This window comes from Ixodes scapularis, unplaced genomic scaffold (genome assembly GCF_016920785.2).
Source record: "Ixodes scapularis isolate PalLabHiFi unplaced genomic scaffold, ASM1692078v2 PGA_scaffold2__306_contigs__length_199485367, whole genome shotgun sequence".
Classification (NCBI taxonomy): Eukaryota; Metazoa; Arthropoda; class Arachnida; order Ixodida; family Ixodidae; genus Ixodes; species Ixodes scapularis.
Window position 1 is genome coordinate 148,673,115 of NW_024609857.1, and position 72,089 is coordinate 148,745,203.

Genomic DNA, 72,089 nt, shown 5'->3' on the forward strand with positions numbered 1-72,089 from the left:
CCTTTGCCACGCGCCAGACATATCCTAACAACAAAATGACGGAAGAAATGATGTCAGTGAGTGTGTAATCTGCCAGCAACAAGTACTGTGTGTAACTCTCTAAACTATCACCAGAGACATAGGTATACACCTCGTGGCAAAGAAATTGGATGAAACTTTGCGGCCGAATACATGCTGTCACTCTTCACTGCTCCAATTTCAAAGTGACCTATTTGTGCACCGAGAAACCGATTTAAAATGACACTGGACTCGAATATTTCGGCTTTGTTCTAGGCAGCAGTAGGCGAAGTTTGCGATGGGGCTTGTTGTATACCACGTCCCGCGTCGTTGCTGAGAAAATAGAGTCGCCGGTTAAAACAAGGTTCCTTTTTTTACGAGCAGTTGACTGTAATGAAGTGTGCATGTTTTTATAAACTAACAAAAACACAACAACGACATCATTTGCTTTTTGCAACACCTCTAAAAAAACTAATCGAAGGTACGAATAAGTAACGTGTTATCGAAAAAAAATTGTTTTATAGAAAATTTACACCTCAGAGCGTGGCGCTTTAATGCTTAGCCTGATATATCGACCAGGATGTTTTTAGAGAAAGACAAGCAATGTAATGGCAAAAAAAGGGTATAGTTTTTATACACCCTTGGGGGAGCAAATACACAGTAGACGTTTATAGAAAAAAATTATTAGCATTTAAGTTGTGTTTAATTTCTAATCCACGTGTTGTGTATTCTTACCGAGGCATCAGCGGTTCATAAATACGTAAAGTAAACAAAAAATTGTATTGAATGAATGCATAAGTTCGAGTTAGAACCGAGCAGCCTATTAAACGCATGTAGTCGTTTCACCGCACGTTTTTCAGACGTATCGTTTATTTTACTGTGAGAGCGTCACAGACGTGCTCCCTGGGAGGCGACGACGTGGCTCCCAGTGAGCACCTCGTCGCCGGTCTCAATTATGCATCAAGCTGGAGACGTCAACGACATTCTCAGTCCTGCCGTGGGAGTGTCGGACAATTGGAAAGTCTCCAAACGACGTGTGTCGCCCGCCGTTTGAAAGACAACTTCGTTTTCAATCACGAAACTTATACACACAAAAAAGAAAACAAACGGCAAACGTAAGATGTTTGGAAAAAGAGCAGCGAACAAAAAGGGCCCACGCAGATGCCCCGCAATATCGCCTCATCATTCGTATAAATCGTGTCCTCTGTATGCTCAATCAAGAAAAGAAAATACGATAAAAAGTTATATCAGTCAAACAGTGCGTGTGTGGGGATTTCAAGCGGACGTTTACCACTACCCAAAAATAAAAAGGATAAAAAAAAATGATCAGCTTACGCTTTCGGCACGACTGCCTTCGAACTCCGATTCGAGGAATGGAGATGATCTCTTATTTACGGACGGGTTGGGACTTGAGGAACCTTAGGAATTGTGAAATAAGGTCCTCAGTTGTACAACTACGGGCGTATATTTTTCGGACGAAGAATCTTCCAAGGGGAAACATCTTTATACTATGTAATAAAGGAGAGCCTTAGGGGCCATTGATATGCTTGCTACAAAAAGCTGGGTTGCAGCACAATTTGTATTTTAGGTGCGGACGAGCTGAAGAAGAATTACGGAACTTGCGTGTGTTAACCTTTATATTTTGGGTTTTTATACTTGTGTTGTGTGCATTTCAAGATTCTAGATATTAGATGGAAGACTTAAAAGTCCGGTTGCGTAACCATCTAAGCTCGCGAAATCTGGTGTTTTCAATTAATATTAAATAGTAAACCGCGGAGAGAAATTGTATGAAGGTTTCAGAGGTAAAATTGAAGGCTGCGGGCTAGTTTCGCAATAATCGACATGACGAAACAGCGTGAAGCGACAAAACAATGCAAAATGTATCCTTTAGTTTTTGTCTTGTATATCTACGCTGTTTTATTGTTTTCCAATTTACTTTAAATCATATATGCACATGATAAGATTACAGAGCCAAGAAAACGTGCAGCAATAAGGGAAGTCACGTCTTTAGAAAGGATTTTCGATTGATTTTGAGGCGTCATTTAGATGCCTCCTATAGTATATCTAATTCATCGGTTTCATAAGCAGTAAACAGTGAAATAAAAATTGAGCAGTCCTTTGTTAACCTGCAGTCAAGTCACAGCGACAACTGCGACGTGTAACGGCGAAGTCGTTGGGCATCGGCTTCGCGTTCACGTAACGTGGGGTGCGTGAACAAAAGCGTTTGGAACTAAAACAGCAACAACTACAACGTCTACGACTACAACATCAGCAACGGATCTAATTTCCAGAGGTGCAAAGAGCCCATAACAGCTATCGCTCTAAAATATACATCTGGCCATTTTGTTCCAAATGCTTTTGTTTGTGTTTTTTTTTGTTCCGGAGCGCGCCTCCCGGCACGATATGCTCTTGGCATTGACAGTCGTACGACGGCATTTTGTTATCGGCTATTTTGTTTCTAGAGAGCGCGTGCTGTGGGCATCGGGTACTAGAAAAACAAAGTAGTCGTCTGACAATTTTGTTTGGAACGCTTTTGTATCTATTTTTGTTTAGTTCCAGAGCGCGTGAAAGACACGCGCTCTGGAACAGTTGGCATTGAGCGTGCTACAAGGGTATTTTGTTGTCGGTTTTCCACGCAGCGGACCGAGGTAGATCTATTTCCGCGGGCGGCGGGCGATCTTTTTTAAGGATTCGGCGAAACCGAGGACGGACGCCTTACAACATAAACAACGACAGTAACTACAACATTGCAACAGCAACAATTACAGCAGGGGACGTTATTTCCAGTGGTGGGAACATCCCATAACCGGCATCCCTGTAATAGAAATAGGAGACTGGTACAGCAACACGGTTTTTGAGTGAGAACAGCGTGCAGCGGCAATTTCAGACATCTTTGCTGGGTAATAATAGGGCTTTGATTTTAACGCGTACAGATTAATAAAAAGAAGGGTTGAGAGTTAGACAAGTGCCGATTTTACCATGCATTTATCAGGCTCGGTGGTCACTAGATGAGGGAATAATCGTGATGCTAAGTTGACTGACTAAATATTAATTAATTTATTTTAATATTGGTTTTAGGAGCCACGCTGAAATAGCAGTATGAAGAAAATAACTATTAGAAGCCAGATGAATTTTAAGACTAGGGGAAAGGTAATGACTTTTTCAGTCATCAATCGATTAATTTTCGCGTTTTGTTGCAGCTTTGTTAAATGTTTTGCGCAAGAGAAGCATCAAGCCCTGTCAACAATGGTGCTTGGAAGGGTGACGTAGTCTTTTATGTCACGACTTGTGTCGTCGGCGCACCCACCAAGGGCTTGCTGCCAGATGGTGATGACATGATTGAAATTACCACGACACTCTTCCAAGCGTCATTCTGGGCAGGGCTTGCGGCGCTCTTTTTTAGCGCAATTTTTTAAATCGGTCCAAAAGCGCAAAAACGTTTCAATTAATATGGTTCTAAAAAGCATTACCTTTTCGCAAATTCTTTAAATTGGCCTGGCGTCTAATAGTATTTGCCATCAATACTGAAATTCCAACATGACTCCTAAAACGGATAATGAAAAAAAAAGTCATTTGAAAGAGTTTAGTTCATTAGTCAACTTACCTTGACGATTATCACCTCATATACTGTTCGCCGTGTCTGATAGATAGACGAAGACGAAATGGCACTAACTCTCCCCTTATTAAAAAAAAATGTTCGGTTTAAAATCAAACACCTTGCATGTAATCAGGTTAAAATGAAATGCGAACAGTAAGTGAACTTCCAGCTCACCACACCGGCGCAGCGTCGAAGCTTGGGTTGTGCTAGGCGAGGTTCAAACACATCGGAGTAGGACGTACTTTCTTGATCACAGTTAGCGGGATCCTATGAGCGCGTGGCAGCGGGTACTATCAGAGCAGCCTAACGGCCCGGCGCGCAAGTTCCAGCGCATGCGCATCGCGCCTGCTGAGGGAATATGCTCTCATCGCGCGCATCGCGTCATCGGAGCGCTCGCGCGTCGTCTGCTACGGGCGTCGTCTTCTACGCGAAGCATGTCGCATGGAAGCGTGTTAAAATGCGTGTAGATGAACTTATCAGCCCACGGGCATGCGACAAGCATGCAAATATTTTGATGCATGATACAGTATCATATCTTTTTTGTTTCTTATATTTTATTAAAAAAATATTCGAGGCCCCCTCCCCCGCATGCGGTGTGCTTGATAAATTCAGGCGCCTTTGCATTGCTGTCAGAACGATTGCTGCACCTCGTCATGGCCAGAGTTCCAGAGGCGGACAGGTGATTGATCATCGAGCTCTCCCAGAAAGGGCACCCGCAGCGGGCCATCGGGGCCCTTGTAAAAAGGCCTCTAAAGACGGTTAATAGGATCGTTCAAGCTTTCCGTTATGAAGGCCGGATTCACGACGCACCTCGAGGGACTCCCCCAAGAGCGACGACCGAGGATGAGGACCGTTACATTATTGCCGCTGTCGTCGAGGACCCCTTTCTTTCGGCCAGGGAAATCCCAGAGGAGCTGGAATTGGACGTTTCGGACGTGACAATTCGTCGGAGGTTGGCAAGCGCCGGCCTGCATAGCGCCATGGCAGCGCAGAAGCCCCTGCTATCTCCTTCAAACAAGGAAGCGAGGCTCTGCTTTGCGATGGGACATGCGTCGTGGACGGCGGATGACTGGGGCCGGGCCGTCTTTTCAGAAGAATCGACGTTCTCCACCAGGCAAGACGAATACGTGCGTGTGTGGCGACTCCGCGGCGCACGGTAAGACCTGCTAAGTATGCTAGCTGTTCTACGTAGATCTTGATAATTGTTTTCGTTGCGGAAATATTTCGTCGTTCGTTTACGTTCTCGCTACACACTCGTGATTTACTGCAATTTCGTTTGATAAAAGGCTGGGGTCCCTTAACAGTTGAATTTTCTGCTATGTTATTCGCAATGTATCCATTGTTAGTTAAAGTAATTACGTTGTTTATTTGTTTTTTATTATCGTTGGCTTATATGGGTAGTCGTGACAGTCTTTGTTCCTTTCTCCTCTTTACCTGCGTAATTTCTGTGTATACAGTTCGATAGCTTGGCTGAAAAATCACACCACTCATCTAGGGTCGATGCGCTCCTGCAGGAACGATCCTGCCCACGTGCAGAGCGTTGCTTCCAGCGGCAGGACGTCCGTGAAAGTTTGGAGTGCCTTCACAAAACATGGCCCCGGTACTCTGCACCGCATAGTTGGGAGGCTGACATCGACCAGTTACTACGACGTGGTGGACACCGTCCTTATACCATTCGTTCGGAGTGGTCTCTTCCCCGACGGGAACTTCCTTTTTCATCAAGATCTCGCGCCCATCCACACTGCGCGCACCGTGAAGGACCACTTGTGGCAGTGCGGAATAGAGGAGTTGCCATGGGTTCTGAAGAGCGCGGACCTCAACATCATTTAGAACGTGTGGGGCCGAATGAAGGCGACCATGGTGCGGACTCCTATTTATTCCGCCACAGAAGACCAGCTGTGGGACGCAGTCCAAGCAGAATGGGAACGTTTGAAAGGAGACGCGTCTTTTGTGTCAAGTCTTTACGACTCGCTGCCGCCAAGGATGGCGGCTGTAGTCGAGCTAAACGGGGATATGACCCGTTACTGAGCCTGTTTTAGTTGACTTGATTTTTCTTTGACTGCAGGTAGCAGCCATTCAATTTTACTTCAGCAATAAAGTTTGCACTTTTCTTACCTGACACTACTGACAGAACGTCGTCGTAATAGCAATTGGCTGCAGCAAACCTTATGGGCAGAAATCTTAGACGTCTGCACCCCACAGTCAGCAACACACATCTATCACAGGCCAAAAGGCAATAACAATAAAAAAGACAAGAACCACAAGCTATAAATGCAGTTATCAAAGTCAGGACTACGTTAATTAATGATGCAGATGCGCTGGCCGACAATTAGTTTATGATCACCGCGCCCGAGATAGCTCTAGACTTCACAGGAAGCGGGGTCGGCGAAGCTGGCGCAGACTGACGCGAGGAGAAAAAAAGTCACAATGTTTATTTGCTTTAACAAATACTGAAACTAAACCAGGAAAGCAGATGAGCACATTGGAGGAGCTTTCATTTTAGGGTTCACCACCTTTCGGGTATGCCAAAGTTCTTGCTATCACCAGTAGCATGCGCATGGTAGACAGCCGTAGCAGACAACACACGTAGCAGGCAACACACGTAGCAGGCGAGGCGCGTAGCAGACGACAGGCGTAGCAGACGACACACGTAGCAGACGACAGGCGTAGCAGACGATACACGTAGCAGACGATACACGTAGCAGACGACGCGCGTAGCATACGACAGACGAGCGCTCAGATGACGTAATGCGCGCGACGAGAATATAATCTCGCCGCACGCGCGATACGCATGCGCAGCAGTTGCGCGCCAGTCCGGTAGAGCGCTCTGATAGTGCCCGCTGCCACGCGCTCCGGCGTTCCCGCTAACTGTGATCAAGATAGTACATCCTCGCAGGAACCTACTCTCTACCCTGCAGTTTTATCCGTTTCCAGAGGCCTCCAGGAGGCGGAGCATATGTCGACGGTAACGCGCTCCCGTGTTCGCATTTCATTCAAACCCGATAGTACGTACTACATGCTCTAGTTACTTGTTGACATAAATACAGCGCCAATTAAGGCAGTTGTTATAATGTGGCACAGGCGTTTAAATGCCCTCCCCAAAGAGGGTTGCGTAAGGGCTTTTCAGTTATTCAGTTATGCGTCAGCAAACCGTCACTGACTAAATACACGTACTGTCTATGAAATAAACAGCACGAAGCTTTGGGAAAAAACGGACAGACGCCCTTGATGGTGGGGGTCAGGAAAGAATGTTTGTGACGGCCGACACTCTTGTTGAAGCTGAAATTGAATGACTAAGAAGACCCCAAGCGGCAACTTTGTTTTGTGTGAGAGCATGCGAAAGCTCGTCCCACGTCACGGCAACTTTGTTTTGTGTAAGAAAGCTCGTCCCACGTCACAAGAACTGACCAAAGCGACGTTGTGGATATCTGGTGAATGAACTAGAATATAAATTAGTATTTAGAATATCACTTTTGTGTTTGTTTTTTACCCCAGTTTATCGGAAGAGGTGATGCCCTAATGAGAACCTACTTCACTGGTGGACAGCCCTGGTGAGTACCTTCACTCAAAGACCACTAACGCGTTTTTCTTGTGCCAATTCTAACTTATTTCAACCTTATTTGGGCTCACAACTATTCAGAACTTGGCTTTTAAAAGCACAAAAAGGAAATGTAAAGAGAGTGAGAGAGAAACAAAAAATAAAACGAGGGGGAAGGTTTACAGGTAGCGCATGCAATTTTTTATTGCGTGAAAATGCACTTTTGTGCTGAATTTTACCTCATAATTTTGTGTTCATAATACAGGTTGCCTCGTAAAGAACAAAGGAAAGTTTAGTGGATACAGTTCATACACTGCGTGAAGTAGTCCTCACAAGATGTGATTGTGTGAAGAAAAATAAGAGACGCTTTTGTTCGCTGGAGACGTGTACCTTCAATAAAATAACATAAAACAAAACTTAAATGCCCACAAAGGTATGTATTTGTCCAATAGGTACAAAAAAAAAACTAGAAAACTTTCGCGATGAGCTGAACGTTTTTTACAACCATAGAGGTGAAATATGATTTAATACCATGCACGGTTTATCACAGAAAACATGGCAGACGGGTGTATCCACCTGAATACGTTAAACCCCGTTGGTTAAATAACCAGCCGTGTTTAAACGAGGTCAGGCCTACGCGGAAGGAAGGAATGCTGATGCCCGCCTTTGACCGCGCAGAGCACGAGCGCATCTTCGCGCGCTCGAACTCAGCGGGATGCGCATAAGCTTCTGGGACGTTCCAACTTGCCCCTTCCCGGTCATCGTTCATCTTTAGCTACATCGCCGCAGTAAGCTTCAATAAGGAAGCTGAGGTACTCACGACACTTTATCAAGTAACACGCCATTCCGGGACGACTGTTTGTTTTCTTTAACTCTCTTCGAACTCATTTATTATAAAATGCGTTGTTGTAGTGAGGAGCGCATACACTTTTTATTCGGGATAAACGCCTTATTTCAAACGAGCTGAACCTAACGGACGGATTAGCCAAAAGGATGCCTAAAAAGAAACGTTATGTTAAATCAGCTTCATGCAGGCTTTTGAGATTACGAATCTTCCAGCGCAGATTAAGATTTATTAGCACTCTTCAAAATTAGAAAGAAAAATATACCACGGGAAGTCTTTTTTAAATTAGACGTGGGACAATTTGGCAGCGGTATTTTGGTTTATATTTTAAACAATCCTGATGACTGCATAACATGTTTATTTTTTCCACAGCACAACAAAAAGTATCAAAATTATAATTAAAAAAAAGAAGATGGCGACTAGAAAGAATAAAAATGTTAAGCTATAAAAATCGCGATTTTGAGCACAAAGAAGAATAATGATTCTCGAAAGTTAATCGGGCACTTTAAAACAGGATTTTGAAGTCTTCACATATCATGCTTTCCACCAGATACTAAAAAATTACATACCGTATACATAAATCGAAATTATGAAAGCACATAAAAAACAAGACTTCAACGCAAGTCCCAAAACTTTTGCTTAAAAAGAGTACAGTTGAAGAAAACGTTTGCAACTCCAAGACAAACATGGCGAAGAATTGCACGCTTTGATTTTTATCGAAAATGCATTTAACTTTTATGTTGGAGTGCTCAAATCTAAGGTGAGCTATAATTTGTATAAAAATACATTCTAAAGCACGGGGAGTCCATACTCCGCCAAACGAGTTTCGTAGAGGGTTACTGGGTAATTCATCGTGTAATTCCTGGTGCCTGCAAAGCATTTTTTAAAACTACGTGTTTGCGCTCGTACCTTTTGGTATACGTTCACAACTTGTGAGATAAGAGTAAAAAAGCAGAATCCGCTACAGATAGGTCCTTCGTCATCAAGTAAAAAAAAGTGAATTCCAACACTGAATGGGACCTTCAACAACAATAAATATTAGCAACGCGTTTTTTTTTGTTTTTTTTTTAACTGCGAAGTAAGTCAGCAATGGAGGCAGGTATATTGCCCACATTAGTTCGGATACAACTCGGCGTTGAAGGCACACATAACACGTTCATTGTTTGCATGGGATATAATTGGTTCATAAGCGATCTTTATCGCACCGAGCTACAGTTGTTAATGTTAACACCACTATTTATGACCCGCTTACTTGTTTGCGTTTTTACGATGGTTAGTCAGGGCGGCTTTTCGGGCCTTTGAAATGCTTGTTTCAAGAACGCTTAGGTTTTGCGGAAGGGAAGCGAATCTGCGGTGAAGGACGCCGCGCACAAGACGTCTGGTTTCATAAATCTTCGTTATTAAATGAGAGAAAAAAAAAAAGAGCTCGTCCGAGAGAGGTAATTAAGGATCATTCATCATCGTTCGCGATTAGCTCCAAGAGCGCTCCATTTTAAAGTGAGTGTTTATATAATTCTCAATTTATGCGGACATGGTAGCGGTTCAAGCTGACAAGAAAGTGGTTTGTTTACGGAAGCCCGGTTCTTCATAACAAAGTACAAAAATAATGCTCCGAAAAACGAAAAAAAAAAAAAATTGCACGTTTTTTTTTCATTTGGGGAAATTTATTTCCCTCTTGAAACATTTCTGAAATCACCTGATTAAATTTTTTTATATTAGAATATGCACATATCAGAAGAATTGCTAAAAAAAAATCTATTCGCGGTGATTCAAGCAATTCGAGCTCGAGCCTCGTTTGAGCGGTAACCTACACCGACTATATCGTTTCATTCCGTGTAAACATCTTAGGGAATTGTACCCACTACAACGACAGAGCATGTGCATGCGGAATACTCCTAATTGAAGAGGAAAAAAACCTCGTGAATGTTTGTGCGTCAGCAATTGGCCACAATAAAGCATGTTTGTGTTTCTTTTTTTGTGGACAAACTATGGTGTTTGCCACTATAGTAAACCCAAGTCATTAACAAGCTTGCTTTGGGTTCGTCAGTAGTTGAACGAACCCTTTCTTGGTTTAAGGTCTGCTCGAACCATTATTCACACTTTAAGTCAAGGGCTCTGAGCATATGCGAAACGATGTGATTGTTGCTGCGTGGTGCCACGATTTCATTAATATTGCCATCCAGTACTCGGGAGACCCACGGAATTCAATGAGATCCTATTTTTTACAAACACACGGTGATGTCTGGATAACAAGGTTCTTGATCTCCTTGACTAGACTTCGGCCATATTTACGATACAGCAGTAATATAAGAAAACAGCGACGGGCTGCGATATTTCCGCTTGCCAAGCTGTTGGTGAAGCAGTGATGGAGATCCAACTTGACCAGGAAAGACAAAAAGCAACAGAAACTATTTATATAAAAATGTCCCTTTATAGCTCAAAAAAACATTCTTTTGTTAAAATTAATTTTTGCTTTCATCTTAAACAGGGAAATAGACTTTCACTCCTGAGGTTTGAAGGCTTGGAGCAGAAGTCAACGATGTTTACGAAAGGCTCTTATCTGCAGCTTTCCCGAATTTATGTCTCGGTACGAGAACGCAAAAGGAGACAAGCGACACTATAGCACGTCCGCTACACGTGGAGTGTCAGGGCAATGTCTACAATCAAACAACCGGAGTGTGCATTGGTTTCGCGGTGGCTCCTGTTCTGAGCGAACTTTATTTGAGCCCCGTAGATGTGGCAGTCAAATCAGAGATGACTCGCTGGTTGAACTCGGGAGACTTGTACATATTTTTGCTTCGTAGATGATTACCTCGTAATGCACACAAATGAAATTCAGAAAAAGAAACGTAATATCATATGTTATCAGAGGCATTCGTCAGGTTTACACTTTACTGAAGACAGAGGAAAGGAAGATGGAGAACAGTTCCTACACCTAAAAATAAAGAGCAAAGAAAGAGAAGCATGCCGGATCTACGAGCAGAGAACAAATGAACCTTTACTTCCGTTTAAAAGCTCGCATGCAAAGACGGTTAAACAAGGAATTATTAAGTCGGTCATCTCACCATCACTTATAAAGTCATGTCCTCACTATGGGCAGGACAGCCTAAAGAACCAAGCCTGCGACTAGGGAGCGCGGGGTACCCTACAGACCTAGTGAAAATGGTGGCCTCTAGGAAGATTAGCAAACTTGAAAAGAGAAAAGGAAAAAGAAAGACCCAAGAAATTTCTTACCATTCCGCACACTCACGGGTTCTCTCGCCACGTCAAAGAACTATTGTCAGAAAATTGCAACACACTCTTCACGTATAAGAACAAACTTTAAAAAAATATGTAAACTGTTTAAAGATAGCCTAGAAGAGAAACGCGAAAAGAAGCACAAAGAAACTGTCTTGGGGGAAGGCTTACATTCGACAGACAGGGCGGTGCCTAAACGATAGAATAAAATAACCCAAATATAAGGTTTCAGTAACAAAAGATCCACTCCTAGAAGGGAACATGAATAGCTGCGAGGGATGTGGGCCCCTCTTTAACGAGGCGGTGGGTATCAAAAAACACACTGACCGGTTAGGATGGGAAATTACTTGAGGCCTACCTCATACAAAGATGCGATAACAATGATTGTCACAAATCCCTTAATTTGAGCAGGAAGGAGGAAGGGTTTGTCGAGAAGGAGTTACAGAGCCCCGGTCCGGGGGGGGGGGGGGGGGGGGGGGGCGTATTAGCAATATTTGCCTCTGTTTTTTTTTTATGGTGTTTTGAGGTCAGTGGTTCATGCCATCATACCTCACATCCCCATGCCAGCTTTGGGTTTAAAGGCCAGCGATTCCTTTTAAAGATGCAATTCAATTCTTCACTTCAAAGCACAGGTATCTTCGCCCTTGCGATAGAGAGCGCTGAATTTATTGAGGAGCACATGGTGGGGCATAAGTTAAATAATTCTTGAGCTGTTGCTCCTGAGCAATACTGAGCATCAGAGGGTTAAAATAAGTTCCACAGACCTCTGTATAGGTGCCTTTCTGTGGCATTGAGGCTTTTCACTGCCGACTAAATTTTACTATCACAATTACTATTACACCAAATCCTGTTTCTGCCCAGGTTTAAGTAGCCCACGTTTCTTAACCGGGCTGTTCATATTTTCAGAAGATTCGAGAGCCGGCTCCTATCTCTTTATGTCAGCAACCAGAACACGGCACCTGCCGGTTCCTGCTCTGGGTTGGAAATCCCAGCGAGAAGTGGAGCCGTAGAAGACGTTGGAGTGTTGTGAGCAGAGAAGAATCCTCTTTTTCGAAGTTTTGTACTAAGTGAAAGCCCTGTTCGGGAGGACAGATTTAACATGAGCCCTGGTATGTGAATCTGAGTCTCCAGAAATGTCGGCATACACTATACAGGGTCGTGGGACCGCAGGTGGAAGCAAAGTTCAACATATCTTGAAGCTCCAAACATGGTTGGAATCTTCGTGTCAATAACAATTTGAAATTGGACATCAGAACGCGTCTATATCTCTGCGTTCTGTAATCTCAAGTACAAACAATTTTGTACGTAATTAGACTATAAGGTAGCAGCAGTGGTAAGTATTAATATGGGAAGCAGAAGCCAGAAAAGAAATTTCTACACATGCTAATGGCGAGTTATTTGCATAAAAAAAGCGTGCGAGAAAACAAAAAAGGCTTCAAAGAGAAAAAGAGAAAGAAAAAAGAGGTATTATAGATGTGAGTAGTTTGGAATAGCTATATCAGTGGGCATTTGCTGTCTTGCTGAGCCCGGGGCGTACATTTGTGACCTATGCTCACTGGTTTGTTCAGTGCACTGCGCACTAGAGATATTCTAGTACAGCAGCGCCCTCTAGGAATGCGAGGAGTCAGAAGAATGTTCTCCCGCAGTAGACACAGGGTGAATTCACTTCAAGCCTCTTCATTTTAGAACAAGTTCGCGTGGACTTGCCAGCTTTGTGTCCAGCCTTTGCGTCAAGACAACCTCGAAGATATATGTGCAAAGTGGAGAGGCTTCCTTTTGCTGGAATCAATCATCGTCCAACTAGGAAAAGAGGCGGGGAAAGTGAGTAAGAAGACATAAAAAAGTAATCCAGATGCCGCGAAGCAAGATTTATGCTACCCCGAACCTGAAAGCGCTTATGAAGATGAAGCATAGATTGCCATAATCGTAATTAAATCTCTTGTTTCAGCTTTCTTTTCTTTAATCTTACACTTCGATCGTAAAAGTCTGAGTAAGAGCTCAATCACTCCTAATCGCTATCATTGCACTTTGATTTGTTTTGGTTTATTATATCTCCTTCTTTTTGCTGGCCTTTGCAGGATACGTGTTAAAGATATTTTAATATATTGAAAGGTGGGACGAACTTAAGCGAGCGCAATATTTCGAATGCCAAGGCGATTATTTATTTTCAAAGCCGCGAGTTCTGAAACAATCAAGATGATGAATTTCTTGGACACTCAGGAACGGCGGTGTAACTATTACTCGATCGTGTTTTCAAAACGCGTCAGTTATGTGTGAATTCTTGCACGTGAAGCTCGCTACTCTTCCAGACAACAGAGAAAATATTAAACGCAGAAAACCTCCATCTCGAAAGAAGTTGTAAACAGGAACCCTGTTGGTGCGAGGTTTAAATGATGTCTCTAGAGACAGCCAGTGTTGTAGGGGCTACCGGAAATGAACAAAATGCGTTACTCGTTACTTGACAAAAAAAAAGGAGGAACGCGTTACGGGCCTACGTTACTTAAAATAAAAGGAATACATTACCGTTACCATTAAATATAACGCAGGTTACTTTTCTGTCACTTTTTCCGGCACTGGGACAAAGGTCGTGGCGTTCGAATTTTTTGAAGTGGTAAAAAAAAAAAAAGATTTTTAACGTATTCGAGATGAGTGCAAGAACTTATATGAATTGGAGAGACACAAACGAAATGAAAGTGCAATTTTTTTTGAAGGGTTGGGAAGTTGTACCGAGTAATGTAAATACATTCTCTGTTATACTAAATAATTAGCGTAAGCACGTTAAGCACTCGTTACTGTTGAAAAAAAGAACAACAGAAAAAAAAACAAAAACGGAACGACTACGTTTCTACTTTACCGAAAAAAGCAACGTGTTAAAGGTAACGCCGGACTCGCATCCTCTTTACCGCCTACGATGAAAACAACTTCTTATTACGGCAATATCTTGATAAACATATATCGGTTAAGTATGTGGAAACACTTTTCGGGGTTCCTCAGCGCCTTCCGTTTTCCCCTTCCTTGCGACTGCACCTAACGCGTCACCTGACATAATGTGACTTAGATCCCGAGACGGGGCTGACTAACCCGTGAGGGTCCAACCAAAGCGAAGTCACGTGGTCAAGGAGGGCACTACGAACGAAGGGACAGGGCATGTAGTTGGACTAGCTGGGGGTGCATACTTGTTTGGTAGAAACAGCGCTAAAAGACGTAGGACAAGGACCAGGAAACACACAGACAGGGTGCTGACTTACAACTGAAAGTTTATTTCTAAGCAAAAACAGAGACAGACACGAAACGAATGGGAAGGGGGGGGGGGGAGGGGCGAGAACAAAAAACAAAAAAAAAACAAAAAAAAAACATAATCCGGCATGAGCCACACCTACATACAGTCATACAAACCTGCCACACTATTTAATAACATCTACTTTGTCACGTAAAATGGCCACAGAACGAGCGCTCACACACTAGTACGCTCCATGGGTCATCATAAAATATGCTTCGTCTATATCTCTTGCAGTCTTGTTTTTGTGCCGAGACAAAATCGTAATGTCATGGAATGACGGCGAGCAGCCACACCTGCTAGAATGGACCACTAAGCACTCCGACGGCGAGGTGTTGACGAGGACGAGCGATCGGTGCTGGGTGCTGATTCTCTCTTGACCTGACTCCCGAATGCGAAGGAGCTTGCAGGGGCGGGCTCATGGAAACATCGTTTCTTGCGTCCGTGGGTGCTGGTGCTGTCCATCGCTGCCGGTGCTCGCCACAAGCGACCCGACAACGACATCAAGGAACAACCCTTATGCGACACCAGACCCCCCTGAACTAGCATGACCCGCACCTCCGTAGCACCATGATGTGACCAACAAAACAGTTAATGAGAGCTTGTTTATGGTGTGAATCTCTTCGGAGGCGATCGGCCGAGAACATGAACACGACTGTTCGGACTGTCTGAAACTCACAGTAACTTCAATTACATCCGAGCCGATACATCAAATGTTAAAATTGCTCTTGAGATGTGATTCAGCGCCATAGAATATTACGCTGTGAATTACAGCTCTATGGGAGGAGGGATTAAGAGATTATGCTGTTCGGTAGAAAGCCCAGGACGAAATATGTCAGATGTGATAATAATCATGTGCAGAACGGCCGATATTCTGTTTTTCTGGAGTGCACCTGGCAGTAGCAAATTAAACGAACCTGGCCGGTAGACGTACTTCGTTACGAATTGTTACTTCAAGCCCATATCTTTCGTACAATCTTTCGTTGACCAATTTTGCGTCCGTTTTATTTGGCGAGCCAAAGAAAAACGTTGAGCTGATTCTTTTCCCCCAAAATATTGTGTTTAAAAAAAAGAAGGTCACAGAGTTTGGTATGTTTTTTTTCCTACAGTGGCAATAATAGGGCCCAGAGAATGATAGTTACGAACTAGCGCAAAGGTAGGCAGTTACTCAAAAATCTAAACACACAAACAGGCGTAAAATTGTACAGATCTCACCAGTCACCTTGCTGTATTTGGAGATTTGTGTTCGTCCTTTGTACCCCTTTGTTCCCCTTCTCCAGGAATTATTTTCATCATTCTTGTCCAGCTCGCTTGCACAATTGCATTAAGTGCGTTATCATCAAAGCAAATACCTTTCGGCGCAAGAGAATTGCGAGATGTAGTCGTCCCTCAGGTTATCCCAGGTCTCTGCTTCGATGAAGGCCCGCTACGCGCGATCACGGCAACATAATTCATAAAGCGGGTTAATGAGGACATTACACGCGACTTACGAAACCGGTTCATTAACGCGATAGCACATCGTAAAAACCTTCCCCCTATCAGCTGCCATCCTCGGAGGGAAAAGAAGCCGTTGGCCGACACAACTAGAACCGTGTGTAAGTCTGCAAAAGAGGAGAACAAATTCGAAATTGTGGCGGCGCCACCTCCGTAGCAGACGCCTTGTTAGCTGCCTGATACTGCGCTTCTTTGATGAGCGAGCTCTTGAAAGATTGTTAAGATTCGTTGTTTGCCGCCCTTCATGAATGATTAAAGATGTACTGAAAGATGGGTATTGCGAAACTAAAAATACAATTGAGTAATCGAAAGTCTTAACGCCCGATCAACCCAGAAACCCGACAGGGCCATCCCGCATCTCTGACAGAATAAGTTGAGTGAACTTTAAGGTTTCTGTCAACGAGTTGGGTGTAATTAGTGAACAAATAAATGCTTTATTCGGTTTTGCTTAAAGCGATAGCTTTACGGGCGACACTTTGTAGGCTCGTCGACTGTTGTCGCGGCTATGAAAAAAAACCTTATTATCTCTCGTCTTGGCGTGAGGACTATACTCCGTTTCACCTTCCGTCCGAGCACAGCGGACGCTAGGAGCCACCCCAGCCAATGCGGCGTTGAGGGAGTGTCATGCGGCCTTGAGCTCCCTGTGTCGCCCCGCCCCACCGGCAGGTCACGCGACTTTCTCCCGGCGCTGGATCGGCTGGGATGGCTCGTGGCGACCACTGCGCTCGGACTGAAGGTGAAACGGAGAATAGGAAGTCGAGTTTTCGCGTGGGCCGCGCCGCGCGAAGAGAAAAAAGGAATACATGGACACGAAGTAAACAGGACAAGCGCTAGCCCACTGTAGAAGTGGGCTAGCGCTTCTTCTGTTATTCTACAGTGGGCTAGCGCTGGTCCGGTTTATTTCTTGCCCCTGTATTTTTTGCGCCATCTTATATGTTTCACTAAGGTGAACGCAACTAGCCCAGCAACGTACAGCAAAATCCCCAGCGTTCCGCCAGTAACGGCCCGACGAATCGAGAGTCTTCCTGTTGTCTACTTCAAACAGTTAATTTGAAACATTAGTCGCGTTATAAGAACATCCTATTTTGGCCGTATCCTGTAACGGCACGTAATGCTGGGAGGTTTTAGAAACTTCCACAGCATTCAATTTTACTATCACGTCTCTGCTTTTTGAACCCAACTCGAAACGTAAAGCTGTTCTGCTAAAACTTGTCGCCTTGCCGCCGTCTTTCCTTCAGAGCTTCGCTTCGCTTCTCTACTTGCGTTTCCCTTTCCACTCATTTCTCAACTTCAACATTACCCCCTTCCTTCAGCGCTCAACGTCACGAGGGAAACCTACACCTTCCCTTTTTGAGGCTTTCGTTCGCCAAGCGAGTGCTCATGGCACGTGCTTGAAGTGCCTCGCCTTACCCGCTTACTTGACGCATCACCGAGCACTTTACGCCAACCACGGCGGCAGTGAGAATTAACCGCGTTGTACCTCCGTCCTCAGGCACGTGACGGCACTTTTTTGCCCACATTGCGCGACCACTTTACAGCTTTCGCTTTCATGTCTTCGCACAAGTGTGGTCGAAAAATACGACTCTTTTTCTGGCGAGCGAGTACTGAGTCTTGGGAATACATTGAAAAAAAAAAGTGTTCGATCACGTTCTACGCACCTGTGGTGTTGGTAAATTGGTGTGAGTGTGTGTGTGTGTGTTGAGGGAAAGGGGGGGGGGGTCGAAATTTTTGAAGTGCCGCTCTCTCTCTTTTTGTTTTGTTTTATTACCATTCGGAGAAGATGGCGGTTAAGATGGTGGTATTTGTGGTCTATACCTGAGAACCGCTGTTCTTGCGCTTGAAGTCTTGCAGCCGGGTGCCAGAAGGGGCAGCTGCAGGATCCTGGAGCAGGTGAAGCAGCTAGTGCTAGAGTTCCATGGCACCTAAAGGGCCGCGGACAAGCCCATGTGTGCGTGTGAAGCGAGCTGGGCCGGATGCCTCGCTCAAGTGTGACGAGGTCTCGGGTCCTGAGTCCGAAGTATTGCGGGCGGTCCCAAACCAGCTGCTCCTGGTCTGTCCTGACGTGGCACAGCCCGCAGGTGAAACAGGTAGGAGCCAGTGCCCCCCGGGTGCCGCTGTTGTATCCGCTGCCATTGTTCCTGTCGTGGTGGAAGCGCTGCAACAATTAGGGGTGAGCAAGGTTATTGTTGTCTTTTTTGCTGACGAGCGAGCATTGAACGAGTGCTCACAGATTGGTCCATCAGATATTATCATACAATAGAAATGAAAGTTAAATTTATTGTGTGGCAGAGTTTTAGTTGAGCTTACGGCGATTCAGTTCGCGAATTCGGCACATGCGCCAATTGCACATGCACATGCGTCTGATTGGAAAATTGGTAGAGTCCTCCCTATTTTTAAAAGTGGGAATCGTAATGTTGTTTCGAACTATCGCCCGATATCTCTCACCAGCATCTCATGTAAATTACTAGAGGACGTCATTTTCTCTTCTACCATGAAATAACTGGAAAATTACAATCTGCTTTTTAAAAATCAGCATGGTTTTCGTAAGACATATTCGTGTGATACCCAGCTAATACATTTCATTCATGAGCTTCACAGTAACCTTGACAACAGATTACAGACCGATGTCATTTTCATAGACTTTTCTAAAGCATTCGATAAAGTTCCCCACCAACGTCTGCTACAAAAACTAACCCAACTGCGTATTCATAATTCAGTAATCACTTGGATCAAAAATTTCCTATCCGATCGTACACAATATACTGTTGTAAACGGGTCCCGTTCACCTCTTTCTCGTGTAACGTCCGGCGTACCCCAAGGTAGTGTTCTTGGCCCCTTGCTGTTTTTAATATACGTTAACGACCTTCCTGCTAACCTAACATCTGAAATTCGCCTCTTTGCTGACGATTGTGCTCTATACAGACCGATAAGTAATAATAATGATCACCTACTCTTACAGGCTGACTTACTAATAATAGAAGAATGGTGTCAAACATGGCAAATGACAGTTAATGTAAATAAAACGAAACTAGTGTCTTTCACCAGATCACAGTCCCCATCACTCTTTTCATATCAACTCAACGACACAATAATTGACCCCTGTAAATCTTATAAATACCTCGGCGTTCATTTAACCTGTTATCTATCTTGGGCTACTCACAATAATTTTATTTTATCTAAGGCTAATTCATCATTAGGATATCTTCGGCGCAACCTCAAACTGGCCTCACCTGAAATTAAACAATTATCATACATAACATTTGTTAGATCTCGTCTAGAGTATGCGTCTTCTGTATGGTCCCCATGGCAGCATTACCTAGTTATGAAATTAGAGGCAATTCAAAACCGAGATTTAAGGTTCATTTTCTCAGACTACTCTCGTTTCACTAGCGTAACAGGCCTAAGAAGCAAAGCTAACCTTCACACACTTTCATTTAGGCGCATTCTCTCTCGACTAGCCCTGTTTCATAAATTATACTATAACGATACCTCTATTAGAGCATCTCTCTTCCTTCCACCCCACAGCATATCTCTCCGCCATGATAACTCCCGCAAAGTTCGCCCGATTTTTAGTTCAACTGTATCATTTTATAATTCCTATCTGCCCATGACAATAAAGGACTGGAATAAATTACCCGATAGTGTTGTAACCGAGACTAACTCTGATAGATTTGCCGAAGAACTGATCAATTACCTGGAACTTACAAACATGTCTATCTGCTAATTTTTTTTCTTCCTTTTTATGTTCACAGTGCATACCGTTAAAATATTAATAATATTGTGTAATGTTGATAACTACTTGTATTTTGTTGTTCTTTAATTCATCTGTATTGCTGACTTCCTCTCTGTGAGTGTTAATTTATTTTAAACTATGATTATTAGTGTGTTATTGACCCCCCTTGTACAATGTCCTAACGAGCCCTCAAGGAATAATAAATGAATGAATGAATGAATATTTCAACTGCCTTTGGTCTCAATTACAATTGAAATGCCAGTCTGACAAGGGTTACACAGTACTCACTGTCGTTTACGCAATGAATGAACTTAATATATATTAATAAGACGAAAAACAAAACCAAAATTTTCGTTACATTTTCTAAGGAACGTAATATGTTTGCAAACACGGTTGTAGTTGTAGTTACGTTTGCTTGATGAATGTTCGAATGTACAATTAGGTTTTACTTTCCTGTATTATGGTCGGAGGGAGAGTTAAGAAAAAAACAAATTATAAGAATCTTGACATCGGTCAAAAATGTGGCCATAAGTGAACATTTAATTAGCGCTTTTATACGTTTTCTGGCAAAGAGCAAAGAAGCTTGATGAAATTTGGTTAGTTTTATATGAAACATTGTCTTCGTATAAGCTCTTTTTGAGAACATTACAATCTGTGTTCGTGGGACATATGATAGCCGCCACTTCAGTGTTTTTTTTTTTCCTCAGGCTATGCTATACCAACTATAGCCCAACTCCACGCTTTGTTTCAGTTTACTACCTGCACCTCTCTAGAAAAAATAAATCTAAAAACTTTACAACATTTTTACATGTTAAACTCTGCTTTGAAGTTTATGTCACGAGAGGGAAGTATTCTTTTGGTTTCAGTGGGATGACTTTCTCGCGTTCTGAACTTCAGAAGAACTTCAGAATGAGACAAAATGTATGCGAAAAATGATAAAACAACTTTAATAAAGTTTTGTCTTTATTTGAGGAATGAAAACCAATATTTGACGTGAAAATATGTGAAATGATATGTTGTAAGCTGATAATTTAATTTTATGATATTTTCTTTACCTTCGCATATTAAAATTGTTTGCTCCACGTTGCTTACAATTTTATTCTGGATAATGTTGAGAACACTGTGTATTGTATCCTTACTCGCCATGTCGTGTTGATTGCATTATTAAAACCGCATGGATCTGATATATTATTGCTACAAGAATCGTCAATAAATATGAAACAACAAATTGCATCATTTTGTAAATCTTCCAGTATTTCAGTAGAGCAGAAGCCGCGTGTGGGTAACGCGTGCAGTAAGAAACAATAATGAAGTGCCGGTGGAGTTTAGTTCCATCAAGGCAGTTTTATCTAATAAAGGAAAACAGGTTATTCTTACCTTTAAGGCAGCTCTCTCTAATCAACAAATATAGTTTATTATAGCTTCCCAAGAAATGTGAGTGAACTCAATTGACTTTCAATACCAAAAAAAGGAGTCAGAACGTAAACATGAAGTATAGAACGCACTTGCGATTGCCATCGAGGAAGCGCTTTGCTTGGGTGAGTACTCGTGCAAACGAAACATATTTCCAAAGTTGTGTTATAGCGGTAGCGCTTTTGGGGGTTTTTGCGCAAGCATTACACGATAAAAAAATAATATCACGACATAACAAGTCCAGAACGGCCACGCTATCATTAAATGTAGTTACGTGTAGTTGTCTGATCAGTTCATCTCAACGTCAGTCGTCAGGCGTTCCACAGGGCTGAAACTTGGGCCCTCTCCTTTTTCTAATTTTGATAAATGATAGTGTTTCCGCTGTCAAAAGTGCTAAGATTCTACTGTTCGCAGACGACATCAAGCTTTATTTCTCGGTGCGTGGCTTAGACGGTTTATTTCTAAAACAGGATATTGACCGTGTGTCAGTGTGGTGCTCATCTGTTCCCATATTGTTCCCTGACACACAAAAAAACAGAAGTTATTTCTTTGTCCAAAAAGCGTGACCCGATTTTTTTTTTTTCAATATACGTTGCCGAACGCGACAATGATTCAGCGTGTGACCACCATGCGTGACCTTGGCGTTATCGTTGATAGCCGTCTTTCATTCAAAGAACACATCACTTCAGTGGTGGGTACGTCCCTACTTGCACTGGGGCTATTTCACGTATAACGCGGAAGTTTTCGAGTTACAAATGTTTGGTTCGTTCATTTGTTTTGTTCCTTGGTTCGACCAAGATTTGAATTCAGTTCCGTAGTGTGGAACTCCTTTCTGTGAATCACTGCAACGAATTTGAAAGAGTTCAGGAGCGTCTGGTTCGAATTGCATACGATAGATACTTTAATCGTCGTTGTTATTATGGTTACGAATGACTACTTAAATATCTTAACTTACGAGAGCTAAGTAAACGGCGTACCGTTCGTGATTTGTCATTTTTACATAAAGTCATCTGTGGTAGAATTGATAGTGTTTCACTCTTATCATCGGGAACTTTCATGTACCGTTTCGTACAACTAGATTTTTTTTTTTTTTTGCAATTTTACTTAAACACACATTTATCATGCCTGGCCACTGTCTAGGATCCAGCACCTTTATAGCGAGCTTTCGGTTCCTGATCTTGACATCTACGCAGACACGTTTTTAAAAATGGTGGAGCATTTATAAAGTGTGAAATTTGGTTTGCGTTTCTAGCATTGTGTTTTCTTTTGATTTTAGCGCTTTCTGTTAACTGTAGTGTTTTGGTATACGTGTACATTGCGTTTGTTAATTTTGTGGCTAGTATTGATTAATCTGTGCCTCAACCTGTACCTCAACAGACAGATGCATCCTTAATGTGATGGTTATTTTGTTTATAGTGTACCAATAAGTAGGCCTTCGTTGCCGATTTTGGACACTACCAGAGAATAAACTATTATTATTACGCTATTCATGAATCGCGCGCATACACCACGCACATTATAGACCTTTGCATCGCTTATCACCCGGGCGAAAAGTGCTGAGTCACTGAGCTGTGGACGCATGTGCAGCGTCCTACATACCGCACAGGAGATCAACAGCGCATGCTCAGAAGGCGTCCCACAGCCCAGCAGACAAAGAAGGCAGAGCGCAGAAGGAGATTTTTGCAAAGGCGCACCGCGTAATTTTGTTTTCCGCGTCCGATGTCGGAACTCGCATTCCTTGATATCTTCAGTATTCTTTTGTGCCTGTCAAGGCATGCGGTGCACGCACACAGTCGGAGCCGCCTCTAAAAAACTTCCGCTTCATTGTTTCTTCTCATCACCGGGTCCGCTTTAAACAACAAAACAGAAACAACGACCACAACATTTTTTTATTATTTTACCAGCTTTTGCGTTGTTTTGTGTATCAAAATGGCCGGGCACAGAAATGCTTCGCGAAGGTATGTATCAATGCGGCGCGTCTGCGTGGCGCGCTGCCGAAGCCGCCGCCCGCGTGTGAGTCCCATTTGAATTTCAAATTGCGGGAGTTGCCGCCATTCGATTTCGGCGCCACTTCTTGTCGATAGAAAATTCCCACCCAGGAGTTTTCAGGGGTTAGGGCGAGGCGCGAAAACCTTACAGTGAAATAAAAGTTTTTATTTTTTTATTTATACTCTCCTGAGGACCCATAGCTTGCGTTGTAGATATAAAAAAAAAAAATTAACTTTCCAAAAAGAGAAAAAAAAAACGAGATTGGAAAGAAACTTACATTTTCCGATATTTTGATGTTTCTCCTTCATCCGTCAACGAACCGCAGATGGCCGTGTACTCTATCTGTTCGGTGGCTGCCAAAAAAACGAGTCGACGAAAAAAAAAAGAAAAAAAGATGTCTCTTCCTTTGCCGTATTAACAAGTCTGAGGTAAGGGCAGGAGTGGTTCAATTCCCCACATTTGTTAGCAGACTGGGCGACGGTTTGGTTGGAAGTTGACTGTAGTCAGGGTTGCACGCAGGTGTTTTCTATAGTTTTGAAGCATTACTGCAACATATGCGATCGCCAGAGCCGGAAGCTTTATGTTCTAGTAAATCAGAAAAAAAATGTTCAGTAAAAATACAAAAGGAAAACTGTATTCATGGCAAGGTCTCGGCGAATACATGCCAAAAATATCGGATCATAGTCATGAAAACTGGGATCTGTAATAATGGCCGTATTGACATCACATGTCGAAATGTGCATCTGCGATCGGTTTAGATAAGTCTGAACGAGGCACGGACTTGGGATTTCTTACGCCCCCTAGACTCCAAAGGCCCATTCTAGCATTATGACCATGTTTTCATATATTACGAGGGTTTAAGTCGAGACACGCTTGAGTGTTACCACGGACACCAATAAGTTGCGCCCCTTGATTACAGAGGTAAGATTAACCGCCAGTCGTTTCTCCTTCCAAGCTCCCGCGAGGGATACTAAACGTATTCAAAAAGAACTATTGGCCAATTCATAGGAGGCGACGCCACACGGCGCAAAAAAAGACCGGGAGAATAAAAACGGGGAGCTGCCGCCTAGTAGGCGTGCGACTAAGACTGAAGCGGCCTGGCGACCGACATGCAGAACAGAAAAAAGTTCTAAATAAATGCTAGATATAGGCGTTGCGAATACAGTGGAAGTGGTTCGTAAAGTTGCTCGTTACTGCGCATTATCTTTTACAAGAAAACACAGGGTGTGGAACCTGGTGTGGAACATCGGAGCCAGACAGCAAAGCGAGGAAGCTCGAAATTGTATTTTTTTTATGAATCTTCATAGATATTGTACAATCTTAAGTCATTACTACTACGACACTTCTAAAATTACGGTTCACAAGAAGAAAGACACAAGGGGGAGGAATACCGAGAGGTTAAAGATCCCGAGAATATATTATCAGCACGGGAAAAGATCTCGAAATCACTATGTTGTTTTTTTTTAATTAAGAAGCTAAGAGATTCTTAAAAATATAAGTTCCGGTGAATCCTTAAAAAAGAAGTAAGGAAATGGTGCAATTCGTCTAAATTGTCAACACAATTATGTATTTTATTGAAAGGGTAAGTACAGTTGGTTTTATTTTAGCACTGCTCTTTCTATAGTGCGGTGTTGTACCTCAGATTTGTTTTTATGACTGTCTTTACTTGAGATTATTTTGTTTAATAGTTTTCTGACTAATATTTTTTTTGGTGATATTGATATCATCGAATAATCTTTCTATCTAAGGATTCATTGTTAATTTATGTAGTATTTTCATGACTGTATGTGTACTCCAGAACATTTGGTTTTGCTTATTGTAGTTTAGGTCTATTTTACTGAAGGCTTTCTGGCAACGGGTAATTTTTAACCCTTTGCGTGCGTATGCGTTTCCGCTGGTTGTCTGGCCTTAAAATAAGCAGGATCTTCTTTCGCATGCAGACAAATTTGCGTACAAACACACACACGCACGCACCACACTCATACACACACACACACACATATATATATATATATAATTTTTCTTTCTTAAGCTTTACACATTTAAAAAAAAAGGCGTGAAAGTTACCCTTATGCGGTTTGTGCAGGTAAGTTATACGGTCAGGGGGACATTATGTGGGTGGATAGTGTTTCCGGTGAATCGGCTAATAATTGAAATTCGTTAATTAGCTTTTTATTAGTGAAAATAGAAATATGGTTCCAATTAAAAACTTAGAAAGCGTCATCAAAAACCACTAAATCAACTGTTTTTGGAACGACTTGAGGTTCGTGGGAAACTTGGGGGCGTACCAAAAGCACCCCTCGTGAAGCAGGCGCAATTAAAGCGCCTGCTTCACGACGGGTGCTTCGGCGCGGGTGCAAGCACGCAGGCAGATGCAGGCGCATCCGCGTTTTGGAAAACATATTCATTCAATCGAATTCCAATGTCTCAAAACTTTTCTAGTGGCTCTCATATTCTCTAGATCATTTCTCTGTAATCGTCGCCATCTTGAACTGCGAAACTTCCGGTATGGGCGAACACATCGTTTTGCCTTCGCAACGCAAATGGAAGGTGTGCACGATTCTATCGCAGCTGTCGATCGTTCTTGTTTTGCCTAGCTCTTCCATACTTCTTACTTGCTCAAGATTGTAATGTCCTGTTTTTTTTTTTTCGTGGCCCATACCAGATGAGTTAATTAGAAACGAGGTTAAACGGGAACTATACATTCTAATATGCATGACGAGTCATATGTTTCTGAAGAAAATGACGTTTCAAACTAATTTTTTTAGCGCTAGTCCATGTTGTATGTCTCTCTTGTTGGTTCGTGTTTTTTGCGCTTTTTAATTCTTTAGATCACAATAAGCCAACTAGACCAATCACCAATCCAACGTTTTCATTCGAATTTATTTTGCTGCCGTTTGGCGCTACTTTTTCTCAAAATCTGCTCAACCACACGATACTTCGTCTTACTTTGCGATGTACCACACCAAACACTAGGAGCCATCAAGGCTAATCCAACGCAAAGCCCCTCTATAGGGAAAAGTAGCGATATCCTTTAAAGAATGCCACCTGCTATCTTGGGCCAAACCAGGCGACGCTACCGTCGACGTGCAGGTGTAAAAAAGCAGAACATAAAGATTAAATGTTTGCGCGTCCGTGGAGGAGGGGGAAGGAATGCCTCTGCTGTCTGAGCGCAGTGCATGCTATGAGCTCAATGTCGCCAATCAAATAACGCCGACCGTGCAACGTCGCGGCTTTCATCAACTTTCTTTGAGCACATTCTTCGAGGCTGGTAGACCGTGACAGTGCGCTTTTAGTGTGTGCGTATGTATTTGCGTGTCTTTCAGCCTCTGACTGCACTCTGACTCAAGTATAGAAAAGCCGTCGCTATCTTGGGCCAAACCAGGCGGCGCTGCAGTCGACGCGCGAGTGTCAAAAAGCAAAATATAAAGCTAAAAGGTGTGCGCGTCAGGGGAGGAGGGACATGTCGCTACCTTTTTTATTCAGGGGCTTTAATCCAACGCTGTGAACGTGCCACAGTACAGCAGAACCCACGCGTCACTGCAGCCCCCCCCCCTTCCCCCCTTGAGGTCACGTGACACTGACTTGGCATTATATTTGCTGAGATGGCTCGTTGCATCCTCTGCGGTCTATTCTAAGGGTTACTTATAAGACGCAGATGTCATGCATCCGGTACAATTCAAGTTTTCTTCGGTCAGATCACCTAAGGTGCAAAATGTCCTGTATAACCATGCCGCTGCTATGTGTTTTAACGGCTAAATTCCGAAAAAAAAAAACCAAAAAAACTTGGTGATTTGAAAAAAAAAATCCTCAAGAAAGCTTGGAGAAACAACAGAAAGAAAGGCAGTTTCATAAAAAGAGTCAACGCAGAATAAGTCTACAAGAGAAAATGTAAGTTATGTGTCCTATCGCTAACGAACGATTTAGACTGCCACCCATTTTGTGTATTTATTGCCTTAGGGAGAGAAACTGTTGTGTTATCATTTCCATATCGTGAAGCTTTCCGATTACCTAAAGTACCAACACAACTTCAGCAGTAGAAAGTGGTATCCTCTGGAAGCCTGCTTGCTAAGCGGAGCTACGTATTCCCAGACAATCTAAAACTACTTTATATGACGCCAAAAAGAAACAAAAAATACCAACAACAGGTGAGCGATTTGTTATTGAGCTGCGACGCGAAAGGAAATTAATTTGCGTAAATAATTTGCATTTTAGACAGTATCAAAAGTATGCCGATACTCTCAAGGAAAACAAATTACCGAACATGTATAATCGGTTGCCGCACTTAACGAAGCTAGGAAGGCTTATTGATAAGAAAACAGAAGCGCCGGCATGGTGATGAGACGCGAAATTTTTCCAGGATCATGACGCGTCTACCTTGAGTGCTTAGCACGCACAGTAATCTAAAGGCTGTTTAAGAGATTGCAGAGTGGACACTATTTTATGAGCAGGGAGCGTGGATGTCGGTAACCCGATGGGAATGAACTGGACTTCTTTATTCAGAGGAAGGTTTTCTAAAATATTGTTGGCTTAGTCTATAACTTATATATTAATTATATGTTAGGTTTTAATTAAATACTGTATTGTTCAAGATGTCTATCGCTACCCGCATTTACACAATTGTTTACAAAGATAAATACATACCTGATTTTTGAAGGATTGCATGAATCACAATAAAATAAATAAGTAAAGATTATATTTTTTTCCAAACTTAATTTTTATGAGAAGCAAAAGTCGAGATTTTCCATTAAGTATTTAGACAATTACAACCTCGGTGCGCTCCGCCGAGTTGATGTGTAGTTAGGATAAATGAGAAAATAATTACGGCGCAGACTAATGATTTGCGCGACAAAGCTCTTTCAAGCTAGTCGCGAGGAAAGAGGTCTATATTACTTTAAACAATTTCGTACGTTCGTTTAGATTATATACATTGACCTCTGAAAGGTTTACGCATTTTCGACTTTGTAGTCGTGTTTTTATTCTGACGTTGATGAAGTACGGCTTCTACTGGTGACGAGCGTCGCCATTGGCATAATATTTTCTGTTTCGGAGTGCATGCTCGGATAATTTACACCCTCATCATAAAATCATTATGGTGCGCCCAAACAGGAGACTTTGCATAAAAAAAGCAATGGGGAAAAAATGAATTAGAGCGAAGCCCATCCGAGGCGACCACCTAGGATTTAGAAAACGTCCAGATTTCTGCAAACCCGGCTTTACTGCTTCTCGTCCACCGATGTATATCGATTTATATCACTCGTCGGAAGACACGGTGGGGTGGTCTCGGTTTTCATCAACCGTGTAGCAGAAGTAAAGAATAGGTTTTTGACAGCAATAATATAACATTATCCCCTAAATAACCAGAAATGCCGCGTACGTTTTTCGTACCTGAGGCTCGAAGATCGGATCAAAGAGTTCAAAAGGTTCAAAAACGTTTCGAAAAGTCACACTTTCGATGATTTTTGAGCTTCCGAATTATCGACACTAATATCTTCGATCTTTTGAGCATTTTGTGCTAAAAATTTGAGAATTTTCGAACTTTCGAGCGTAGCATGCTAAGAAATTCAACGATTTTTTAACTTCCGAACCTGCCAAGTTCAGAAGTACGAGGACCTTCGACCTTCCAAACAAAAGTTCGACGAATTTCGAAACAAGTTTAACCCCACGGGTTTAAAGGGATACTACAACATCACATAGAACATACAAATATCTTGTTAAAAAAGTCACGAAAAGGAATTTTAAAACGAATTAAACGATTAGCAAAGAGCACCTAATGGATGTCGCTAATGCCTCGCTTGTAATGCCCGTCTAGGAACCTTGACAGCTAGTGACGGAGGTTGTCTCGTCTCCGGCCACGACGAGAGAAGAGGGGCAGGAGGAACTCCCCTCTTCCCGAGAATGCCTTTTGTGTGTCGCAGAAGTCGCTATTGTTCCCCTACAAGATTACAGAAGATTAACCCGTCACTCAAAATTCGTACAAAAGCAGCCGCTTCGGTGGCTAGAACGACTAGGTCATCCTCTCGACGTCAGCCTCGCCGTAGCTTTGCTCGTCTTGAGACGACCTACGTCACGATTGCGTTGGATGTCACGTGGTCTCCGCTGGGCCTTCTCCGAGCGCTTGCCAGAGTGGGCCGTTTATAACGAAAGATGCAGCCACCAGGCTCAAAATACAAACGTGCGATTGTCATTTACGGATATTGTCGATCATATTCAACCTACTTTTGAACACGACGGGAATATTTCAAATTTCGTTGAAGTATCCCTTTAAGGGGATAAGCCACTGATCTCTATGTCTATTTGCTGGATCGCGTTCGACCAGCTCCGCTTATCGACGGGAATGCGGCTTCGGCCGGCCATCTTTTTGGTACAGTTATATTATCTCTAGCCATCGTAGTAATATGGCGGGCAGCGCTATGGTGGCCGACTGCCATAAAAATAGCCGTGGGTCTAGTACACCGTACCGTGGGTGATATTTCGTGCTTGATTGAAGTTGTTCGACGAAGCAGATTCTTGAAACCTGGCGTGAACGTTAGCCCCGGCCATCTTTAAGGACCTGGCGAAAGATCTACGAAAGCGCAGCACAGGGGGAAAGCAGCGCAGCTCACATCGAAAGCAGACGCCGTACCGGCGTCTGCTTTCGATGCTTCGTTTGATGCGACTTTCGATGCCTTGCTGTGCTGCTTTTCCCCGGTGCAGCAATTCCGTGAAACTTTCACCCGGTCCTCAAAGATCGGGCTACCGTTCACGCCGGGTTCCTACAATATGTTTTGTCGAACAATTTCAATCAAGAACGAAATATCACCCACGGCTATTTTTATGGCAACCTGCTACCACAACTGACACAACGCTGTTTGCCATGGATGGGTGATAGTGGTTGCACCAGCTGTATATTGGCTAGAGGTAATATAACTCTATCAAAAAGATGGCCGCCAGTGGCCGCATTCGCCGAGCGGGCAAGCCCGATCCAGCGAATAGATATAGAGACCAGTGAGATAAACATAAATAACGCATGATAGCAACGTGTGGCGTGGAGTGAAAATTGCACCGGAGTTTCACTTAGTTGATTGTGCCTTCAGCGAGTGGCTTTTAAAGGGCTGAATGATCGCTTTGGAGACGCTTTTTACGTTTTTTATCTGAATTCCACCTCTGGTGCACAATTTCATATCAAATATCAAACAGTTTATTTTCCCATTCAACATAAAATAGGGGAGGACGACGAACAAAGCTGATAAATCAGCTTTTTTCGTAGGTTGTCCCAAGGTAACCGCGGCGGGCCCAGCGGTACCTGATCTGCAAGCTTGAAATTCAATTCGGAGGCGCTTCGCTGGGGCGTCCTGATAGCCTTAATTGTTTCTCAACGTAAGTCTCCCGATTTCCTCGAGGAAGCACCTGGTGGGGGAAAGGCGCGCGCAATGTGCGACGCCAATGCGCTACAGCGAACGCTGGATCGGCGCTCACACCATTATCATCAGGAACGGGCATATTTTAAAGCGGCCAATATCTTTATTAATTGAAAAAAAAAATTTCTGACACTGCCCATATAGCGTGAACCCGATTCGTGACCTGACCAGCTGTATTTTCGGGGGTCAAGGAGTCCCCTAGTTTAGTCTGATCGCATCCTCCTGAACCTCGATCTGTGCCGGGTGCTGTATCTGTGTCCAGACTTTTCTCTATCCCACCGGTCACACCACCTAAAATAAACGCCCAGAGCAACTAAAATCTTTAAGGAAGCGTGGATGCCATTATGTGCACCATGTAGCATATAAAAACTTTTGTATATTTCTTTGCCTCATAAGGCTCGCAAGTTAGAGCTAGGGATATTTACAGTGCGGTGAAGCACATTGTAAATATCAGTGTAAACAAAATAAAGTGACGATTCGAATGATGTTCACAAATCTGAAATGATTTTAGCCGACTACTCTGGTTCGTTGTTTCCGAACGTTTTCGGCGCTTACGCAAAAAGGGCCCTGATCAAGTTTCGTTCGCTAGTATCGCGAGATGCCTCCAACCACTTGTCGTATTCTGTACTGTACACTTGCTGGCAGTCAGCGCTTACCACCTAAATAAATCGTGACATAAAATAATTTGCGCTTAAAGCAGCGGCGACTTGTTCAGTATTCATGAGACGTAATCAATAGCGGCGCATCGAAGTGGTCGCGGCGCTAATTGTTTTATGCTTACTTTGAGCGAGCGACCTATCAGCGGTAAGTGTGGATGCACGTGCGACATTAAAAAAAAAAAAGAATTCGACTGTCTATTGCATCACATATTGGGTCGAAAAATTGGTGATAGTGCAATTCATGCAAAGGTGCAAGGGAGCTTGACAAAAATGACGATAATAATCTTTGGAGGAGGGGGATCAAGGGTGACAAAGGACAAACACAAATCTCCAAACACAACTAGGTGACTGGTGCACAACGAAAAAAATCCCTCTGGTCCTCGTATCGAACCAGGGACCTCTTAACTGGTCATCGTAAAACGCACTGCCCAAAGCGAAATGATCCCCGTTTCGACCGTGCTGGTGGCGATTTTATTCAACCTTGCTTTGCGTGGCCTGCAGCTACAAGATGTTTTTACATGTCTCACAAGCAGCCCGTGCATCTTAAAAAAAAAAAAAAAACTGACTTGTGAAATATTGAAGTGATCGCACAGCATTATCTCTCGCAAAACACGTCGATTTTAATTAATTGTGATGCCAACGGTGAACTAATCCCCTTCTTGACCGACGTCTTTAAACTTCCTCAGCGCTTCCTATATTCGCTGGAACTAGCCAATTGATACTAATTTGCGAATATGTAGAAAGTGTGTTCGTCGGTTCACCTCAGGGCTTTTTAATCAACTGTGCAACCAATTCAACGCTTGTTTTACAAGTGGCGACAAATAACGAATAGTACACGTGGAACCGTCAGTACCACAGAGCTCGGGAAAAAAAAAAAAAAAAAAAACGGCATAAAAAAAAAAAAAAAAAATTAGCAACGTATTCAGCGAAGTTTCAGGATTCTCATTTTTTTGTTTCCTCCAAATTTTCTAACTATTGCACCGTATACGTGTCCCCTCCATAGTTGTAAATATTCTTTCTTTTTCCCAAGGACCATCGATACTTCGAACACATAGATGGAGCTATTCGTTCACTTGAACTTCAAAAAATTACATTAGAAGTGCACTAGGTGGTTGCTGATATGTGTTGTTGCTTTCTTTTTTTAACCCATTTGTTAACGCTGGCAATGTTTTCTCATAGGTTGCGTAGTTCAAACATTTTTGTGTTGTGTTGGCATGCAATGTATGTGTTCGTTTCCACTCCTGCAATGACCTTCTTTGTGGTCGTAGTATTTTGAGAAAAAGAAGAATATTAATTCGTAAAAACTCCGTGCAATTAGGTCTCCGTCTGTGAAGTTTGAAAACTTCAAGCTTAAACTCGGAGATTTCGAACTTTTAAAACTTGTAATCTTCAATATTTTTTTTAACTCGAATTTCAAAATATTTGGAATGCTCGACTTTTTAACTTGACTTGTCAAGAAGTTCGAAATCATCAATCTAGAGTTATCAGAAACATTAAATTTTTTGAATTTTTCGAATTGAAACCATTGGAAGATCGAAAGTTGTGACCTTTAGAATTCGAACCTGAACAAGGGCCGAAATTTTTGAACTTCTTAAACTTTCGAGTTCGAACTTTGTGAGGTTCGCGGCATTCCTTAAAGTAACTGCTCTTGATTTTAACCTTCGTCTTTTTTCCTCGCTCTTACGGCCCAAGCTAAGAACGTTACAATTTAAATAAAAGTAATTCCAAAAAAAAAAAAAGTAAAAAACAAACTCTTAAAATATATTTTTTAAATACTTCAAATTAGTTTTTTTTTATATTTTATGCCGAAAGTTTAAAAATATTAATTTTATTACATAAGTTATTTTTTTCCTGTTTGTATAAACCCCTCTTTTTGAAGTTTTGGGGCTGAGAAAAGCAAATGGGGAAAAGGAAAAACATACTTCCTAATTTAAACATGAACCTACGTAGTTCATCTCACGTTGCTAAAGTTTACAATCTAGGACCAAGAAGGACGACACTCACGCACGAAAGGCGCCGTCGTCCTTCTTCGTCCTAGACTGTGAACTTCAGGAGTGCAGAACTAAAAATTATAAAAGAACAAACTAGCCCGAACCCAAGCTTTATTCATCTCACGGCCAGAACATATGCTTTCTCCGCAAATAGGACATCATTCTAAAGCTGCTGCTTATAGAACATCTTCTTGGTTTCACGTAACCTCAACCGGATCACGCTTATGTCTCAAGGCACAACGTTAGCAGGAAAAAAAAGCTCGACTGTGCGCATTAAAGCGAATATGCACTTGGCTACTCATTAGTAGCGCAAGAAAGAACTGCATTATGCACGAGTACAGAAGTTACGCGACATTAAAGAGACAAGCGCGTATACCAATTACAAAGGAAAGCGAGCTGTGTCATCAGCTCTGCCCGCTGCCATCTTAATATCGATCGCGGGGATGGCAATTCTTTTTTAAACGGAAGCGAGCAGCTGCTAAATTACACGGAAGATAATCCGGCCTTCTTCGTTCTTCCACACTTCGCCCTAGATATACGAAAGAAAGTAAAAGCTTGACACACACTCCTTTCAGACGACGTCCTATAGAGGGTCATAGTGGAAGTGCCGTCGTCCCTGCCGTTATACGGTTCAGCTTCCGTTTAAAAATGGAGGCCCGCTTGCGAGCGAAACTACGTCGAGAGGGAACCGGAACGAAGAGATTCGGGAAGCGGTACTCGGTGAAGCTCATTAACACACAACGCGGCACTTGTTCTTTCTTGCTGCCGCGTGTGCCTGCTTTTGTGCACATGTTGGGTAAGAAACAACACACATATGTCGCCAAGACAAAGGGCGACAAAGTTGACTTCCACCTTTTCGTTTCTGTGTGTGCGTTTGCTTCTGAAGCAGCCGCCCGCAACAAACTGACGGGAAAGCGACCAACCGGGCGAGTCGTTGCGAGTAGCGAACAAAACTGGATAACTTACGGTTACACTCAAAAGCCACGGGTGAATAGACAGGGCGGTATCAAAACATTTGCACGCGGGGACACTAGAAAGTCTGGTTGTGCGTAATTCTGAATTCCAGATGAATTCTGATTTTTTTTTTTATCATGGGAACTGATCGGGGTTTTGGCAACAGTGCTGTCATAGCATGAATCAAGATGAAACACAAGGCGCACTTACAACGATGTACACTCTTCCTTGGTGGGTTGAAAATGCGCATACTATATCAGAAAAAGAATTTTTGTACTATTGCATAATTTCATAATAATTCACCAGATACATCAAGTGGGATTTCGTCTGCATTTATGACTCCACACTGGCCTGACGCGCCTTAGTATTATGGAAACAAGAGCAGCACCGAGAATAGCGTGCTTTGATGTTTTCACACAGCCGAGATATTTCTACAATTTGACGCCCGTACGCAATTTTCTGTTCCCTCGGCGGAATCGTCTGCTGAAATAGTTTCATGCAAATCGAGTTTTGCAGGAGATTTTCGCCGAAAAGCAATATTAAGCATATGCCATATATTGCACGGAAGAATTGATAAAATACCAACACATAAAGCCGATCGATCATTTATACTCTAACCCACACATTTTGTGGGAGCATCATATTGAATAATGACGCAACCGTTCGAAGGTTATGCCGTCAGAAAGACTGAAGTAGCTAAACATGCCGAAGAAAATTTAGAGTACTTCTTATTATATTTTTCTATTTTGCCTCCATTTTTCTGCTACAAATTCAATATATACTGGCGTCGTATGTAAACTTAATAGACAGAAATCAAAGCAGAGTTAAGCCCCGAAATATAAAAAGATACGCCACAAACAATTTGTTGTAGCGCGTTGTGAAACGGTGTGGGTTCCGTACCATCAGATCTGCGTGGGCACAATTCACTTGATTGATATTGTTGCAACGTGGTGTGTAAAGCGGATGCAAGATATAATCCCGGGATGTTCTCTTCCACGAAAACCGCAAACCCCCGGCGGCAGCAGGCACCAACGCTTCTAAAATAATCTCGGCGGAGCGAGCAAAATGAGATAATGCTCTAAAAATATAAGACAGACACACGAGCAAGACGCGGGAATATGCAACCGAGCCATGAGCTGAGGCTCCGTGGTCTCAAAACTTTTTCTTTATTTTTTTTTTATAACAAGACTGGTGTTTGTTTGTTCTTACACCGCTTTTAGAGGGGGGAAATTTAAAAGAAACTCCCTACTCAATTTTCCGATACCGGTTTATATCCCGCGAGCGCGTCGCTCCAGCCAGCGAAGAAATAATATCACCATCGATCTTGGTGAGTGGTTACACGGATGGACTCCAAGGTCAAACAGGAGGCCGAAAGCGAAGTATATGGTTATTATGGCATTCATGGGCGTTATACAAATTATATAATTGCTTTGGTAATGTTAATTTATTTTTCGTAGCGTTCCCTTTTTTTTTTCTTTGGATATGTGTATTTTTATGTAGACGACGGGCACGTGGTGTTGCAACAAAATCTTGAGTTGGGCCAGTTGGTTCATAATGAAAAAACGCAAGCGCCGAAAGACCAGGACAAGGTAAGAAGACGAAGACACAAGGCGCGCCTTGTGTCGTCGTCTTCTTACCTTGTCCTGGTCTTTCGGCGCTTGTCTTTTTTCACGTGGTGTTGTGTTCGTGGCTTAGAACCATCGATATATATATATACAAAAAAAAAAAAAAAAGACTCGATGCGTTGGTGCGATTTCAAAAGAATACGCGCCAGTCGCTACGGCCTTTCATAATGCACTGCGATTCGTTTTCTGTTTGTCGACGTGCTGTGTGTTAACAACACCTTTGGTACTACCTCATGCTGCTTCCATAATTATTTGAGTATGCACTGTTTGCGTTCAGCAAAACCAAGTCCTTGATTGTTCTTTCGTGAGAATAATATAATAAATGCTAAAAGTTTAATAATGGGTAGGGATTTAAAGCTTTCTTTCAAAAGGTTAGTTCTCGAAGGCCTTCGTGTATAAAGTGGAAGACCGTGGTATACTAGCTTCTGAAGAAAGTTCAGAGACGGTTACGACCGAACTCACTTATATTCCTTAGTGGACACCGAAAGCAGTAAAGTTTTGTAGCTAGATTCCCGGTCAACATCCATGCTCCTGTGTACAAAAAGAAAACACACACGCACGCACACACGCACGCAAACACACACACACTCACACACACACACACACACACACACATATATATATATATTCAATTTATTATATTTTACGACCGTATGTTCATTTTTTAGCGCGCTCTAAAGCGTGTATGATCCAGCCGTATCTTAAATTCCGGTCAAAATCGGGAATTCAAAATGCGAGAACGCCGATGTGGATAAATTATATTAGAAAAAAAATCTAAACATACCAAAAAGAGACGGAGTACTTATCACATTTCCCCAGCGTTCTTGTTCTGCGCAAGAAGCTTCTCCAAGCAGAAATATTCTACTGCAAAGAAATCAGCCAAACAAATATACGTATAGTCATTCCTGTTTGCATAGCCGGATGAAACGGGCGCTTTGCAGGCCAGAACGCAAAGCCCTTTGCTGGAACGAAGACTGGCACACAAATAATATGCACGTAAGATCGAGCGTAATAATACGGGAAAAAAAGAAAAGAACAATGAGGACTAATGAAACGAAGGTACGGCGGGGGAGGATAAAGAGCTCGAGAAAAAGGCGACCCCTGCCGCTGATCCTCGGAGGCCGCCCAGTGACGCGAGCGAACCCGAGGGGTGGGCGGAATCACTAAAATATTCATGAGCTCTGCATTTATCGCGTGCACTCTCAGAGGGCGCTCCCGACAGCGGTAACTCAGAGCCGTTTATTGGGAGAGTTTGGCCAATAGGCGGAGCAAAGGCCGCCGCCAGCGCCGAATATCCCCCCCGCGCTTAGAGCGTAAACTAAATTTGTGACAACACGTTGACCAATCGGCGAACCGCGACGTCACAATATTGAAAACGACATTCAAATCGGGAAATAGAATCGTTCAATCTCGCCGTCTCGTTGACAATGGCGTCAATCGCAAGTCAGCAGCAGTGATCGTTGGGTGACCAAGGCGTGGACGCCTTGACTGAGGCTACCGAGGAACTATTCAAATCGAGCTAATAATCAAGACAGTAGTCCCGCTTCCGAGCTTCTTTCTGGATAAAAATACGACTGGTGAGGGAGCGCCAACCTAATCGAAGAGAAGACGTCGGGATCTTCGCTGACACCCGGTTTCGCAGAGCGCAGTGAAAAGAAACATGCAACTCACTGGTGTCATGCTATCCTGCGAGTGTGAGCACCCGCCTCTGTTCCCTGCTCCGCCGCTCAAGTGTTCGTACTGGGGAAGAATCTTTCGAAGCTACCAGCTCGCACTTGTAGTCTCTGCGGTTAGTCCATGTTTGGTCGAAGTATAAATACCATTTTCCCGTGTTGCGTGATTCTCTTGCTTGCCGAAGCGGCAAGTGAAGGAACAACGAGCTAGGAACCGTGCGAACTGTTTGGCTTGTCTGTTGCGCACGAGGAGAGTCTATCACGGAACTTGTTTACGCACAGATGAGTGGTACCAGAAATGGAGTCACGCAAGCTTGTTGTTTGGTCCCGTCTAATTTACGCAGTTTCCACTGGGCCAGGGGTCATCCGGCTGCTCTCGTTTCGTTTCAATATAAGGGATGTGCCAGCACCGAATTTGCTGTTTACAGACTTATATTTCTGACGCATTGACCGACTTGGCATACATCGTATGGAGCTGTTTCAGGCTTTATACACTTGAAATGAGAGCCGTTTTCGCATGCTACGATGACACTGCTTTCATTATGTTCGGCAGACTATTTGCGCGAACAAACCTGGGGCAAAGAAGCTGGGATTAGTTATAGTCCCTTAAAGATTAACTTTTGCATAAATGTTACACCAATAAGGCACTCTACCGTTTAGAATATATTAAAAAAAAAAGAACAACAAAAACCTCTTACCTTTGAGCCAGTGTAGAGTTCGAACTGCTATCTCAACACCTGGGTGACAGCAGTTATTTTGAAATTTACACAAGGTTGGTTAGTTCACAGCAGCATAAATAGTATAGGTTACGAGATTGTGGCGCTAATGGTAATATATGTAATAACTGAAGAATGTATCTATTTGCTATTGCAATAAAACATTTTAACTATCAGCAGTCAACATATTTAGCTGGTGTATTATTTGCATGTGCTTGCACAAACTGAACATGAACAAAGCCCATATATTTGCATATCAGACTGAAAATTAAATTTGTTTAGGCCAATAAGAGGCTTGTGTTAGATGTCTTACCCTTTTTTTATAGTGCGAATACCTTACTCTCATATGCTGGAAGTTGCGCAGTTCACTTCCTAATTACCTTTTACGTTTGCCTTGTGTCCAAAAGGCGGGATGGGCTGGTAACTTTCCACTAACACATGCCTAGTGGCAGACATTTTTTGTAGCACCTCCATGAAAAATGTGCTCCCGGCTCTTGAAAAAACGGTACATACCTAGTGCCTTGCCCCGAGTGTTGGATGTTGCCAGTCTAGAATGCAGTGTGCCAGTATGAAGCAGTGCCACACAAATAAAAACACAGTAGTACCAGTACAGAAGTTTATTTTGAGTCATTCACAGAAGGTACACGACATATTCTGAGAGGAAGAGAATTACTACATAGCTCAGACAGTATCAAACGAGTACCAGTCTAATATAGGCTTCTGAATGAGCTAATATACTCATCTCGAGTGCTACCATCGGCATCCTTAAGTGTCCCATAGCTTTCATGTGCCTTGTTTTCCGTTTCCTTTTTCACTAGACTCCAAGTATGCCATTGTCCTATAGACACCTCATAGAACTAAAAGGCCGGGATGAAGATAGGCATATCCTCCAAAGCGCTGCAAACAGGCAGACTATATATGGAACGTGCCCCACCAAAATCAGCTCTAGTGGAAATAGTAAACCTGTCCACAGTATTTAGTGTTTCCTGTGGTTTACTTTCGAGGGCTCTTCTGCTAAAAGGAATAATTCTAGGAGTGTGCAAATAGAGATATTTCATACTGAATCAAATACAAATTGAATAATTTTCAAATAGCTTTCGAATAGTTGATACATTGTTTATTTATTAAGTCCATTCTTTATTAAAAAGAATAAAATATAATATGGTTTTCTAGAAGCTGTTGTAAGAACACAAGACTAGGTGAAAATGAGTAATTAAAGGGTGTTATTAAATATAAACAAACTTTCAGAATGTGGATGTTTGTCAGCTACAGCAGGATCTTGGCATCACATAAATTGCCAAAGGAGTACATGAAGACAGCTGCTTGAGAACAGTGAACAGAAACTAGAACTCGGAGATCCTGGGTTCAATGCCCGCCGCTGCCCGTTTCGATCTGGATGAGCATCACACCGGCGTGCACTCGTGTACCACTACTGCGGGGTGCACGTTAAAGACCCCAGGCTAGCGGTTGTGCTGCACTGGCTAAATTGCTCATCTACAGCGAGTTACCCCACAACCCCAATTATTATTATTATGAATAGAAACTATGCGAGTGAAACAGGAAAACCAGTAGCTTTAAAATGCAGATTGTGAGATCAAGTTCTATATCAGTTCTCAAAAAGCTTTGTAACAAAAAAATGAGTGCTACTTTTAATCATCTCCCTGCCCACAGACCAGATGGGGACAGAAGCAGTTAAAGATTATGATCCAAAACGTACAGGAGGAGTTTTGTGAAAAGTGAGCAGCTACAAATAAAACAACACCGTACACATACACACACATTGGGACTGGTAATAATGACCATGCCTGAAGAGTAAGGAGCCTACACAGACTTTTTGTCAGGTCAGTATGGCACCCAACTCAATAATGGCATTTTCCTGTACGTATATTAGGTGTACAGAAGTGCCTGTGAAGCAATATTTGCTGTGCTGAACTGTCACAAATCTGGTTCCGGCTATTCAGAAACTTTTAGCAACTATTTGATTCAGACACCGAATCTAATAGGTCGATATTCAATTCGTTATTCAAAAATCGAAAATATAAGCACACCTCTAAATAATAATTAATCAAACAAAATAGGAGTGAACGGTTCCAACATTTTCTTCTTGGTTGGAGTACCTTACCTTTTGTCGGCTTGGCAATCCAGACGTCCCTTTAGAGTTGCAGATAGCATTAAGACATATATCACATCACAGCACAAAGACCCTGGTCACTAGCTGCCCTGAAGGTTATTATATAAATACACCAAAATTATGTGCCATGCAACACACAAAGTTAAAAACATGAATACTTAGCAGTCATTACTGCTTTAATTAGGTAAATCATAGTAAAGGTTATGAAAGACATTTCAGAATATACAATATGCCTTCTATAATTCATACATTTTGATTGTGGCTTATATACAGCTCCAAAACATTTCAAACACTATTGCATGTCAATGTAAATAAGGTGCTATGAAGCCCCTTTCTTTAATCATGATGTAGCAGATAGTGATTACTCCAGTCACTTTGACAAAGTAAGATGCATTATAAGATGCAAAGGAAGAGTAAGGGTACAGGCAAGATGGTAGATTCTAAGCATTACTAAACCTGAGAAGCATGAAGAGAGGAGACACAAAATAAAGTGACAACACTTTCTAAGATGGTGTATGTTGTCCCCCTTATTTCGTGTCTCCTCTGTCTTCCTGCGCCTCAAGTTTAATAATGGTATGAAATGTTCGGACCAATGCATTTATTCTTAGTAATCTGCAAACTGAAAAATACAACATGTAAAAGCACGCTGCAAGGCTTACTTGTCAGTGTTCTAAGAAACTATGGTGCACACAGGGGCCAAAACAACAAGCTTAGGTCTTACTCCTTCAAATCTTTTAGAAATCGAGGTAGAATGAAGCTTGTGTAAAGTGCAGAACCAGCCAAAGCCTGGATTGAGTGTTTCAGCTCAAATTGTCCGAGGAAGTACCCACTTAACTTTTCAGGCTATACTGTACCCACTTAACTCCCAACTTTTCAGGCTATCCTGTACTATCAAGGCCAATATTAGCTGAAATGCCACAAGCATACTCAAAGGAACTATCTGCAAACATTGATGCATACTGAGGCCGAGACAAATCTTTCCTATCCCCATCTGCTCTTGTCATGCCACTCTACATCGCCAGGTCTTCTGCTAAAGAACATTGGTCGGTGAAACCGTTTTACATGAGTACACTTTGCAGCTCTATGCTTGCAAGGAAAAATATTCGAGGTTACATCCTCAGATCCTTTGCTTTGCATGCGTCTTGCAAGAGCAACGGATGTTAAAATGCGTTCTTACATGCCATACTTTCCCGCGCAATTGCACATAGTTAAGAAAGGGAACTTCCCTTTTGCTGTCATCATGCGTTGTCTTTTGCAGTTTAACTGAATTTTTCATGATCTATTAAGATTTATTATGTTAGCACCATGCAAAAATGCTACTGATATCTCCAAACTTTGTCCTTCAGAAACATCAGTTATCTAATAAAGTCTTCGGCATTATATATTGCTTGGAACGGGGCTTGCACATTACCGTGGTCTATAAGGCACAGCCTCTGTTACCGAAGCCACTGCACAAACAGCTTGTTATTGTTTGCTTATTTAAAGGCTCCTGTATTTTCTAGCTTTTCCAGAAGGTTTTGGGACTCCAGCCTAGGTAATCATCCCCACCCTGAAAAAATACAAGGACATGAATGCATGATCCATCATTCGGAAATACTACTAACTACTCTTGAAGGTTTCTTGCTACGACTGTGAATGTAGGCCAACTTATGCTTTCTAGTTCCCGATAAATTATGCTAGCACGAGATGCGGCAACAGGATAGTGTAAACAAACCTTTGTTTGCTAGGTCGATATCTCGACACATATCAAAATGACTTCCGTCTGGATGATCAACGTAGTACAGGTAAAAGTGCCAGGGTTTGAGATGTGCGGGCGACTCCTTTTTTTAAAAATGTTTTTTAGATATGAGCGACATTGAATATTTTTCATCTTAGGATCGTATTAAAGAAGCGCTTGTGAGACTATTTTTAAAGTTTATCATCCAGGAGCTAGGAAACATCATTGTCACACCGCGGTACCACCATCGTTGAAACTTGCTAATCCTGGCCTACCATCATGTTATAGGCAGTTCTGCAATTTTTCATATCAGATATTGCCACCCACGTTGCTGAGCAAGCGCGTGTGTGGCCAAGTAGTTACCATGTTTGGCTTTTGTGTGGAGGCCCCAGGTTCGATTCCTGGGAATGGTGCGTATTTAATTATCCTTTCAATTTAGCGTTCTCGTAAGTTCGAGAACCTTGTCGTCTGATCGAGGTATGAATGCTCTATGCACCGAACGTTCTACGCCGAATATTCAAGAAACCTATGCGGGTACATAAGGGACTCTGCATGACGAGCCAGAGCCAGTCTTGCCCCAGCGTTCGACCCTGCTGTTTTGCCGCCGTCGACGCTAGCCTTTTTCTAATTTGCTTTGGGCACAAGTTGACCCAATTAAACATTTAGATTCTTCAGTTAATTCACTGCCTCATCATTTCTCATTCGTGACATTTTGGTGGAGGTGCAGGGATAGCATTACAGGCCTGTAAAGCGTATCCTTCCGAAGACAGCCCGGCCAAGTGAGGTGCTCAGACCCGGAAGGCTACCCTTCGCCGAAGACTCAGAGGCCCCAACAAACAAACGTTCTAAAGAGCCCCCGAAATTCGGAATCCTGCCGCAAAGGCTAAAGAAGAAGACTGCGACGATGACCACTCCACCCGTTGTTGTCCTATGCATTGCTGCCCATACTCCCACATCCCTGCATAGTGAGCCCCATGAAGATGTCGAGGACTGGCTACAGAAGTATGAACGAGTGACCCAGCACAACCGATGGACGGACGAACAGCGCCTGCAGAGTTTTTACTTCGCGCTCCAGGAACGGCCAGGAACTGGTTCGAGAATCGCGAAACTTCCCTGACCTTGTTGACTGCCTGCAAGGATGCGCTGAGACGGACATTCACCAACCAATATCGACGGGAAAGGGCCGAGGACTTTCTTTGAATGAGGACCCAGGGCGCAAACGAGACTCTCACCACTTTTGTCGAGAATGTTCTGTGCCTGATTGCTCGTGTCGACCCTCAAGCCGCCGATGAAAAGAAGCTGCAGATCCTGATGCGAGGTGTAAAGGATGACATCTTCGGTGATCTTGTTCGCAACCCCCCATCCACTGTCAAAGATTTCGTCACGAAAGCCACGAACATGGAACGTGTCCTCTTTGCAAGAGCCAGCCACTGCCATTGGCACTCGAGCATCGCTGCTTCTTCCGCATTGGGCTACGACATCAGTCCTAGCATCCCCAGCATTCGCGACATCATCCGTGAAGTCGTCCGGAAGGGTTTTCTAAGATGCTCCCCGCCGCGGATAAGCCCGTCCTCACTATTGCTCACCAAGGTTGTCCGAGAGGAGGTTCACTGAGCCGTCCAGCTTACCGAGCCGTCCAGCCTGAAGTTCCCATCAACACGACGACGCCAGAGGACGCTGCCATGGCCGGACTATCGCAGCAAGCTAGCCACCAGGCCACGGCTACACCCCGATGAGACCCTCCGATGCCGCAGTATCCTCGACGCCAGGAAGGACGAGTCCAGAACGTCCACCCGGAGCCGAGGAAGACCGACTTATGGAGACAGCCGATCGACGTCCGTTGTGCTACCACTGCGGGGAAGCCGACTATATCTACCGCTGTTGCCCCTACCAGCAAAAAGGGCTGCATGGCTTCCACCCAAGCAACCCATGCCCATGCTACGGTGAGCCACTACAGGAGATTGAAGGGCACCTTCGACAACTTCAGTTTCCTCCGCCTGCACCTTGCCGCTGGTCTCAGTCACCGTCACCACAACATCCAGCTTCGCCGATGCACTGACCCCGTTGTGAGAGCTTGTTGCTCTTGTTTCGCCGGGAAAACTAGCGGCAACTCATGGAGGTAAAGGTGCCGTAGACGGACGACGTAAAGAGCCTCCACAAACGCCTGAGCGCTCCCACTCTCTCGACGCCACGCATCACGACACTCTGGCAACGGTATCCAACAACTAAACATTGTTATCGACGGCCACAATGCATCGGCAGTCGTGGACACTGCAGCAGGCAACACAGTCTTGAGTGGGAGGCGCTCTCGCAGTCTTCAAAAAGTGAAAACACCTTGGGATGGGCCACAGATACGAACCGCCGGAGGACACCTCATCACGCCTGTCAAAAGGTGCACTCCTTGCGTCAAAATTCACGTCGAGACCTGTCCTGTGAAATTCGTCATTCTACAAGACTGTGCCAGAGATGTAATTCTCGGCATGAACTTTCTGTGTGAATACGGCGCCGTCATCGACCTTGGAGCAAACCAGTCGACACTGCGGACACCTGTCCCACCTTCAAAGAAACCCCAAACAGCGTCAGCGAGTCGCTGCTTCCCACGTGAACCTGCTGCCGCAATCAAGTGTTGTCGTAACTGTCATGACCGATGCAGCTACCAGTGGTGAAGTTGTTCTGGAAGGAAATCTTCAATTACTCCTGAGAAGAGGAATAGGTGTCACAATAGGAGTAGCTGAACTTCAGGATGGGCGCACTGTGGTCCTCGTGACAAACTTCAGAGAAGAAACACAACACCTTACTGAAGGTGCAGCTGCGGGCCACATCGAGGAATTCCGAAACTCTGCCAAAATCGCCACGATTATTGAAGAATCCTCGCTGCCTCAGCAAGACGTTACGTCGCCAGCGCAGCTCGACATTGACCTTCAGCGTCCAGGCCCAAAAGAACGGCAGCTGAGTGGCTTCCTCGTCGAATACAGCGACTGCTTTGTGATGTCGTCGAAGGTGTGCCAAAGTACTGTTGCGAAGCATCGCATCGTTGCCGAGGACGACGTGCTTTCTGTGCATCGATAGCCATACCGAGTCTCCGTAAAAGAAAGGGAGGTCATCCAGGAGCAAGTGCAAGAAATGCTGAACGACGACATCATCCAGCCTTTAAGCAGTCCGTGGGCCTCTCCAGTCGTATTGGTTAAGAAGAAGGACGGAACGCTTAGGTTCAGCGTGGACTACCCGCAGCTGAAAGGGGTGACGAAGAAAGACCTCCACCCATTCCCCCGCATAAACGACACGCTAGACCGGTTGCGCCACTCTCAATATTTTTCATCAATGGACCTGAAAAGTGGCTACTGGCAGATCGAAGTCGACGAACGGGACCGAGGAAAGACAGCCTTCGTCACGCCGGATGGACTGTACGAGTTGAAGGTGATGCCCTTTGGACTATGCATGGCACCAGCAACTTTCCAGCGTGTCGTGGACACCGTACTGACTGGACTGAAATGGCAAAGCTATCTCGCCAACCTTGACAATGTCGTAGTGTTTTCAAGCGACTTCGACGAGCACTTGCGCCAACTCCGAGCTGTTCTCCAAGTTATACAGATCGCCGGCCTCATCCTCAAGCCATCCAAATGTCGGTTCGCCTATGACGAACTGAAGTTCCTAGGCTAACCCATTATCTAATGTCCATTGAGCTCCACAAACACAGTGAAATGGTAGCTCCATAACTCTCGCACCCTTTTATTTAAAATTCTGTTGAAATTAAAAAGATTTGGCCTGTAAATTGCTGAATATTTCCCAGTCGGTGCCAGATCTCCGCAACCTGATGATGCGCCCACCTGAACAGTACTGCTACCTCGCTAGCAGACAACGGAGAAATGTAGAGTGGTGCAATGAGCAAAGGGGCCGATTTGTCTCAGTTTCATCCAACGAGGTAGAAAAACTTAAAGGGATAAACTGATATCCCGTTTATCAGGCAAAAAAGCGTCCCACCCCAGCAACCACCATGTTGCACATTTTCTTGACTACTTGTCATGTGACCTGACAAAATATGTGATGATGGCCACACAAATATTTTGGCACCCAGTAAGTTTGCTTTTGATATACTGGGCCCCGCCATCTTTTCGCTGTTATTGTCACAAAATTGGTTGTATGGTCACGTGATGAGTAGACAAATGTATATGGCAGTGGCCAGGAGGGGTCGCATTCAGCTGCGAGTTTAACACTAAGTCCCCCCTTCCCCCCATACCTCGTCGGCATCGGCGTGCATCAAAGTTAGCAAAACAATACGACACACGCGACTCCGATATTATGGCACAGTATACATCCTGGCGTTCCAGATCATATTGGTCATGATAGCACATATAATAGTGCAGGATCCAAAAAACAGCCTTTTCGTTCAGCATTTCATCTAAGGGTCTGGTCATGTTTGAATCTAGCTTGCTAGATTCATCTCTATTACCACAGGAAATAGCTGTTAAGAACAGTTAGATAACATGAATGCCGTGGAATGACGAAAAGCTTTGAGATTCATCCACCTGAACAATCTACAAAGCTTTCACCTCATTACAAAAAATAAATGCAATCTTACTAATGCATCTGGCCATCAGGGTGCCAGTGTTTCAGAATACTTTCCTGCCCAATGGCTGCGGGCTTTGTCCCTTTCTGCCTGCCGCCTTGTGACCATGTAACAACGAACAGCATTGTATGACACGATTATGTTGGTTACTCCATAATAAACCAATCCGTACGTTTCCAGCATTTCAGACAAGTTTGAGTTTGGGCATCAACATGTTGTTTACCTGAATCACCAGATAGATTAACTTCGTCAGTCAGAACAAAAACGGGAAGCCATCATTCAAACACCACGGAATTTACACAAGCTACGTTCCTTCCCCGTGTTCACCAGCTACAACTGAAGCTTCCTGCCTCAAATGTCCCAGCTGCTGGCTCCACCTTAAAACCTGCTCTGGCAAAATGTGAAATGGAGCTGGGGTTCAGAGGGGGATGAAGCCTTTAACAAGGCAGACCAACACTGCTGCGATCAAGTCGTCAGGTGCACTACAACCCCACACAGGAACTGATCCTGGGATGAACACATCTCCAGATGGAGGTGGAGCCGCGCTGTCATATGTTGATGTATACGCCCTGACTACATGGCAGGACCGACCCGCTCTGCAACGACGGAGCCGATTCGGGAACCGCACCCAGGAAGGCTGCTGCCATTCCGGCTGCTTGTGTTAATAAAGTGTTATTGTTATACGGAACCCGAAGTATCCGAAGTACATAACAACTGGCGACGAGAAACGGATCGACGACAAGCCGGAGAAGCCGCCAAGCAGCAGCACCACGGGATGACCCGGTAGGAATTCTACACTGCGTGAACTTCCGCGCGTGAATTCCGAAACTATAGAAATGACGACTTTTGGCAAGCTAGAAAAATACGACAATAAGGAGCCCTGGTTATCCTACACGGAAAGAGTTGACGCGTTCTTCAATGCAAACGGCATCGGAGACGACGAGAAGAAGAAATGGATCTTCTTATCAACCGTCGGGACCAGCACTTACGCGACAGTCCGGAGTCTGCTAGCTCCTGCGAAGCCAAAAGAAAAGAAGTACAAGGACCTCATGACTACCTTGAACAGTCACTTCAGCCCTCCACCGTCCGAAATCGCCGAGAGTTTTCGCTTCAACACACGAGTACAGCTCGAGAACGAAAGCGTCGCTACGTTCGTCGCCGAACTTCGGCAGATGGCAGAACACTGCAACTTCGGAGCAGCTCTCAACCGCATGCTGAGGGACCGCCTCGTGTGTGGGATGCGGGACAAAACTGTGCAGCAAAGACTGTTGGTAGAGAAAAACCTAACCCTGGAGAAAGTTGTCGAAATCTCGAGGTCGGCGGAAGCAGCGGAACGCAACGCGACCGAGATACAAAGAGGCCACGTGGACGCGACCACTTCGGGAAACCAAGAAGGTACCACTAATCATCTCAAGTTCCCCAGAAAGAAAAATGGTCAACAGGGACCTAAAGGTAAAAAATGGAAGGATCCAAAGGCCACAGCAAAAAAGAAGCGAGGACCACAAGATAAAGCAAGTGCCTGCATTCATTGTGGTTCCCGGGATCACAAGCCCCCGGAGTGTCCCCACATCAACACAAAGTGCTACAACTGCGAAAAAGTTGGACAACTGGCAAGTTGCTGTTTGTCAAAGACTGATAAACCAAAGAAGCAGTCCACAAAACAAGTGAACGTGCTGGAATCAGTTGGTGGACCGTCCGAGTACTACTTGCATGCATTGCAAGCAAACTCGACTGTGAAACCAATCACGGTAACATTCATGGTAAATGGACTTCCAATTGAGATGGAGCTAGATTCAGGATCCCCCGTCTCGCTGATCTCCGAGGATACATACCTGAGCCATCAGAGAAGTTTGCCTAGACCAGCTGAAACAGACATCAAGCTCAAATGCATCCGTGGACCCATTCCTCTACAAGGAACTTTGACTGTAAACGTAAGTCTCGGCGAGACCAAAAGTCAACAGACACTTCTGGTTGTTTCTTGCAAGAGCCCTAACCTTTGTGGCAGGGACTGGATGGCAGAATTTGACCTGCTTCCACGGCAAGTAAACTCCACTCAACTGGGAGAAACTGCAACCGACCGAGGGGTACTGGAAACACTCCAGGAATTTGAAGAGGTCTTCAAACCAGGTTGCGGTGCATTCAAAGGACCACCGGTGCATGTGGACGTTCTACCCGACGCCCAACCACGGTACTACAGAGCCCGCTCAGTACCATATGCACTGAGGGACAAGGTGGAACTGGAACTCCAACGACTTGAAAAAGAAGGCATCATCACGGCCATAGACCACTCTGATTGGGCATCCCCCATCGTACCAGTGCTAAAAGCCGATGGCAAAAGTGTCAGGATTTGCGGGGACTACAAGTTGGGTGTGAATCCTGCAGTGATGACAACCCAGTACCCACTGCCCAAAGTGGAAGACATCTTTGCTTCTCTGCAAGGAGGAGTCAAGTTTTCGAAACTAGACTTCCGTGAAGCATACAACCAAGTACTCATTGATAAAGAAACCAGCAAGCTCCTGTTCATCAACATACACCGAGGATTGTTTGCTTACAACTGTTTAGCTTTTGGCGTGTCCTCGGCTCCGGCACTGTTCCAAAGAAGAATGGAAGAGACCCTGCAGGGAATTCCAGGAACATCTGTTTACCTGGATGATGTTCTGGTGACTGGAAAGACCGACGCAGAACATCTAGAGAACCTAAGGAAAGTTCTCCAAAAAGTCAAAGACTGGACTGAAGCTCAAGCGAGAGAAATGCGAGTTCTTCAAAGAATCACTCTGCTATCTGGGCCACGAGATCAATGCAGAGGGGCTGAAGCCTTCAAAGAAAAACGCAGAAGCTATCCTTGAAGCACCTGAACCCAGGGATGTCAGTGAACTGAGATCCTATATTGGACTTCTTTCGTACTACGGCAAGTTTATTCCGAATCTGTCCACTGTGCTTGCACCCTTGTATGCCCTACTGCACAAGAACACCCGCTGGCAATGGACAGACACTGAACGAAAAGCCTTTGTCGAAAGCAAGAATACCATCATGGAGGCAAGGGTTCTGACCCACTACGACCCATCGAAAGAGCTTGTTCTTTCATGCGACGCCTCACCGTATGGTGTGGGTGCTGTGTTCTCGCATCGGAAGGATGGCGTGGAGTCGCCCCTTGCATTCGCATCCCGGACTCTGCCACCGGCCGAGAGGAATTACTCACAGTTGGAAAAGTAAGCACTGGCCATTATTTTTGGTGTCACACGGTTCAGAGACTACCTGCTGTGTCGAAGTTTTGTGCTCATCACTGACCACAAGCCACTTGTGGGGATTTTTCGGGAAGACAAGGCAATTCCAGCCATGACAGCTTCGCGCATCCAATGCTGGGCTCTTACTCTTGGAGCCTACAGGTACAGCATCCAGCACCGACCAGGACGTCTCAACAGAAACGCCGATGCCATGAGCAGGCTGCCCTTGAAGACGGCACACACCAATCCTCCGGAACCTCCGGAACTGGTCAACTCAATCTCGAGCTTGGAGAAGCTGGAGATTTCAGTCAAGCAACTGCAACAATTCACAAGCAGCGACAAGGACTTAAGCCAAGTGCTACAGTGGGTGGAGGAAGGATGGCCACAAAAGCCTCCGGACAAGTCATTACAACCATTTTGGAACAGACGCGATGAGCTAACCGTGCATCGGAATCTCCTGTACTGGGGAAACCGAGTGGTTGTGCCAACCCCTGCTCGCCAACACATCTTAGACCTGCTGCATGAAACTCACCAGGGGATGGTGGTCATGAAAGGCATGGCGAGATCTCTTGTGTGGTGGCCGAACATGGACGCAGAAGTAGAGCGCTGTTCACGACAATGTTCACAGTGCCTCCAGAACTCCCCAATGCCACCAAAAGCAGAACCGGTACCCTGGCCCGAACCAAAGGAATGCTGGGAGCGTCTGCATCTAGACTATGCAGGACCATTCGAGGGGAAGATGCTACTGGTGTTGGTAGATGCGAAGTCAAAATGGCTTGAAGTCATCACTGTGTCAAGTGCCACATCCGAGCAAACCGTAGAACACCTACGTGACATTTTTGCAAGGTTCGGACTACCAAGGTGCATTGTAACAGACAATGGAACTCCATTCACTGGTCAGCCCTTCCAAGACTTCGTTCAAGGAAATGGGATCAAGCATCTCCGAACTGCCCCTTTTCATCCAGCATCTAATGGCTTAGCAGAACGAGCTGTTCGCACGGTCAAGGATGGACTCAAGAAAACGGAGGGAAGAGACCTCAAGCTCCGACATGCTCAATGGTTGCTCATGTATCGCCGAGCACCCCGTCCGAGCGGAACGTCTCCAGCAAAACAGATGCTGGCTTATCCAATGAAAGCAAGACTGGACATCTGTATTCCCAGGAGGGGTGAAGAGGCAATTCTGGAGCAGTTGCCGATAGAATCTAGGCAACGGGCCGAGCAAGAAGAAAAGAAAAAGGGGCTACGCCACAAGAGAGGGAACAAGGTAGCAGTTCACAATTTCGGTAAAGGACCTCGATGGTGGTTGGGTGATGTTGAAAACACCAGTGGAACATCTATTGTTACTGTGTCAACTCCGCAAGGGCAAAAGCGCCGCCACAACGACCAAGTAAAGCTGCACTTGACCACTTTGGCATCAAGTCCTGGGGAACAACTACCACCTAACAAGGACCAAGGCTACGCAACGAGCGAAGCAAGGACGCCCGGTATGAGATGACCGACACGAACTGTCCGCAAGCCCCTGAGATTTACATAACCTTCGATAAGAAGGCAGTCTTCATTAAGAATCCCTCACTAGATGGCGGGACCGACCCGCTCTGCAACGACGGAGCCGACTCAAGAATTGCACCCAGGAAGGCTGCTGCCATTCCGGCCGCTTGTGTTAATAAAGTGTTATTGTTATACGGAACCCGAAGTATCCAAAGTACATAACATATATACCATCAATGTAGCCAACAAGCACGTGATTCAAGTCCACAACATTCATCAGTGCAGAGAAAACAAATCCCTACTTGAGAAAGAGGTCCAAGTATTAATTTTCAGAGGAACCAAGACTCATGACTGCCTACTAGGCAGAACTTTTATGCTCAAAACTGATCATGAGCCCTTGATGGGAGTTTTCGAAGAGTGCATGCAGACCAAATCCAACCACTGCAGCTGCCAAAATACAGTGCTGTGCACTCGTGGTTGTGAAGTACTGCTAAACATTTAGTATAAGCCTGGACAAGCAAACAAAGATGCAGATCCGCTCATTCAGCTGCAACAGGAGAAAACAGCAGATTGCATGGAGTGCAGACCTCGGACATTTTAATCCAGTTTCCCAAAAGCAGCTGGAAGATCTAACTACAAAAAAATCCTGCTCTAGTAGCACTTCGAGAGACAATCAAGGAAGGTTGGCCAAGAAAGCTTCAAACATTCAGTCCTGCAACCCTTCTGCCAACAGAGGGACATATTTACCTCAGATGGTCTTCACATTCGTACTGAGGAGAGTGATCATGGCCGAGAAAGTGTGAGACACCTTCCTCAAAGAACCCACTGATACACAGGCAATACTCTGGTGGCCAGGTATTGCTAAGGCGACTGAAGACGCTTTACAAGCTTGCACAGTATGCCAACAGGCTCGGCCAGAAATCATGGCTCCGTGAACATGAATTAATCTGGACCGTGCTGCCCTATAGAAGGGAAAATGGTGCTAACTGTGGTGGATAGTTAACTATCTGAAAAAGCCCTGCCCAGTAAGACCTCCTGTTTGCCTGGTGCATGATGAGAGAAATGAACTGTTTACACAGTTCATTCCTCAGAATGAAATCCGCCATCTAAGACACCTAAGGACTGCACCTCGCGTCCACAGTCGGACGAAGTCGCTGAGAGGGCAGTTAGTATCGTGGTACACTGTCTGCCACAGGAGGACAGTCTGCAGCAGAGCTGATGATCAACTTTTGTCTCAAGTTTGTTGCAAGAACCTCATCACTCAGAAAAGCAAGGGTAGACGTAGAAAGAACCAGCAACCTCAAGGAAAGCAATCTTCTCTTTGCAAGAAACGTCGGAGCTGTAGAACATTGGGTGCCAGGACGATCTCCCAGATTCTGAGAAAGCGCATAACTTTGGTACAAATCCATCATGGTACAATGAGGCGTCGCCTGGAGCATGGATCAGTTGTGCCCAAGACACCCTAACTTAACTCATTGCGAGATGTGTTATGAATGACCCCACTGGACACTTGCTTGTTTGGCAGTGAACCAGCAAAAGAACTAGGCTATGGACCAGGAAACAATCAATACAAGCGGTGCAAGGATGCCCCGCTCGGGCATGGAGAGCACCTACCCAGATGAACCTTTAGCTCGCATGGGGGAGTGTTGGATCCAGCCATCAGGAGGCCAGTGTTTCTGGAGACTTTCCCACGCAACAGCTGTAGCTTTTTCTCTTTTTGGAAGCCTGCTTGTGACCATGTAACGGACATGTATGATGCAGTCATGTAAGTTCTTCCATAACAAACCAATATGCATGTTCCTTGCACTACACAGATTTAACAACCACCAATATTTGAACCGTGGTGTTGATAAAGGCAAAAAAATAAAGAAAAAGAGCTTCTGGCTCACAATTGCACTTGATGCATGCGCATGATTGGCCACCAGCCTCCTTGCAACATCCTGGAGCATTGGAGCATAAGAACATTAACACAGCTCTCGCACTTATTGGACTAAGTACAAGCGTCCAGACGAAAACTAACTACCAGAAACGAAATGGCTGCAGTTAAGTCTACTGCAAACAAACTAACCCAAAAATGCTTGACAATTAGTAAGTCGGCAACCACAATGAAAAAAAACGAGACAGACCTAAAGCTTCAAGCGATGACCATGGAGGTGACGTGGGTCTCGTGCCACTGCAAGAGAAAACACCAAAACTGGAAAATCCGAATAGGTAAATGGATAAAAAGAAAGGGTCGGAGGCAATGTGCAGGTGCCGAAGTGTAAGGGTCTTGCACGGTGAAGGCTCACATGCAAAGCTTGCAAAGCAACAGAACGGCCTGCAAAAGTTTTGAGCGGGTGCAAAAGAAATGAGAAACATGTGAGCACAGAAAGAGTGTGCTAATTACAAGAGGAAAGCAAACTGAAGAACAGGGGAAAAGACAGACTCACATGGCCAAGTCTCTGCATCGACTTCCGTGCAAGGAAGCAGGAACAAAAGTCAAAGTCAAGCAAAAGGAGCATGTAAAACATGAACAGCATACAGAATGAAAGAAAAAGAGGAAAAGCACAGAAAAAACGAGACACGAAGGATATTCGCATGACAGCAGAGGCTTACATAAGCTCACATGCGAAGCACACAAACCATGGAGCCATGGAAAAACAAAAGTTCAGCCAAGAGCTTAGAACAAAAGCAATGCGCAAACCAAATAGCAGAAGCTGCACTATACACAAAGAAAGCAAAGCAAAAAACAATAATGAAAGCAGGGACAGCAGTCACCTCACTTGAGGGGAGCGAAACACTAATTCCTCCTACGCGGTACAGCCATGGACTTGCTGGCAAAGTCCCTGTGTTCAGCTGCCCTAGCTGCCAACCCGCGACTCTTTTCTCGCAGGAACAGTTGCAGCCGTGAGAGACAGAACCGCCTAATAAGCTTAGTTTTTATCTCATGGCACTCGGGCAGCTGAACACATTGGCTCTCTGTGGCCATCCTTGCAGACAGGCTGTTCAAGATCCCCTGCGCACTCATCAAATCATGGATGAGGCTGCGAAACACCCTTTCACAAATTGTGAAGAGGGTGCGTGCAGCTTCAGACGGACAAGTCAGTGCGTCTGGGACATAATTTTTGAGCCTGATGAGGCTGTTTGCAGGTGCTGTGCATTCTTGAACAGCTGCAGCACAGGTGTCACACACAGCATTATTTTTAATGACTGTCCTCACCACGTACCCACAGTAATAGTCAAAGCTATTCTCTTCAGGATGTGACAAAGTTAATTCCACTTCCTCAAGCAAAGTGTCAGTGGGCACAGTGGGCAGTACATTTAGGTCTGCGAGGTCTGTCAGGTAGAATGAAGCATCGTCCAGTTCGTAGGACCCTGCCTTAGAAACCTTAAGGTACTGTGACAGGGTAATAATCTTAAGGGCCATCTTAAACTCCAAGGGAGTTGGCAAAGGATTTCCCTGTCGTACCACTGAAAACAGGTTTTCCAGGCAATCCTGCGTGAACCTGGATGTCAAAATAAATGAAAAGGAGTGCCTCTCAATGAGGTTCTGCTGCAGGTCCAAAATGGACTTAGTTGACAGCATTACGCCCGCTTGTACAGGTTTGAACACTCCATCCCCGATTGTCACACGGAGCAGCAGGTCCTTAAAATTGCTCAAAAAGTCCAGTGTGTCTTTGTAGCGGGCCTCATTCTGTCTACTGATTGCAAGGACCGGGTGCCTGCTGCTCATGAGGTCAAACCACTTATTAACCTGTTCGAAGAACCAGGCCGTGGTGAGGAAGTCCTTGCTCCATCCATGGTTCTCCACCAGGAAGCGAAGGGCGGTGGCTGTCGAGTGGCTCAGCACCCGCAGGGCAGTGCTCACCTACAAACAAAGAAATGCAGAGTTTTAGATTCTCAAGCCAATGCAATGTTTAGTAAACTCAGCTGAAGGAACGAAGTCTGAGGACACCTAAGCACTTCTTATGAGTTGTGAATGCGAAAGTATGAATGTCGTTCTTCTGCTCCCTTGGTTCGTCTGCGGCGTAGTGGCCTAGACGGCCGAGCGCGTGCTCTCGTGAAGTGGCCGCGCCGCGCTGAGCTCGGCCGTGGAGCCTCCCCAGGGTTTGCCTGAGCAGGCTGCGCAGCCAGGCCCGCACCGCCGCACCTCTTACCAGCGGCCGGGCCGCTGTGTGTGCTGCACCGCCATAGAAAGGGCTTTTCTGGTGGCAGCCCTTGAAATTACGCCGTGCCAGGGAAAATGGGAGCCTCGTTCATTGATGATGCGCAACAGCTAATGGCAGCGTATCCATCAGATTTCTGTTACAGACGACAGGCTTTGCTCCATTGGGACAGGGGAAGGTGCCATTTGACATGGCTTCAAAGCTGATGACGTCGGTTTGTCTATGGAACAGTTAATGCTTTTGCATTAAAACCTAAAATCTGGAAACTGCACCCTCAGCCAGTCGAAGAACTGCAGGAGGACATATGGAGGTAAAGGTCAACAACTTCTGCTCGTATTGTTCAAACAAATAGTTTTTTGCACTTATTATGAGTTCTTAAGATACTCTTAAAGTTGTTGTCACTTGATGAGGACAACGCTTTTGCATTTAAATTAACAGTGTTTCTCTGTGATCAATGCCCACACTGCAGTAAAGCACACACTCCATTGTCACTTAGCTGGTTGTAGTGCTATAAATGTCACTGACCTCGATTTCAAAAGCACTGTTTGATTTTGTTGAAATCATTTTAAAGGGATAGTACAACGAAATTTTGGCGCTTACTTTTTGGTCTATACATGTTCAAAGGAGCAGTATCACATTGGACACACCAATATCTTGTTAAAAAAGATAAGAAAATAAATTTTAAGACAAATGAAATGATTAGCGAAGAGCACCTGGTGGATGTTGCTAAAGCCTTGTTTGTAATTCCCGTCTAGGAACCTTGACAGGTAGTGACGATAACTGTCTCGCCTAGAGCTATACACATACATGCTTTGAACCTGACATCATCCCAACCGCCCTAGAAGATTAAACCGTCACTCAAAATTCGTAGGAAAATAGTTTTGCGGTTAGTTGCGGTGACCCGATCGTGGCGTGCTTCGACCGCTTCGGTGGCTGGAACGGCTAGGAAATCCTGACGACGTCAGCCTCGCCGCAGCTTTGCTCATTTCGAGACAAACTATGTCACGATTGCACCGGATGTAATGTGCTCTTTGCTGGCTGCTCTCCGAGTGCTTTCCAGAGTGGGCCGTTTATAACGATAAATACAGCCATCAGGCTCAAAATACAAACGAGCAATTGTCATTTACGGATAACGTGGATCATCATCAGCCGATTTCTGAACACGACGGGTATATTTTCAGTTTCGTTGAAGTATCCCTTTAAGGGTAGCCCAGCTATTTTAAATGTGATAGCATTTGCAGCCCCCCGATTTCTTGGCCTTGAGCGTGCCAGTACAGTCGCCATCACCAATACCGGCGGGGACATGTAAAGCCATGTCAAGATACTAAGCATCTGATTAATACAGGCAAAGGTATGTTGTAACGCATCTCTGCAAGCGTTTCACGGGTTGACGCATGTAGAAAGAATGCTCCTCGTTTGTCTACCAAAAAGGTTTGCCTCTGCTCTGCACGGAAAACTTGTACATAGTCCCCTTCTAAAGGGTCACCCTTGCAAAAGCTCGCAGATTTTACAGCAGAATACATTATGATGAATCCCGAAATGTCTGCAACCAACGAGCCGACCAACCAACCCGAAAATCCAACTGCACAGAAAGTGATGTACCGGAAGGATACGACGTCATTTTTGGAAGTGATGTCACTGACAACGTCATGTCGACAGGTGACGTCGCCCGTCACGATTTCAGTTGCGCCGGCGCGACCTTGGGCGCCACGAGCTTTATAATTATGTCGTACGGCTTCATTACAAAAGACGCTGAGACGCCATGAAGCAGCAGGCTGAAAACGTCGTTCAACGCGTCAAGTTCATAGTCAACGTGAATCATCAGACCCGAGTAGGAGCTCGGTCGGAAGCGTTCGAGTATGCCTCCGAGGAGAAGGCGATGCCAAGCGTACTTGCCGGGCTGCTATGAGTGTGTGTGTCAGTGGCGTCGGAACAGGGGGACTTTGTTCCCCCCTGCTGTCTAGACTTTTCAGGCATTGAAAAGTAACGGTGCTGGGGAAGAGCGACCCGGAGCTCTTTCCCAGCACTGTTTGCATAAGCGTCAAACCAGGGCCGACTTGCTAGAAACAGCGTCTCAGCCGAGACGGGGAAAGAAAGCACTGCCAAAGCCAGTGCACAAGCTGAGCAGGTCTCCGCGCCTCAAGACGCTCGTGCGCCCCACCCTTTGCACTGTTTTCTTTCAGCCAGTCTCAGCTGAGACACTGTTCTAGCAAGCTGGCCCAGAGCAAACTGTCAGCGGGAGGCCGAGATCGAATGCTTCTATTTCACGCTTTAAATGTCGTTCGCAATATTGTGACGTCGCGGTCTGTTGACTGGTCGACGCTGTGTCGCACCTTTAGCTTACGCTCTAACCGCGGGGGGAGTACTCGGCACTGGTGGTGCCCTTTGCTCCGCCCATTGGCCAAACTCTCCTAATATACGGCTCTGGCCCCAACCACATCTTTGAGGGTTTGTGTGGTTGGGAGATGCTTGAGACTACTTAGGGGAACCTCTAGGCTACTTAAAACCTAGCTTGAAAATCCGTGCCTTATAAAACAGCAAGGCAAGACCTGCTCATCACTATAAACATCTTGCTCACCTTCATCTTCTCGAAGTGGTTCGGGTCCAGAAGCTCGGGACGAAGCTTGGGGGCCAACTTGAAGGTGAGGTTCTTCTGGAACTCGACAAGCTGGCGAACCGGCTCGAGTGATACAGCTGAACACGTCAGCCCGTTAACGGCTACAACGTCTGGTGGCAGTGTTATTGTCTGGCCACGCACAAGATGCCCATTCAAATTCTTCATAAGGTGGGGAACATCGGCCAAGAAAGCGATCTGCTCCCCAGGAACTTGTGGGTGGGGAGTCATGTTGACGACTCTGCTGTGCCTGCCAGCGTTCACACCAAACTGTTTCCACATTGCACGGTTGCTGCTTCCCATATCACTCGTGACGGCCACAACCTGAAGCCCAACATTATGGCACCGCTTGATCAAAGTCTTCACTTCGGCAGCAGCGTCTTCTCCACTGAAGGAGCTGCCTACACCAAAACAAATATAACAAAAAAGTAAAGATATAGTTCAATATACAGAATCAAAAACTCGAAGAAATACAGAAAGGTGGCAGCAGTTACAGTCTGTTACAGGTTAAGAACAGCAAGAAAAGTGTCTCTCCCTCTTTCTTCACATTAGCGGAGCAAACGCCATAGAGGAGAAATGGAGATGAGCAAACCATCAATCACAAAGACGGAAAGGTGGTTTCATCCTTCCCTCCCTACTGCTCTTGACCTGCAACACACTATTGTATACTGGTGTGTTGCAACCCAGAGCTGTCAAGAAGTTAGAAGAGACAGGCAACAATTAGACCGTCCACTTCTCAGAGGTGAAAAACAATATAAGGCTGTTTCCAGGTTTAAAGTGTCACAAAAAACCGTTGCAAGATTACTACTACGCATGGTGTGCAGCAACTAAACCAACTGACAGTAAACAGTATATAAAGAAATGCATAAAATAAAAGTAATAATTAATTTAGTTGCATTTTAATCACTTATAACAATACAAACATCTGTTTTTCACCATGAGTCTAACCAGGTGTCTTGGGCTCATGGGCCCAATGCCCTGTGCCTGTTCCAGCAGAGCGATGAAGGAGAGCTATGCTATAGACGCTTTGCAGCAGCTGCGCATGGACGCCGCCATAACTGACCTTCAGTTTTTGTTTCCTCTTATTTCGTTTATTTCTATTTCACTTCATCATTACCATAGCAGGCCAGGTTATTGCCACATTAGACTCAACGGTGTCCTTTTCTAAAGCATCGGCCTTTGTAGAGGATCGTCAACTACCGTTTCAGTTGCTCGGCATCTCGGTAAGACAAGAGAAGGTCAGCAATGGCGGCTGTAATTTGGCGCGTGTGTAAATCGTCTATAGCTGTACTGGCTGTATGGTTTGGGTTAGGACTAAAAAGGATACCCATATAAGAGATCACGCCACCTCTAGTCAGGGACGCTGCGACTGTGGTCTTCGATTAAAAAAAAGTCTTTAAATGTACCATGATATTTCGAAATAAGTCGGTTGGAATGAGAAAAACATAGTGCTTGCACCAGCTTGTCAGCACACTCAAAACTCGCCGTACCACTACATTTCGCAAACCGTGTCGCGTGAAAACCGACCAACAACCGTGCAGGCTGAGTGTTTGCTTCCCCAAACATTTCACATGCATGACACGAACGTAAAACAACTTTCACTGTAACTTCTTTGCTGTTTGTGGGCAAGAAAAGCACCATCTTTTGTCAGTTTCTACACGTCCATCTGTGGCCAAGGGGGGGGGGGGGGGTGTTCTGACCCCTTGAACTTACCCCTGGCTACACTGCTAGATCTAACCTACTTTAATCGGTTTTCTTAACATACACTCAAATTTCATTTCAAGGATGGTGTTTTTTTTTTGTTCCAATACCAATAGATGAACTTAGCTCAATAAAAAAAAGAAGCAACATAACCGCTGATTAGCATCTTTGTAATCCAAGGCATTTCTTAAAAACGGATCAACCACAAAACCAATTTTGTCCTAACTCCTTAACTGGGGAGTTTTTTTCCACACGTCTACACACCTTGAGGTTTTTTTTCCAATACTAAATCTTAAAAATTGCTTATTAAAAAATTCAGACGTGTTTTAATAGGAAACTTTTATCCCTGTACTTTAAATAGGAATTAATTCCTAGGCTCCCCTGTCGTGCCACGGCAACTTAAGCACGCGGATATGCTCGGCATCGACAAATACCATGTAAGCCAATACTGGCAACTCCCGCGGATCGCGGGCGAAAAGTGATCGCAGCGCCCCTGTCGAGCTCAGAGTCTCCGCTAGCAGACAAACTCTCCACAGTGCATTGGTTTTGCCCATCTCCGTGCGTGGTGACCAATGAAAAAAAAAAATTGTCACGAGTATTCGCTGCTTTGAATATTAAAAAATAGGTTCCACCTCATGAGTAAAGGACATTTTCTTTGCATGGGAAAGATATTACAGCTCGTAGGGTGCAATTTTCAAGGTCTCCTCAAGAAAACAATCTGTCAGAATGTATGTATGCCAGGCAAAACACGAATGCACCTTCGCCCTGTTCCTTTAAAAAAGGAAATGTAAAAAAAAAATTAATAAAACATTGCTACGTTTCAATTTTTTTGTTCATATCAATCAATTCGTTCTGTCGTTGCAATTTCAATTTCTCATGAATGTATTACTTAAAACCGTTTCGTTGAATAGCCAAGCTGGCTAATCTCAATCGTCTCCGGATGAAGAAGCAAAAGGCAATTTTGAACCACGTACGTTAGTGCGATGTCAGCATGCTCTAGAAGAAGATGATTGTTCATATGCACATCTGACGCTATTACTGAAACTAATAAAAGCGGAGTTACAAAAAGGACACCCGATAAACGGTCGTCCACCTCCTTCAATTTTTTAAAGTCTACTTTCTTTTTATGTTTGAGGCGACGCTACGCCACTGTGGTCTTTCTTCCTCCTGCGTTTATGTTTTTTTGTTTGATTTTTTCTTTCTTGTGTTTGCGTAACGTTCGAACCATCACGTATTTTGCTTTGTCTTGTTTGGCTTAGTTTTTACTTTCTTTCCTTCGCTTTGTCGCTTACTACCACCGGTTTGTCTGCTACGCTATGCCCGGACATTTGGAGGGCCGTCTGCAACTTTGTTGTTGTTGTTTTTCCACTGTCGTCTGTGATAACATCCTATGTTCGCCTTCGATCGAGGTTCTGACGCGAAATCTTCATATGTTCTTTTTGATACTTAATAAATATATTAAAGGGCAACTCCGCTCAATTCCGAAGATTTCAGGATAATGATTGATTTCAAATTAAAAAGCCCTGGTAAAACACACTACGTCCTTTGCTTCGCGAAAAATGGGATATATATTTTTAAATCTAATTTTAAACACGAGCGGAAATCGAAACCGAAACTTCGGCTCCGCCCGGCAACATTGGCCTCGGGTCGCCAAGTACATGGCCATCACGTAGTACGAGATGTCACGTGATTCTCGGCCCAACGACGGGCGGGATTGGGGCGGGCGCGTGGCAGGCGCGAGTGTCGTCTGCACCGCACTCTTCGCCACGTTTTGGTGTCTACGGCATTCGACGACGTCTGCACAACTGCGGCATAAGTCTGCGCACGTGGTGTCCGTAGTGTGGACGAAACTCCGAGAGACAATAATCACGATCGGTGAGACGACGACAGCGGTTGTGACGCGGAAGACGGCGGTAACGGCGGGACCACGGCGGGCGGCCGGACGGCTCCCAAGAAACGCGCTGCGCAGGCGCGTTACGCCAATCACGTGGACACTGCTGAGCGCCGAGAGGCAGCGTTGCTGAGGTCATGCGCTACGCTCACCCGGAGAAGTGAAAACAAGCAAAAGGGGGCCATGTAGATGGCGTTTAGCTCAATGTTGGCTCCGCCCATGCCGTAGCCTTGACTGCGCTGTTGGTTGCGCCTGAATTCGCCCGCTTAAGTCAGCCGATTTCGGCAACTTGGCGAGTTGCAAAGTTTGCCGGACCGTTTAAGAAACATTTAGACAGAACTGCGTCGTAAGATTTCACGTGTGGTCTTCCTAGGCGATACTGAAGAGGACTGCATTGTTTTTTCAAAACCAAAAATGAAGCGGAGTTCCCTTTAAGGTGCTTAAATTGCACGGTTTGATTCTTATTTACCAGGCAGTGTGAGCTGGGCTACGTTATTCCTTTCCCTCTTTTTTGTTCTTACAGTCGAATCACTTTAATTCAAACTCGAGGGGGACCGAAAATTTGTTTGAATAAAGCAAAGTCTGAATTACCAAAAGTTTCCTCCCATAGAGACGCATAGGATGGGACCTGCATGTTAGTTTGAAATATCCGCAAGTTTGAATTAATGAGAGTCGACTAGTTCCTACCAACGCCGCAAAAGCAAATGAACAAACGTGCAACGTGCAGCTAAAAAAAAAAAAAAAAGCGAAGCCCTTTTTTTTTTAATAGTTTTCTCGTGTTGCTTCCACTTTGTTTGCTGTGGACTGAACACCAACAGCGGGCACCACCTGCTCATTTTCTATGCTCCTACCTACGCCCCATGCGATCGTCGTCGTTGAGGTAGGTCTTTGCTGGGAGATTTGTAGGTTTGTATTGTCTGCTAACTTCTTTGTTTCATTCGCCATTGTTCGCAACTGTTCCCCGTTTCTTTTTATTTTCGTCTGGGATTTGGACCCCATCTTTTCTGCAAAGTTCGGAAAGTGTTTGCACGGTCAATCTTCTCGTTACATTTTGTTCTTGTAATGCTGCAGAGGATGGTGTGCTTGCTCTGGTAATTTTAACATATTATTTGTGCACGTTTTATTAATCACCTATTCAGGTAAGAAAATCTGAGAACACAGTTTGTAACGGAAAGACAGTAACTTCTTACGACGTAGTTCAAGTAGCAAAACGCCTTTTTCCCGCTTCCCAGATGCGCTTGAAATGCGAGTGATCCCCCTGAGTGGCGTTTGAGACCTCTAAATAAACTGCTCTCTCTTTGTTTATGCGCGCGTTGTTGTTTGTTTGTCGTAGCAGTTGCGATCAGTGGATTCCGCTTTGCAAACGGACTGACCGAAATGAATTGTTTCAGCTGTTAGGGTGAAAAAACGGGTCTCGCAAAGGTCGTGGACGTTGCGGAGCCTATACTTTTCCATTGCGCCGTCTGCTCCTTAGACTCTGAGTCCGCTAGAGGCACCACTGTCACGTTCGCCGTCACTCCCAAAGGTTTTCGGAGGAGTTTCCAGTGTTGGCGAAGCTATATCGTATTTGGCATCGACACGTCAGAAAGGTCCACTTCATTCTAAATGTTAAAAAGCGACGAGGTTATCATTCTCGCCAAGCATGTACCCATCAGAAGTTTTCTTGTCACCTTGCTCAAGTAATGCCATAATTTGTTTGTCCGTCAAAGCTTTATACATGGTAAAAAACAAGAACAAAAACAGAGATGTTACTGCGAGAAAAAAAATTAAATCATTTCGCCATCTAGCAAACGCAAAGAAAACCCAACGTTATCATACTCTAATCGGCAAATGACAGCACCTCCATACTCAGGCAAAATTAAGTGACGCGTGTTTAGAGGTGTGCGCCTCCACCCGAAAGAAGCTCCGTGCATCCAGAGACGCACTGCTTAAATGCTTTCTTTAAAACTTTCATGAGATGTTGGGGGAGACAATGGGGAAACTGCTATACACAGGGTGTCTTTTTTATTCTTTATAGAATATTTGAAAAAAAAAGAGGTGACACCCAGATGGATGCCATCTTCACTGCATATTTGCGGGGCTCGGCGGCCATTACATGGCTGAGCAACCGTTGCAATACATTCATTAATTAAGCAAAATCTGTTAATCATTTTCTTAAGGAATGGTTTGATTGCCCTTGTGGTAATTGCAGTTTTAAAGCCTAACCCAAGTGAGGCAATTTGCAATAAGGCAACAAGCTGTGAGATATTCAGTTTTAATTTTGCTTTCCCTAGCCCAATTCAAAACCGTGCAATGAACAGTGCGACTGAGCAAGAAATGATGCGTCGAAGAGTGACCAATGTTGCTTCTCTCCCTCCATCACTAACTTGGAAGTGTGATACTGGCGTTGCCACCAGAGACACGCTGTCGAGAAAGTGACAAGGGGCTTGAAACACCTGTGGCACTCTTCTACGCGTCGTAATCAGGCGCGTCTTCAGCTAAGAAAGGCAAAATTGTAACGATGAACATCTCAAAAGTTGTTTTTAGAGCGCAGCTTTTAGGCGCCCGTTTCTGGCTTGAGCAGCGTCGGCATTAGCATAACTGTATTGTGCATGATGGGAAACGTCCCACAATACACCGCGGTGACGCGCGCGTTGTATTATTATGGGATGTTTCCCATAATGCACCATGCAGGAGGGAGGAGGGGGAGGATGGGAAGGAGGAGAGAGGATGAGGAGCAGAGAAAGGGAGGAGGAGGAGGAAGAAAAGGAAGAGTGGGAGGAGGCGAGGAGCATGGGAGGTGTAGATGAGGAGGGAGAAGGAGAGGGTATGGATGAGGAGGAAAGGCATCCCGTCCCCTCAGTACCCCCCCCCCTCCTCCTCAAGAGCTGCGCTCTAACTCTGTGTTACAGGGAGTTGTAAACGGCTTTCACTTTTTTTTTCACAAACTGTCTCATTTGGATTCGCCTTTAAAGGAGCACTCCGGAGCTTTGAGAGATGATGTCTTTTTTATGCCTGTATCCCAATCTACCTGCTCTAAGCATTCCAAAGATCCAAAAGTTACAATCACGTGCGGCCTACTTCACTTCTAAAAATGTGATCAAAGATCATTCATCTCGGACCTACAGATGGTGCGCCGCTTAACCCGGCCGAATATGGTCAAACGATGAACTGCGCTCGTCAGCCAATCGCAAATGATGGCTTCTTGCGCAAACAAGCAGTCGACTAGTCCTGCTCATCTACACAGGAAGTCATCGCTCGCAAGTGACTGATGAGCGCCATTCGATGTTCAACAATATTCGGCTGGGTTCGGTGGCGCCATCTGTAGGTCTGAGATTCGTGATCTTTAATCACATTTGTGATAGTGAAATAGGCCACACAAGATTGTAACTGTTTAATTTTTGGGAGGCTTAGAGTAAGTTACGGCCATAAATATGCCATCTTCAAAAGCTCTGGAACTACCCTTTAATAATGGCTTCCCTTAAAACTGCAAATATGACATGGCCCATTAAACCTTTAAATAATAAAGTTAAATAACAGATTTTGGTTGATTAGTCAACACACTGGATACTTTATTCATTCACCTAATGTTTGCAGAGCCCTACAGATGTCTTGTGAAGACTGCATCCAAATATCTACCACCTCCTTTTTTTAAACTTTGGAAAGGATAAAAAATAATGCCCAGTGTGGTGCACTTTAGGTGATTTTCTTTGAGACACTCTGTAATGAAACAACACACAGTAGAGGCCTATGGATGCTAAAATAGCTGTCAAACTTGCCAACTGCAAGGTTGTTGATCTGTCTCATGGCAACACACACTATGACACTTTCATGACGTGTTGTGAAGATCACCCTGCCACTGGCTAAGCAGATATGCAACACCTACTTCAAGAATTTGGGCAGTAGTTCATTCTCCGGCTCCTTGATATTGAAATCTACGACTGTGATGGGCATGTCGCATGAGTCTGTCAGTCTCATTGTTCACTTGTTACACCTGTGACAGTTACATAGTGCAAGCTGTATGATATGTCCAACTATAATCTATTACCTTCTATGAAACAATGTTGGGATGCTTTTTTGCAGAAGTAAGACGGGCAAAGAAAGTGCACGTGTACTGAAATTGTTCTCAAAAGCTACTGGTGATGGCCAAGGAGAATGTATGGTCGATCTCACAAGTCGGCCTCTCTGTCTAGTCAAGCTTCGAGCCTACCTCGGCACCATTTTTGTCCAAAGATAGTCAATTTCTATGCTGCCAAACCAACCGTACAAACTATCCAACTGACTGACAAAATCGGAGGTGGGGGGGGAAGGTTGTCAAGAAATGTTTTGCAATTCAAACCTGCTTTTGGCAATGCACAATGCCAGTCAGCAGACAGTGCTCACCTTATTGAAGGTGCTGCACACAGATGTAGGAGGCAATCATGTTAAGGGTGTGCAGGGCGCATGGAGCTTCCATTCCCACAGAGGGCTGCGGGTGTGGGCTCTATACTCACCCTAGCATTGACTAACTGCATAGGCTCTGGTAGCGCAAGACGGTACTGACCTGACTGGCACTTGCACTGTACGAGCACTCGTGCAACCGCCGAAGCATCATCCAAAGCAATTAGCCCTGCTTTTAGCACATGCGGCCGACATTAGTTCATGCTAAGGTGAGACGAAGTATTGACAACTTGTACGGCCAAAAGCTTTGCTGCAATCGGCCCACTATTACTGGTCGAGAGCTGACTGCGATGTCGTTAGTAGGATCTAATTGAAAATAATAAGTGTAGCTCCTGACCGTCAAATTGCACCATGTTGCATTGAGCAGTTGATGACTACAAGTTTCCACCATACTCTTCATTTGCACTATTAGGCTTGTAGTGCCCAATAGGTGACCAGTAGCCACAATCTCCATTTCTGAATTGAATCCAAAGTCACTGGGTACGGAAAAATTAATAAAAGTGCCATCAGCCTGGCGCACTTGATCAACAGTTGCGCCAGGCTGAACGTGAAAGTTTGCGATGGCTCTGGCGGCATTGAAAAATGATATTAGTGTGGCAAAAAAGTGAAGGTAAGCTTATCTGTGGAGATAAGCTAGATTAAGAGATAAAGGGTGTCTGCAATGCCGAAGACGCTGATATTGATGATGAACGCTTTCAGTGTACTGACGTATCACAGTGATCTTGTGGTCACGCTTTCAGAAGGACCCTTTAAGTACTGTGACGTCATGAGTAGAAACCATTAGAGAGAACCATTGCGATAAGCCGCCAATAGCAGGAAATTTCCCGAAAATTTCTGATGCTTCCCTCAGCACAGTGCGAGTCTTTGTAATGTACGCTTTTTAGTATTTTTTACCCATTTGCAATGTGGGACGTGATCAATCAAGGTGCCGTGCTGCATCGTCCAAGTAGGCAAAAATTTTCTGTTAATGGACAGACTTTTTTTTCTTTTTTACTGAGGTAAGTTCATAAAATCATATTTTCACTGATAAAATTCACCACTTAGCCACGCCACTGAACAAAATGCAAGTGCGATCCGATGAGGAAACAACATTTCGTAGTCCATTTACACTGAGCAACATCTATTGGGTTCATGTCATACAAACCTCAGGTTACCATTCCTTTATAGCATTCTGAAAGGCTGGAACACCAGTCTGTTGAATCTGACCTACCATGTTCATTATGTTTTCCTTCTGATGCTTAGCACCACCATAGTTGTATGCTAAAATATATGTATATCATGCGGTAAGTATAAAATTATTTGTACACTGAATAAGCAATGGGGGAGTTACCGGTGTACTGGTAGCAGATGACTTGCTTCCATCGTGAAGATACTCCAGCGATCATGTACACGAGGGCATGGGTTGCGGCTGGCGGCTCGGTGGTCGGTGCTTCAGGCACGCCCATAGTCACGTGACCACGGATGGAGCTGGTGCTGGGGTCATACTCAAACTTCTCGACGATGGCCATCTCGTCCAGCAACAGTACGCATTTGCGCTCCTGTGGCTTGAGGTGAGGCACCTTCTTCTCTAGAAGCTGGAATACTTCTCCCAGCACCCCGGGCTCGAAACGGATGCCTAAAATACAAGATTTTGCAGTTTATTCAGATTATTACATCCACTCATACTAGTATCTTGGGAGCTCAAAATGGATTCAACGAAGTTCGAAGGACTAGACACGGCGGTCCTTCATTTCACCAAGCTTTCAATCTGTTTAGCGGAATTATAATCTTCATTACGACATTTCAACACTTAAACTGACAAAGGCAAGGGCACAAAAGGCAGTTTTATCTTTTATACGCACTGAACTCGACCCCAAACAGACAAGCATGCCAGTAATGCCACGCGCGTTGCCGAGCAAGGACGTACGTGGCCAAATGGTTACCGCACTTGGCTGTCACACAGAGGCTCCAGGTTCGATTCGAGGGAGCTGAATGCTCTTTTATTTATTCTTTCAACTTGGCGTTCTTGTAAGTTCGAGAACATTGTCGTCCGATTGAGTTTCAGACGTTCTGCGAGACGAAAGTTCTACGCAGAATGTTCCAGAAACTCACGCGGGTACAAGAGGTGCTCTGCGTGGTGAGCCGGAGTCAGTCTCGACCCAACGCTTGATCCTGCCGTCACGCTGCCATCAACGCTAGGCTTTCTCATATTTGTTTTGGGCACAAGTTCGCCCCATGAAACATTTAGTTTGTTTCAGTTTTCGTCGCCTTATCAATTGTCATTCGTGACAATATAATAAGAACCAACCACCTTGATTTGAAGTTAAAATTAAAAAAAACGGTAGCTGTGAAACACCAAGATAGAAGCTAAAGCAATCCCAGAAATATACAATTGTGCTCTCCGGTATTTTAATTTTCAAGTAAACTACATAGCGTATAATTTTAATGGAACAGGATAATGCCATGCAACAATTTTTTCGCTGATGATAAATTCTGCATAAACATAATCCTTGATGCTCTTAACCTACAAAACACAATTTTTCTCTCCACACTATGGTAGTTGCAAAAAAAAAAGACTAAAACAAGCAGCCTTCTCCCACTTAACTTGCAGCCAGTACAAGTTGCCATGCGATCTGCTATTACTTATATGCCGTTCATCAAAGCCATGGGCTGGGGATGGTAAAGCATGTAGCACGCAGCATGTGGTGAGCTCCAAACAATCTTCAACGTTGGCTATTCTTGTGCAGAGGTTAGCCAAGAGCCACTACCCAAATGCACCGATTGTCAAGAGCCCAGCTCGATTGTTCATGCAGTTCTCCTCAAAAACTCAGGTGTCTCATTTAGCTATCGTCACCACATGGTGCTCCCCCTGACTGTAACCAGGGTTATCTTCGGGGCGATATTATATAGCAAATTACGTTTTAGCAAATAGGCTGTTCATAGCCCTCGGCAAAGTAGGCTTTCAGCAGACCATGCTACATGCACTCACCCTTTACTGTCGCTTGGGGGAAATGAGATTATCAAGCTCAAGCGTGAACCACCTAGGGCAGGAATAACCAAACTGCTCTTTGCGGGCCGAAGTGCGGCTCTCGTGGGGCTCAAATTAAAATAGTTTGGCTGAAACACGAAACTTTATAAAAATGTTACAGTGGGGAACAGGTGGAAAACATGACATTAATAATACTGGGTTTGAAGCAGGCACGTAGCCAGGAAAGGGACCCATGGAGTTGCCTCTTCAATCTTCAATTTTGCTGGGGCCTCCTCTCCTCTCTCCCCCTCATACAGGATTTTGTCCTGTATGAGTGGGAGGGAGTCAAAATCCTGGCTACGAGCCTGGGTTGAAGTTGCGATTTCGTTGTCAATACGCATCTTTATTGGCCTCCTGATCCAATAAAGATCAATATAAATTTTACATTAAGTTGTACTAATGGTCAGGTGGAGGCAAATCAGCTAGAACATAATCTATTGCTTTTATTTTCTAGCTTCTTTGCAACATCCTCGCATGGTAAGATGAGGCAGCATTAGCTTTGTTTGAAACGTTCTGCCCAAAATTGTTTACAACCTTTGCTTATTGACCTACATTTTCATTTCATTTCATTTATTTACCTCAAGGGCGTCTTTGAGGACGCATTACATGAGGGGGGTAGGTGGTACATGCATTTGTAACAACATAGTCACACAATTTTCAAACACAGTCATTGTTATAACAAAATCATTGCAATCAGCCCAGCACAGTTTACAAAAAGGAAGTCACATCGTACGTACACAACTGCAATTTTGAACTGGACGTAACTATATATAAAACAACAATTTCAATATGAAAAAACGGAAAGTGACTATGAAAACAACAAACAAGCATGTACGTGTACTATTCATGCCACAGGCGCTCGCACATTGTTTTAAATTCAACGGGATTTGTGTTAGTAACCATCTCGTCTGGCAAGTTATTCCATTCAGTAATCAATAATATTAAGGGTGAAAACAGGAATGAATTAGTGTGTGACTGGTATTGCTGCACCTTACAGGAATTATCGGTTCGAGGAGAAATATAATGTGCGGAATGACAATGGGTGCTTTTAAAGCACGAGTTGCTGTAGTACAAGTCATGAAAGTAACATATGCGGTAAATATTGCGCCGGGTAGACAATGGAGCCAGACCCAAATTTATTTTTAAAGCTGAGACACTAGTTTGAGGCGAAAAGTCGTTTGATATCAACCGGGCTGCTTTGCTTTGGACAGATTCTAATTTGGAAGAAAGATAATTTTGATGCGGATGCCATATGATACTTGCATATTCTAGTTTAGGGAGAATAATTGTTTTATATGCTAGCAGTTTTGTTGAAGTGGGGGCCAGGTGTAGGGTGCGCCTTAAGAAACCTAGAGATTTAAATGAGTTGGTGACTAAGTTATCGATCTGTTGTTTCCATGAGAGAGTTTCAGAGATGTTTACTCCTAAGTATTTGTATAGTGAAACACATTCAAGTTGCTGCATGAGTAACGTATATTGGCTGTATGATTTGTTTGTTTTCGTAGTAACGGTCATTTTGGAGGACGTTATGGTCTGTCGGGTCTAAGATTTTTCTGTAAATAACACAATCATCTGCGAATAGGCGGATGGTTGAGGTAATCGAAGAGGGAAGATCGTTGATATAAATGACTTATCGACCTACATTTGCTTATTAAAATTGTTCTTTTACAAATGATGCAATGCAGCAGCCTAATGAAGAAACGAGGTCACTGTTCCGGGTATGCACACAATCAGTAAAAGCTACTAAGCCGAGTCATCTAATATATCCTCTTGATGAAAGCGTTTGGTTATAGCGTGAAATCAAAGCACTACGAAACATAATTTCAACATTTTAACCAAACTTTAAGTATGATGAAGAAGGCTTTATAAAATAATGCCAAGATCACATGAAAGAAACAATATTTCCATCATGTACCTACGCCGCCGCCCCGCCCTGCCCGCCCTCCCCCAAACCATATGTAGAGCGAGTTTGGTCAATAAAAGGAACGGGCAGAGCCAGGGCGTGCGCCAGACGCAGAAAGGAGGCTTGACGTGCTCACCCAATCAGAAACCGAAAAACACCCCTAGCGGTGGTAGCGAGAAACAGTTTTAATAGGCGCATAAGAGTTAAATGTAGTAACTCTTTAAAGTTGAAAATATGGTCCACGTGATGTTTCAATTATGATCATGGAAAAAGATGTAAGAATTGAATGTGCCGCTTGAACTCTGTTTTGCTCGGACAAAGTCTGACCGCTCAGACGGCAGATTCCCGGCTCTCGGCCCCTGGCATGTGGATTATGTCATTCATTCTGCTAGGTTTTTATTTTGCATGACCATGAACGAAAAATCACGTGCAGCATATTTTCAGCCACCAAAAGTTACTCCGACGCACATATTTATTTTGTTTCTCGTGACCACCAGGGTATGATTGGCGGCTTCTGGCTGGCCTCATTCGAATTTGTGAAGGTGACCTGGAACACACCCAGCCTGCTTTCGATCAATGGCGCCACATCATTTACCTCCTATACATCCTACCTTACGGCGAACTCTCTCTAAATACAACTCTTATCCCCCTCCCCTCCCCCTCCCACCCCGATGCAGCTCTCGAAACATGAACAACTTTGCTTGTGGCCCTTGGACATTGTCAGTGTGACCACCCCGGACCTAGGGTTTACCGCAGAGGGTTCAGTAAGCTAACCTACCAAACCATAGAGCCATTGCTAACATGAATGCCACCATTAGCTGAAGTGCCGTTCAATGAAATGTCGTGGTTTTGTTTTCGTTTCTTAAAACATTTTTCGATCAAGTGAATGCCTCCTATCATCTTCACAGTTACAACAGTGAGCTTAGAAAAAAATAATAATGCAAAACATGGCTTTCTTTTAACCTTAAATTCATTTCCCAACAGAAACTTCTGGGTTTATCGTGCTACATGGAAGTATACTGAGGACAAACTAGTGCTAGTATGCGTGCAATGAGATAAGCATTCGAACCCGATATGTTTGATCTGCCCCTTTATATCACACGGAACTAAATAAAAAAGAAACCACGACACCACTTCATTACAT